The sequence below is a fragment of the Neomonachus schauinslandi genome, chromosome 9, assembly GCF_002201575.2.
Source record: "Neomonachus schauinslandi chromosome 9, ASM220157v2, whole genome shotgun sequence".
Classification (NCBI taxonomy): Eukaryota; Metazoa; Chordata; class Mammalia; order Carnivora; family Phocidae; genus Neomonachus; species Neomonachus schauinslandi.
Genome location: NC_058411.1, coordinates 126081214 through 126152302, shown reverse-complemented (window position 1 = coordinate 126152302; position 71089 = coordinate 126081214). Strand labels below are relative to the sequence as shown.

The 71089-nt window shown below is 47.9% G+C and overlaps 2 protein-coding genes across 2 annotated transcripts in view; one reads left to right on the top strand and one right to left on the bottom strand.

Annotated features, from left to right (window-relative positions):
- Positions 1–22905: 22905 nt before the first annotated feature.
- SYNM (synemin) lies at positions 22906–50350 on the top strand. The gene is made up of 5 exons (XM_021680651.2): positions 22906–23736; positions 31316–31440; positions 40837–40907; positions 44027–46482; positions 47352–50350. The coding sequence occupies exons 1-5, from the start codon at positions 22933–22935 to the stop codon at positions 47688–47690; spliced, it is 3795 nt and encodes a 1264-aa protein (XP_021536326.2). The 5' UTR covers positions 22906–22932; the 3' UTR covers positions 47691–50350.
- A 2485-nt stretch (positions 50351–52835) lies between these two features.
- Positions 52836–71089, bottom strand: part of TTC23 (tetratricopeptide repeat domain 23) — a 96713-nt gene continuing 78459 nt past the window's right edge. The window contains exons 9-11 of the mRNA XM_021680510.1: positions 67470–67619; positions 53868–53950; positions 52836–53052 (exon numbers count right to left, since the gene is read on the bottom strand). Coding sequence (XP_021536185.1) covers positions 52938–53052; positions 53868–53950; positions 67470–67619 — 348 coding nt within the window. The 3' untranslated portion in view covers positions 52836–52937. The remainder of the gene's footprint in view (positions 53053–53867; positions 53951–67469; positions 67620–71089) is intronic.

Below are 71089 nucleotides of genomic sequence, written 5' to 3'. Positions count from 1 at the left end.
CCTCTCTTGGATAATCACAGAGCACATTGACATGTTAAAGGCTTTAAGAAGGACTGAGGAAAGAAATCTGTGTAACTATTTTACCTAGGATTTTCCAAACTTAGGACATTGGAACCCTTTTATACCAAATTGCCTATATTAACATCCCAAGGAACTAGAATTCTGTGGAACACACTCAAACAAAGCTATTGGATTTCCACCCAATCCTTTGAAGACCTGAATAGAACAAAAAGCCTGAGTAAAGGACAACTCACTCTCTCTGTCTCATGGTCTTCTGACTTTGGACTTTGACTCAGACTTGAACTTACACCATTGGCTCCCCTGGGTCTCAGCCTACTGACTGCATATCTTGGGACTTCTCAGCCTCCATAATTGCGGAGAAATTTATTATAGGGAATTTCCAATTCCATTAAAAAAATTAAACATATGTATACTTATTTATACATATATGCATATATATTTGTTTATTCATATATGTATATATATTTATTTCTATATACATATAGAATATATTTACATATATATGTATATCTATCTATCTATCTATCTATCTATCTATCTATCTCCTGTATGTTCTGTTTCCTGGAGAACCCCGACCAGATTTCTGGCAGGATGGTCCATGAAGCCTCATAATTCTTAGACTGCTTTGTGGATGAATAGCTATGACAGAAACCTCAATTCCTTCACATGAATCCCCTGCTCTGGGATTGAGCCATCATCTCATTCCTTGGTGAGTTGGAGTTCTTTGTTCTAAGAAACTTGTAAATTGTACATTGACTAAGAACTCTAGAAATTCTGATGGGAAAAGTCCAAATAGTGGAAACACTAACACAGTCATTACACTTAGTTTTGAGGCTAATTTTATTGTGAAATTTTTCTTAAATATGTTTCTTGACTTTGCCCATAATCCTTATGAGTTAAGTACTTACAGGAAATCAGCATATGGCTCTTTAATGAATCAACCGTGCATGACCAAAAAGTGTGGAGGTTGTTGTTTATTTTGAGATCAACATAGGGAGAAAAGGTAAGCCCAGAGATATTTGTTTTCTGGGAAAATTGCACTCTTGTGTGTTAGAGGGACAGGACTTTCCTTAATTGAATGGTTTTCTCCTCCCTGCCCTATTTACTCCTACCGCAAATCTTAATCTATAAGTAGGGTTTAAATATTACCCTCCTGGCTATTTACTAGTCATTGTGTACTTTTAATTAAGAGATTTTCAAAGAGCTTCATTCCATGTTACTCTTGCAGCCAAACAACAGAGGGTGTGGCCTTTCCACAAAGAATGACTTTCTGTAATTCATATCCAAGAAAAGACGCAGAGACAGGAAGAAACGGAAGAGCCATGCCTCTCTGACTTGAGGGAAAGTCAGACTTAGAAGAAAAGAATCTCTTCCAAGAACTTTAAAAAGATGTATGCTAACTACATAATACAGCTTAAGGCTAGAGCCTGGTGGGATACCTGGTCACAGAGCTGTTCTATCAATCTCCGGTCCTTGATGCTTCCTACTTCCCCTACCCAACACTTCAGCCAGGACTGGCAGCTGAATTGCTGTACTGTGGACAATACTCCATCTAGTGGTTAACAGGACAATTGCAAAAATACCTTCACAGATCACATGCCAAACTATTCCAAAGCTGGATTTCAGACCTAAGTTATCCGTGCCAGTGTTTGCTACACAATAAAAATCAATAGGGGAGCTTGTAAAAATCTGATGCCCAGGTTACACAACATACCGATTAAATCATAATCTCTGGGGGTGGGGCCCAGGCATCAGCATCTTAAAAACTCTCCAAACGATCCTGGTGAGAGAACAAGGGATCTTTGCAACCAAAGGAATGCGTTAAAATGTAGAAAAACTTCCCACATTTCTATCCTACTACACATTTCATAAGAATGTTTCCTGTGTAGTTGTTTCTCTCCTCCTCCTCCTTCTTCACCTCCTTCTCCTCCTCCTTCTTCACTGCCTCCTCCTCCTTCTCCTCCACCTCCTTCTTTAAAATTGGATCTTTTTTGAGGGGCGCCTGGGGCCCCGGGGTGGCTCAGTCGTTAAGCATTTGCCTTCGGCTCAGGTCATGATCCCGAGGTCCTGGCTCAGGTCATGATCCCGGGGTCCTGGGATCGAGCCCCACATGGGGCTCCCTGCTCCTCCCTTTCCCACTCCCCCTGCTTGTGTTCCCTCTCTCGCTGTGTCTTTCTCTGTCAAATAAATAAAATCTTAATAAATAAATAAATAAATAAAATTGGATCATTTTTTAAAAAATGGGATCAACATGCAGAACACCAGAGAGGTTACAAACACAGACGTGCATCCGAGTGCTTGGGTTCCAATCCCAGCTCCACCACCTATTGCTCTGTGACCTTTTGGTGCTATGGTTTCCCCATCAACAAACCAGGACTAATGGGAGCCCAACCTCATTGGTCAGTTTGATGTTTCTATGAGTAAACAAATATCTGTGAATCACTTAGAACTGACCCTACTGCATAATAAATGTTATTTAAATGTCTATTATTAAGAGTCTATAGCATTACTTTGCAACTTGCTTTTTCAACCTAAAGCTGCTATAGGCATCTCATATAGTACATACAATAGATCAAACTCATTCTTCAGTAGCTGCAGAAAACCATCTGTGAACATATGTCCTTTGAAGTATATCATCCACCAAATGGAAATGCTGGGTTAAATGGTATAAAGGTTTGACATTTTAACTGATGCTACAGACCAGTTTCCTTTACTGAAAGGAAGGAATTCACCCTCCCACTAGCACTGTATGAGATGGTCTGTTTCCTCTACAAGCCTTTTAATTCTTGCCAATATGATTGGTAAAAAAAATACTATCATGTTGATATAAGTGGTAGTTCGCTGTCTAGAAGAGAGTGAACAGATCTTTTCAAACGTTTACTGGTTATTTTCATTTCCTTGCCTGGTCATACCCCTTGCTCGTGTTTCTATTGAGTTTTTGTTTTTCCTTTAAAGCAGCAGCAAGAGCTCCTTGTATATTAGGGATATTAACTCATCAGTCAAAAAAGTTGCAACTGTTTTTCCCATTTTGTTTTTGCATTTTAACTTTGTATAGTAGAACTGTTAGCCTTTCTCCTTATTGATTCTCGATTCTCTGTATTGTATAAGTCTCTTTTGCCTTCCCAATCTTGAGGCTATACAAATTTTCTCCTAAAACTTTTCCATTGTTTTTTGGTTTATGTTTTTCATTTCACGTTTTAATCCATTCATTATAATTTTGGATCAATAGCCAATTATGCCAATAATGCTAATTAAATAAACTATCTTCTCCCCACTGGACAAAAATGCTGTTTACATCATGTGTTAAATTAAATATATCCTCAGATCTTTTTGACTTTCTGGTCTTCTAATCTGTAAGTTTATTTATAATTCAAACCATACAGCTTAAAAATTTATTACATTAGCATTGTAGAACATTTTATACCTGGTAGAGCAATTCTACCTTGATTTTCCTTTTTGAAATTAAAGAAAAAAATCTTTTTTTTAAAAGTTGTCAATTCTAAAACATTTAGAATTTCTTCAATATAAGTGCTAAAATGCTTTTTTGTACAGCTCTAAGAAAACACATTGATATTCTGATTGGAAGTAATTTAAGGTAAATATTTAGTTGGAAATCATTAACACTCATGATTATCAATTCTTCCCATCCAAGGACATGTTGTGCCTCACCATTTTTTCAAATATTGTTTTTATGCCTTCAACAAAATGTTATGGCTTTCTTCAGGGAGGTCTCATAATTTTTGGCAAATTCTTATAATGAAATAAGATAATGTCCATAAAGCATATAATAACTATTTTTAAAGGTTAGCTGTTATTATTGTTGCTGTTACTTTTATTATCTTTATTTATTCTCATTAAATAAAATTCTAGAAAAGACAAAGCTTATAAAATTCCATACTGATGAACTCACATGGATCCTCAATATTGTAAAAATGTCAGTTCTCTCTGAAACTGATCTACAGACTCAATGCAATCTCAATAAAAGTTTCAGAATTTGTGTGTGTCAATTCACAAGTTGATTGTAAAATTTATACAGCAATGCAATGTGCCAAAAATAGGCAAGCTAATCTTGAATAAAAATAACAAAATAAGAGGACTTACACTACAGGATGTCAAGACTTGTTATGAAGCTCAGTCATTAAGACAATGTGTCACTGGAGCAAGATTAGACAAATACTCAGTGGACGAGAATAGAGAGTCTAGAAGTACACATACATGCTCAATTTATGACAAAGATGACACTTTTGTCATCAGAGCAATGGGAAAGGATGATCTTTTCAGTAAATAGTGCTGAGTCAAGTGGAAATCAATATGGACAAAATTTATGTTGATCTCTATAAACACTCTACACAAAAATCAATTCTAGATGGATTGTAGATCTAAATGTGAAAGGTAAAAACAACAAAGCATGTAAAAGATAATATAGGAGAACACCTTCATGATCTTGGGATAGGCAAAGATCTCTTATACAAGGCACAAAAACATGAAACCTGAAGTAAATGATTGATAAATTGACCTATATTAAGAACCTCTGTTCACCAAAGGATACCATTAGTTGATTCAACATAAGAAGATCCATCAGTGTAATACATCATATTAGAATAAAATAGAATAGAATAAAAAATAAAAAATATGATCATTTCAATAGATACAGAAAAAGCATTTGACAAAATCCAACACTGCTTCATGATAAAAACACTCAACAAACTAGGAACAGAAGATAATTCTTCTATCTGATAAAGGACATCTATGAAAACCCCATAACTAATACTGTACTTAAGGTAGAAAGGCTGAATGGTGAAATGGTGAAATACCTAACATTCTCCTAAGATCAAGAACAAGGCAGGGATGTCTACTCCCACCCCTTCTATTCAACATTGTTCTAGAGGTTCTAGTCAGGACAATTAGGCAAGAAAGTAAAATAAAAGGCATCCAGATTGGAAATGAAGAAGTAAAACTATCTCTTTTTGCAGATGACATGACCTTGTATATAGAAAATTTTAAGTAATCCATATTAAAGAAATCTACTAGAGATAATAAATGGGCTCAGCAAGGTTGCAGGGTATAAGATCAATATATAAACCTCAGTTGAATTTCTACACATTAGCAATTTCTATGTACTAGTAACAACTATCTGGAAATAAAATCAAGAAAATGATTCCATTTACAATAGCATCACAGGAAATAACATACTTAGGAATAAATTTAACGAAAGAGATGCAAGATTTACATACTAAAAACTATAAAATGCTGTTGAAAAAAATTAAAGAAGACCTAAATAAATGGAATGACATCCCATGTTCATGGATTGGAACACTCAATATTTTAAGATGGCAATACTCCTCAAACTGTTCAACAGATTCAACATAATCCCTATCAAAATCTCAGCCTCTTTTTCTGCAGAAATTGGTAAGCTGATCCTAAAATTGATATAGAAATGTAAGGGACCCAGAATAGCCTTAACAATCTTGTAAAAATGATATACACTTTCTAATTTCAAAACTTACTACATAGCGATAGCAATGAAGACATTGTGGTAATGGCCTAAGGATAGCCATATAGATCAATGGAATAGAATTAAGAGTAAAAAAAATAAACTCTTACATTTATGGTCAGGTAATTCTGACGAGAATGCCAAGGCAATTTAGTAAGAGAAAGGATATTCTTTTCGACAAATAGTGTTGGGACAACTGAATATCTACATTCAAAGAAACGAAATCAGACACCTACCTCACACCATACCCAAAACTCACTCCAAATGGATTGTAGACCAAAGCTGAAAGTCAAAACTATAAAACCCTTAGAAGAAAACAGGTGCAAATCTGTACAACCTTCAATTAGGCAATGGTTTCTTAGCTATAACACCAAAACCACAAGCAACCAAAGAAAACAATAGATAAATTAAACTTCATTGAAATAAAAAATCTTGTGCTCCAGAGGACACTATCAAGAGAGTGAGAAGACAACCCACAAAATGGGAGAAAATATTTGCAAATCATATATGTGATAAGGGACTTACGTCCAGAATATAAATAATTCTTATTACTCAATGAAGAAAAAAAACAACCCAATTAAAAAATGGGCAGAGGATTTGAGTAAACATTTCACCAAAGAAGCTATACAAAAGGCCAGAAGGTACATGAAAAGATGCTAAACATCATTTGTCATTAGGAAATGCAAATCAAAACCACTTCACATTCTCTAGGAGGGCATAACTAAAAAGACAGGCAAAAAGCAAGTGTTGGCAAGAATGTGGGGAAATGGGAATTCTCATATCTTACTAGTGGGAATATAAAATGGTGAGACAGTTTTTGAGGAGTTTGGCCATTCCTCAAAAAGTTAAACATAGAGTTACCATATAACCCAGAAATTCCACTCCTAGTTTTAAATCCAAGAGAATTGAAAACATATGTTCCCAGAAAAACTTGTACACAAATGTTCATAGCAGCATTATTCATAATAACCAAATAGTGGAAACAACCAAAATGTCCATCAAGTGATGAAATGATGAACAAAATCTGTTTTATTTATACAACGGAGTAGTATGTAACCATAGAAAGAAGTGAAGTGCTGGTATATCCCTTGAAAACATTTTGTTAAGTGACAGAAGCCAGACACAAAAGAAGCATATTGTATGAGTTTCTTTATAATGAAGTGTTCGGAATAGGCAAATCTGCAAAGACAAAAAATAGATTAGTGGTTGCCAAGAGGGAAGAAGAAGTGACATCCCCGAATGGGAATGGGGTTCATTTTGGGTTGATAAAAATGTTCTGGGATTAGATATTAATGATGAAGGCACTAGCTTGCCCTGAAACGTACACTTTAAGTGGGTGTATTTTATGGTATGTGAATTATATCTCAATTTTATTTTTTAAAGATTTTATTTATTTATTTGAGAGAGGGAGAGAGTGCAGAAGCAGGGCGAGGAGCAGAGGGAGAAGCAGACTCCCGGCTGAGCAAGGAGCCTGATGCGGGGCTTGATCCTGGGACTCCAGGACCATGACCCGAGCTGAAGGCAGACCCCCAACCGACTGAGCCACCCAGGCACCCATTTATATCTCAATTTTTATTTTTTATTATTATTATTTTTTTAAAGATTTTATTTCTTTATTTGACAGAGAGAGACACAGCGAGAGAGGGAGCACAAGCAGGGAGAGTGGGAGAGGGAGAAGCAGACTTCCTGCCAAGCAGGAGCCCGATGTGGGGCTCGATCCCAGGACCCTGGGATCATGACCTGAGCCCAAGGCAGACGCTTAACGACTGAGCCACCCAGGCGCCCCTATATCTCAATTTTTAAAGAGATACCATTAGGAGGAGAAAAGCAAGACCCAGAATAGGAGAAAATATTTGCAACACATATAACCAGAGAGGTATAACCATAGATACAATAGAGAGGACTTATATCCAGAATATGTAAAAAAGAAAACAAAAGAAACCAATGAGCAAAACACACAACCCTACAGAAAAAACGGACAAAAGATGTTAACAGACATGTCAGAAAAGAGTAGCCAGTAAATATATGACAAAAGTGTTCAACCTCACTAGCAATCATGATGTGAAACTCTAACCCGAAAACTACAGCCAGTCCAAAACCTAAACCCCTACTCATATACCTATTATAATGACTACAGTTGAAAATACTGAAAAACTCCTGGGATATTACTTTTTGTACCCACCCCCGCCCCGAACCCACAGGGAACCACAGCTCTGACTTCTAACCCCATAGCTTAGTTTTGTTTGTTTTTGAATTGCATATTTGTTTCAGTATGGCTTCTTTGGCTCAACATCATGTTTGTGAAATTAACCCATGCTGCTGCATGCAGCAACAGGTCATTCATTTGGTTGCTGTGTTGTATTACCATGTATTAATAGATTGCAATTTGCTTACTTATTATTTCTGTTGCTGAGCATTTGGGTTGTTTCCAGTTCTTGGTTGTTACAAATTAACACTGCTATGTGGAATGAAAGAAGTCAGATAGGTAAGGATGTATGGTCTGTGATTCCATTATGCTGGCTACACCAGTCCGTGGTTTTAAAGGGGGAGAGGGTGGTGCCTGGGAGGGGAGATGAGGGAGGCTTCTGGGTGCTGGCTATCTTCTATTTCTTTCTTTCTTTTTTCTTTTTTTTAAAAGATTTTATTTAGGGCCATCTTGGTGGCTCAGTTGGTTAAGCATCTGCCTATCCATGCTGGGTGTGGAGCCTGCTTAAGATTCTCTCTCCCTCTCCCTCTGCCCCTCCCCTCCCACTCTCTCTGAAAATAAATAAATAAATAAATAAAACTTACTTCACAAACACAAAACTCACTTGGGACCCAACTGAGCAATATATTTCTTTTGCTACCCGTAAGCTTCTAAAGCCACTTTATGAAGATGGGCTAGCTGGAGCTACTCCAGACAGAGGCCGGCCCTAGGGGTATTTGTCTTGGGTATTTATAAGCTTGAGTTTTCCTGCTAGGCTGCCATGCCTTTTGGTTTTAGTTCCTGGGTATCCTATGTTTCCTTGATTCATCAGCTATATATAGTACTTCCTTGGATCTTCACCCCATCCTCAAAGTTGTTGGTGGTGGCTTTTCCATCCTTGACTATAAGTTACTAAGAGTTGATAGTATGAATAACAGTAGAATCCATTCATTTATGGACTTCCTTTACTGTAAGTAAATTATTAGCAGTGATGGACAATTGGGTGAAATAATCATAAGAAAAGTATTCATGCAGTGGATATTACTCAGCTATCAAAAAGAACGAAACCTTGTCATTTGCAATGATGTGGATGGAACTAGAGGGTATTATGCTAAGTGAAATAAGTCAGAGAAAGACAAACATCATATGATTTTAGTCATATGTGGAACTGAAGAAACAAACCAGATGAACATAGGGGAAGGGAAGGAAAAATAAAATAAGATGAAATCAGAGAGGGAGACCAACTGTAAGAGACTCTTAATTATAGGGAACAAACAGGGTTGCTGGAGGAAAGGAGGTGGGTGGGGGGCTGGGGTAACTGGGTGATGGGCATAAAAGAGGGCACAGGATGTAATGAGCACTGGGTGTTATACACAAATGATGAATCACTAAACTCCACCTCTGAAACTAATAATACACTATATGTTAATTAATTGATTTTAAATTTTAAAAATTATTCATTCATTAATTGCCCCCCAATTCCATCATATGACATAAATAAAGATATTTGTTCCAGTATAAATTGTTAGATAAATCAGAATGAAAATCTATGTGCCAATATTATTGCAACAGGCCCTGAACCACCACACTGGTGGAACATATGAGAAAAGCTAATGACTCTACTACACATGGATTTTTCTCTGTCCACGTCTCCACTTGGCTTTCTGATAACCACAGTGTTAGTTAAACACTATGTATTTTCATTTATTAGAATTTTTTCTGAAGCAGTGAGCCGGAAAACTGACACATGTGCTGGTTCATATCACTTTGTCATATAAGGTTCTTTCTAAATTCAATGCCTTTCAGAAGAGGAGAAAATTGCTTGGAAATTGATATTTAGTTGATATTTAATAATATCTATTAAATTGATATTTCATAATACAACCAAGTCTCACTTGTCTCTAGTGGGGGTGTACATAGTTTTTATTATCTTATGATATTTTTAATCCCCAAATGGCTTTCAGTTCCTTGAAGCCACCCTACATCCCTCCCTACCTGTTCATCTTCCCCACTTCTGTCCGTAGTGATCCCTGACCACTTGTGGGCTCACTCCCTTCCACCCGACTCCCATCATGGCACCCCGAAGATGACACCCACTGCAATGTCTACCTCAGACACTGGAAGCCATCTTGGACTGCCTTGTGTCCAATGGCCAAATATCTGGGATGAACAGACCCAAAGCTTAGCAATACTGCCTCTCTTGCCCTTCTCGTCCAAGGCCTTTCTGTCTAGATTCACTGTGACAGTTAGAAATTTCCTCTGGAATCTTGTCACTTTCCCCAACCAGTCTCCTGTCCTTCGGGATGCCCCAACTTCCCTGGGGTTCCTCTGCCAAAATCAGGGCACAGAAACCCTTCCTTGGAAACCACCCCTCTATTCCCGGCATCCTCAGCAACTCTTCTATCCACCAAGTGTGGGGACTCTTTTCTAGTCTGGGGGCCAACGTCAGAGAGCAAAAGGCACATTCTTTCTCAGGTGGAGTTCTCCCGGATCTGCCGCCTTTACCACGGCCCCTTCTACAACCCCCGCGACCCACGGAAAAGCCAAGGCCGATGCCTGAATCCTTAATTTTCCTTTCTTTCTGCTGAGTCATCCCTTCCCTGAGCACTAGGGAAGGGGTTTGGCTGTTACTTCAAATGTTCTCCACTCTCACCCCCAGGAGCAGCCCTGAGTCTGTCATGCTTCATGTGCAATTAAACCCCAGATAAAGATCTAATCTCCACCTGACCCTATAATCATGTCTGCTCAGGCATCCTAACACGGTGTCTTGCTTTACAAAGTTCAACATAACTTATTTCTGGGTTTATGGGTTATCTTGGGTTATCTTTGTGCCATAGCCCTCCACCAACTCAGCAGGTGAATTTTGCATCCATTGCTCTTCACTGAGATCCCTGTGGGGACCCCAAGGGGGTCCCAGTGAAGAAACACACCTAGGACCCAAGACATCTCCTGGAACTTGTTACCCCATGACACACTGAACCTGCTGCTAAAAACTCTGTGGCTTGGTTTCGTTCCTGCAAAGCATCAGTGACATTTGCTTTCTTTCTTCGTGACAGTCACGTTACAAGAGTAAGGGAGATACGTGCTTCCATCACCAGTAAAACAACAGTTAAGATACCTTCACAACTATTACAAATCTATCCTGAGACTCAGTTTCAGAAAAAAATAATCTTCAAATGCTGTACAAATATAAAGAGGGAAAAACTGCTCTTTAATATACTAGAAAATGCCTACGTTTCCGTATCTTCCAAAATTCCATTCCCTAGTATTTCCATTTTGACTGGATTTTTCTGCTCTTCTTTCCACAAGTGTATCTTTATTCCATGAACAAAGGAAGCACTCATATAGGGCAGCAAAACTGTGTTCAGCCATGTGTGGTCTAAGACTTTGAAAGACATCTCTTGGGAGGAGCAAGGGCTTTGCCTCAGTGGTTTTGGGGAAGTAAATTTGCTTGAATCCATAGGAGCACCCTCTGGACTTGAGTGGCGCCTGCAAGACTTGACCAGCAGGCTGGGCATGGAGTCAGTTTCTCCCTCAGCCCTCTGTCCTCACACCTTTTATTTTTTGCCCAGCCCCCTCCTTCATTCTGTAGCAATACCGGAACCTGATGAGGTTTCTCTCACTGTCAGTATTACTTACCGGAGAAAATACTGCAATAACAGCTGTTCAAAGAAGCAGATATTCTCAGAGGCATACACTTTCAATCCCCCAGACTCATCTCCCACCCATCCATGCCTCTTTTCCTAATTTCCTTATCACATTTACTTCCGTCCTTTCAATAACTCAGGGGTATGGAGTGAGTCAATTAGACCTCTCGATGTGCTTTACCAGTTTCAGGCATTCTCGTCCTCTTAGCCCCTTTTTACACTACCCCCAGACTCATTACCTCCCTTGTTTTCCACTCAGATTCCTGAGGCCTTCAGTTGTTTGTTTTTCATGTGGGGCACCACGGGGGCTCATGCCCACAGCCAGCGGAGATGCACACCTTTATTAACCATGCTCTTAATTTCCTTCCCATCCCCCTGTGTAACATGGGACTGTGGTCTCATCTTAGACAGAAAATCACTTCTTGTCACTTATTTTTTTTCTTGTTGATTTTTAAAAATTGAAGTATAGTTGACATACAATATATTAGTTCTCAGTGTCCAACACAGTGATTTGACAATTCTATACATTATACAATGCTCAGTGTAATTACCATCTGTCCCCATACAACGTTATCACACTACTATTGACTGTATTCCCCATGCTGTACTTTTCATCCCTATGACTTATTTATTTTACAACCAGAAGTTTGTACCTCCTAATCCCCTTTACCAATTTTGCTCATCCCTCCGCCTCCCTCCCCTCTGGCAACCACCAGTTTGTTCTCTGTATTCATGAGTCTGCTTCTATCTTTTTGTTTGTTTATTTGTTCTTTTAGATTCCACATATAAGTGAAATCATATGGTATTTGTTTTTCCTAGTCTGACTTATCACTTCTTGTAACTTCAGAAGACTTTCCTTTTTCTTTTTTAAAGATTTTATTTTATTTATTTTTTAAAGTAGACTCCATGCCCAGCATGGAACCCAACGCAGGGCCTGAATTCACAACTCTGAGATCCAGAGCTGAGCTGAGATCAAGAGTTGGATGCTTAACCGACTGAGCCACCCAGGTGCCCCTAGATTTTATTTTTTAAAGTAACCTCTGCACCCAACGTGGGGCTCAAACTTACAACCCCAAGATCGAGAGTCACATGCTCTACTGACTGAGCCAGCCAGGCACCCCTCAAAAGTCTTTTCTTAATCCAGGCTGACATGGTAACCCCATTGCCAGGCTGTCCCTCTCCAGCCTCCAGCTATTTTTCTGGAGGTGACTCAGCATGCTTCTCACTGCTGCCCTGCCTTACATCCCCTTGGGATTTCACTGGGCTTCTGGCCACCTGGGTAGACGTGCACAAGTGCTACCCCTGCTCAAGACAAGTTTCTCAAGATGAACCTGGAGACAAAAAGGTGACCTTGTACCACGTTTTTATTCACCACTGAAGAAATGCAAATGTTGCAAAAATGAAAAACATCTGCATTATTCCAATCACTTAATTTATCTGTATTTCCACCCTCATCTGTGAAATAAAGGATTCAGTGAAGCAAAATCAACATAGCTGTGGGAACTCTTACAAACACAGATAAAATAAACATTGTTACTTGAAAATATATTTTGACATATTTTGTATTCTCTCTTTATGGATTCTAGCTGGGGTGGGAGGGGAAAGATTGACAATTGTTATAAATCAGGCTTTCCCTGAATGCAATCGCTGTATTTCAAAATAGGGACTTTTTAGGCTAATAGGATTTTAGAGCCTGAAACAGTTCATATTAGTTACCTATTGCTGCATAACAGATGATCTCAAATCAACAAATATTTATTATCTCACAGTTTCTGAGGTTCAGGAGTCCAGGCTTGTAAGCAGGCTTGTTCTGGCTTGGGTTCTTTCAAGTGGTTGCAGTCAAGCTGTGGGCCAGGCTGCCGTCATCTTAAAGATTGACTGGGGCTGGCAAATCCATTTCTGAGCTCACTCCCATGCTGTTGGCAGCCCTTCATTCCTTGAAGGCTGTTGGCTCGAGGCTTCAGTTCTTCACGGCAGGCCTCTCCAAAGGCTGCTCATGACATGGCATTTGACCTTGCCCAGAGTAGGTAATCCAAAGGAAAGAGTAACAAAGAATAACCCAAACTTAAAGGTCATGCCGACTCTCCCCGGCAGAGTCAGGGAGTGAATAACAGAAAGGAGGATCGTTGGGAGCCATCATGGGGGCTGGATACCTGAGAACCTTAGAGATAACATAGTCCAGCTCCCTCAATTACAGCCAAGGAAGCTGTGGGCCAGAGACACCAAGTGAGTTGGCCAAGACCATACCATTGGTTAATATCTATGTCGTCAGACAGTCCCCCAAATCCAGTGGAGAAAATTTTAAGTACAGTTGCTGAGTCAGTGTCTGTTCATTTCAGAGAATCCTCTTTCCCACTGATTTACCTGCCTGTGAGTTGGTCTTTGAGATTTACCCCTGAGCAGGTGGTAAGAGGTTAGAAAGTATGGCCTGGGGTTGGGGTCTGCATTTCCCTGAGAGAACCTAGGAACTTTCAGAAAGGTGGGGGCAGAGGGATGACTAGTGGAGGTCCATTACAGAATGTTTCATACCTGACCCATTAACCATCACATTTAGAAACATCACAGGTGTTGACAACTGCCAGGTCAATGTTACGGATTAAAATTATAGATGGATCCTTTCGATGAGGAGTTTTGAAGTTATTGTTAACGTCCCATCAATGAGTTCTAATATTAAATTTGTAGATCCAAACCAGCATCTAAGAAAGATGAAAGTACTGGAGGGATAAGTAAGGTTTTGTAGAACTTTTGTCTCAGTTACTTGCAGTGTAACTGTGTTCAATGTAAACTGTATTTCCTTTCCATTGTGGTCACCAACAAAGCAGTTTGAAGGCCACTGATGGAGAACCATTTTTCTCACCATGAGAGGAGAGAGAGGCAGCCAGCTCCAGCGGATCGTGTTGGATTCTCTGCTAAAATCCAACAGAATCCACTATTGGAAACACACCACAATGAAAAGGGACGTGATTTTAGGCAGATGTGGATGCAAACATGGAAAACTTTACCAATTATGTGTTTATCTAAAAATATTTTAGAAACATATAACTGACGGGTGCCTGGGTGGCTCAGTTGGTTAAGCGACTGCCTTCGGCTCAGGTCATGATCCCAGGGTCCTGGGATCGAGTCCCGCATCGGGCTCCCTGCTCTGCGGGGAGCCTGCTTCTCCCTCTCCCACTCCCCCTGCTTGTGTTCCCTCTCTCGCTGTGTCTCTCTCTGTCAAATAAATAAATAAAATCTTTAAAAAAAAAAAAATAAATAAAATAAAAATTAAAAAAAAAAAAAAAAAAAAAAAAAAATATAACTAAAATTTAAAATGGGTAATATTTCTCTATATAAATGTCTTTTTTTTAAAAATCAACTTTATGTAGGCATACTTAATATACAGTAAGACTCATTCATGAGCCTCATCAATTTAAATTCAAGGAATTTTCATAAGTGTATGCAGTGGTGTTACCACCACCAAAGTCAAGGTATGGAATAGTTCTGCTACCCCTGAGAAGTTCTCTTATTGTCCTCTTTTCAGTCAAAACCCTTCTAGCACCTCCGCTTCTGGGGTGCAGCAAGGAAACCAAAGTATCTAGAGTAGAAGTACAAGGGAGAGCAGATCAATATGTATTAGGGAATCTATGTCTTGTAGGGCCTTGGAGGTCATAGGCGGTCAAGCCAAGGATTTTGGCTTTAGTCTAAGTGAAATGGGGAGGTATGGGAGGGTTTTGAGCAGAGGAGTAATCTGACTTAGGTTTTAAAGAGAATACAGAAAAACTACATGTACACTAGGGTTGAACAAATAAGTTCATATACTGTAGATAATGAGAGCTAGGCTTGTCACTGTCAGAGAAGGAAGTTACAAATAAGCAAAGGGGGAAAGAAGGCTATAATGAACCTTGTGGGTTGGAATTGGAGGCATCAGTGTGGACTCACATTTGTGGATAGCTAGCTAGCTAGCCAGATGATAGAAAAATATAGATATATGTGTACACATGGGTTGTGTGTGTGTGTATTTTGCCACTTTAACAATATTAAGTCTTCCGATTCATCCATGAACATGGGATGTCTTTCCACTTACTTAGGTCTTCTTTAACTTATTGCAATAATGTTTTGTAATTTCCAGGCTTCAAATTTTGCACTTCTTTTGTTAACTTTATCCCTATGTGGGTTTTTTTGGGGGGGGGGCAGTGTTGGTGTGTGTGTGTGTGTGTGTGTGTGTGTGTGTTGTTTTTGGTGCCATCGCAAATGGAATTGTTTTCTTAACTTCATTTTTGGATTGTTCCCCGTTGTGGGTAAGAGTATTAATAGCTCCTGACATGCTGTCATGGTGTGATGGCTAAGACCTTGATGAATTGAAACAGGTTACAGGCAAAAGGGGAGGCACTAGCTGGTGCAATATTGTGGGCTTCTGAGAGGGTTGGAGGAAATGTTTAACTAGAAGGACTGTGGAATCCAGTGATTTGCTAAGTGCCACTGAGTCAGTGAGAGAGGAAATGTCCATTCCTGACCTATTGCTCAGTGATTTAAAGCCAAATGTGAGAGTCAGAGCTCCTATTCACTTGTTCTGCAGGCAGGAGGCAGACTGAAGGGAAGACGAGGCACAATAGGTACACACAGCGGAGGCAATACTTCTGAGAAGCCTGGGTTCTCATTCCAGGCAAGTCTCCTATGTTGAAGTCAGGGCCCTGATGGGGAAGGAGTGGGACTCAGAGATTTGGGCCGGGGGTACCTGGGTACTGCAGGTAAGTACCTTGGGCCTCCCGATTCCCCTGCACCCACGAAGTGACCCACTCCCACTGCTAGAATATAAAGCCTCCTCCCGTCTCCTCTGAGAAGGTGATGCAGAGGCCACACATGAGGCAGGTGCCTTCCAGGACAATGCTTGCCCTTTGGGGTGACCCCCACCTCCCTCCTGGCCCCCAGACCTATATCTAGGGAGAAACATCAGCATACCTGATAGGGGAAGTGCTGGGCCTTCATAGGAAGGGAAGGAGCTCCACCCCAGAGCTGCTATAGTCCCCGGCTGCCAAGAGGGATGAGCTGGGGGCTGGGTCAGTACCAGCTAGAAAGCTAGGTCAGGGGGAATCTATTGAGGTGGGGGAACCCTCTTGTCACAGGGGCCCTGGGTGACTGTGCCAGCATGCTGCTGGGCTGGTCCACATTAAATGAAGTAGAGATGGCAGGAGGATGGAGGCAAACTGGAGAAAGGAAACAAAAGAAAGCAGAAGTGGGCATAAGACCAGAAACCCACCCACGTTCCGTGGAGGCTGCATGGACACTCCATCTACCAAAGTGGAAAGGCACACACGGGTGACAGGCAAGGCATCACTGAGAAACTCCTTGGTGGCCATCTCCTGCAGACAAATGGTAGGAGAGGATATAGAACTGGCTTCTCCGGTGGGGACGATAATGCAGTGGTGGTGTTCAAACTTCAGCATGCACTAAAATCAACTGGAGGGCTTGTCAAAATACAGAGAATTTGAGTCAGTAGGTCCGGGTTTGGGGCTGGAGAATGTACATTTCTAAAATGTTCCTACGTGATGCTGCCGGTGCTAATCCAGGAACCACTGACACACTGTGGACACAGGCCTAGCGGAGGGCAGGTGGTAGCCTTGTAAGTACCAGAAGCAAGATGAGTACAATTACCGTAATGAGCTGCAACATTGGAATGGTGATCTGGGGTAGGGGAGATGACCTAAGGGATCTACAGAGATGATTCATAGAACATGGTGTTCCTAGGGGAAAGGGAAATGGGGCTGCTGACAAAAACATCACTAATAAATACATAATCAAAACCACCCCTATGCTAAGTCATCACCCAATTTTCTTATGGTAAGTCATGGCCTGATATCCAGTCCTGAGTCAGTTCTCAGCCCGAGAACACATCCGGCGAAGGCAGGACCTGGCAAACTCCATGGCAAATAAATACAGTTGTGTTCTCCAGGGTCATCCTGGAGAAAGGGGAATACCACTTCTTTCCAAAGTGGTTGAGTACCCACAGCCAGCTCCAAATTACCATGGATATTCAGGAACCCCAAGCACCCTTATGGCTCTCTTGTTAGAGTAGGGACCTCTGGGAGGGACCTAAGACACAACAGCCTCAGGAGAGCAATCTGAGACGCAGTTATACATTTGAGGGTCACCGGCATGTGGTTGGTATTTAAAGTCACGAGGTAGGATTGGAGCATCAAGATGGAGACAAAGTCTTGTTGAGTGACAGGTGGTTGCCACCAAGGAGAGAAAGCACACACTTACAGGGGACACTGGGGAAAGACAGCATCCTTCTCCAAGCCTCTGCATTCCCCACACCGTGAGTCCATGAGCAAAGGGGCTGTGCTTCCCTCTGCTCTCTGTCCCCAGGGCCCAGCCCAGCCTCCAGCACAGAAAAGGGACTTAATAACTAGCTTTTGAATGATCTGATCACGGCCACCACTAACGAACTCCATGGAAAATGTGTTGGTAAGGGCAGTAATAGCAAACAACGCTGTTCCTCTTTGATAGCAGATTCTTCTTTTTTTAGTTCTTAGGATGAAATGGGAGTCTTGTTTCTCTTAGGAAGATCAACCAGGGGAGGTCTCTTTGCCACTTGGGGCCCTTCCCAAGTTCATTTGTAAAGTATATGACATGACTTCCCAAATTAAGAGAGGGAGGTTATGCAGGTTAAGTTACTGTGCATTTTTTTCATATGACAAATGCTATTTTTGCACCTTTTAAAAAGGCAGCCTATATGTATCCCCAATAAGCACCTGCTGTGCTCTTATGAAACAGTGATAAACAAATGATCTGCCCTCTTGAAATAGCCAGAGAGCCGTGACAGAGTGGGGAACACTCTGGGCTCCAAGCAAGAGTGGCTGGATGTGAATTGTTTTTTGAATGAAGTAGGGCATGAAGATGGCCGTGTCCTGAATGCCTTTCTAGTCACTTTCTAGTCTCTGTAGCGATCCTGTGAGGGAAGAGTTATCCTCACCTTACAAACGAAGAAATGGAGTCTGGAAAGTTCAAAGACAAGTCCATGCCTGCTCTCCTGGCCCCTAGCCCCATTCAGCTGTGGACTCTGTTGCGCTGTCTGTACCCTGCATTGGCCCCCTGGGTCCTGGGCATCTCTTCCTGGCCTGCCGGGTACGAGACACACCCCTGGCTATGAACTTCTGTGTCACTCCTGGGCTTCGGGACTTGGCCCAGGAGGATGACCGATATTTTCTGGGTGCTGTGCGCCAGGCACCGTGCGACAAGCATCACCCAGTATATACGACAGGCAGTCTAGTGGAATGGGTAGGGGCAGGGAGGGTTCGAATCCTGCTACTTTTTACTTGCATGGCTTTGGGTAAAGTGGAAGGCTCTGTGGCTTAATTTCCTCATCGTTAAAATAGAGTTGCTAGTACCTACTTCATAGGTTGCTGTTAATCCACGTAAAGCCCTCAGGACTAGGCCTGGCACATGGTAAGGGCTAATGCAAGGACTAGCTCATCTAACCCAGAGGCTCTCTATCTGTTATTCCGTCTTCATTGTGACATGGTGGTGGTGCTCAAAGTCATGCTGGTAGTAAGAGCCAGGACATGAAGCAGCTCAGTCTACTCTACACCCCTGTGCCCAGCCCAGCCCCACTGCATTTCCCCCGCCCCACGTGCTTCATTTGCTACCTAGCCAACCCTGCAGGGTGGCAAGTGTTCCTCCTAGACCAAACTGGGGTGTGCAGGGAACAACAACAACGATCTGTTTTTGCTTTTGTTTTTCCATATTTCAATCTGATTTCTATTTAGGGCCCCGATTCCCACCAGGGTGATGAAAACTCAACCTCTATCAGTTCAAGTTTCTCTCCTCCTTCCTTGGGGCTGCACTAGAATTATCGGGGACTTATCCAGTGCCAAGGCACTGAGGTTGGGGTCTACCTGGTCCTTGTGTCACCAGTCTGTTCTGGCACCCACCAACTTTCCAGTCCATCCCATAGAGCCCTTGGTCTTCATCCATCCAGGCAGAGGCTGGGACAGTGGGCCGCCATGGACAGTTGAATGGGTTGTGCACTGCATTAAACATAACTGGCCGATGGGGTGAGTGGAAGTGAATTCCAGTCTGTGCTGTGCTTGCTAAGCTGTGGATGCAGGTGTAGGACCACTTCTACCCTGAGGAAGGGATACGTTTTCTTTGCACCAAAGGCCTATTCACTGGCCGGGCCATGTACCTCTGACTCTTTCATCCATCTTTTTCTAATTTGTACAAAAGGCATCTTCAAGCTGGTTGTGGCCCTGCTGAAGTCACCCCTTCTCTATCTGAATGGCTCCCTCAGGTCCCCTGCCACTTCTGGGTGGTACTCTGGCTCCTGGCCTCACTCATGCTGGGGGTGGGCACCTCCAAAAAGCTTTCCTGGCCGTGACTGCAGCCCTTCCCCTCAGGCTGCCATCCCCCCCAAAGGTGCACCCGGGGAGTTGGGCACAAAGTCCCTGCTCTCGGAGCTCACAATATAGCTGGAATTTTGCTCTCTCCCTGGGGCTCTGCCTAGAAAGGGGTACAAGCCTCCTCCTTCTAGAAGCTCTCTAGGAACTACTGTGCTTTCGTCTCTCCTCCCTATCCCACCTTAGGGAAACTTTTCTTGTTTCCTGCGAACCCCAACTTCCCTCAGCCTCCTGCTCTGCCATTCCTTAGGATTTCCTCCCCGTTTTGGTCTAGTCAGGAGTCCTCTTCAAGCTCTTAAAACTCGCCAGGAAGACATTTCTGTTTGGGCTTTCTGTCTCCCCTCGGGCAATGGATTGGGGGTGGATGAACTACTTTAGGGACATCCATTAATCCTCCTCCCTCAGTTGTTCCACCTCGCTTGGGAGGCCCATGGGCCCCGGGGCACTGTTCCGGTCCTCCAAGTAGAGAAAAGGCCTGCTCTTCCCACTTCCCAAGCCCTACGCAAGCCCCACTCATTTCTAGGGCTCTCCGTGAAATTCTTCTTGGGTGTCCCCTCTGCCTGCCGTCCACAGACTGGAGGAGGGGACCTTTGACAGAAGCGTCCCTGGAGCCCTTTCTAGGCTCGCCATCCTCACGCAGCGCCCCCTGCCGGGAGATTGAGAAAATTACCGCTCTCCTTCAAGGCGTGCGGTAAACTATAATTTTATTTTTAACAATGGCTGTGTTTAACACCTGGCTCACAAAAGTCCTGAAAGTTTAACATTTGGCTCTCACAAGCCGGTAGGAGCTGGCTCCAGCACACCACTGCTAGGCCCCAGTGATTTCCGGTTCCACAATGAGAGGCACCGGCAAGAGATGGGAGGGCAGGAAGAGAGGTTTAGGCTTTTCTTCACCTGCTCCCTCCTGGGATGCATTCTGCAGCTCATTCTCCTCTAGGGCCCTCCCTACCAGAGCTCCAGGGTCCTCCAGGCTCAGCCAACACTTTTCCCTCCGGCCCCCTAGAGTGCTAATGGCTTTTTGACTTCTAGCTCTTGCTAACTCCTGATGCATCTGCATCCCATCTACGCCTTTGTAAACAGTCTTCTCATTACATCCCATTAATTATTCTCTTTCCTTTGAGTGTGCCTCTGTTTCCCGGACGGACCCTGCCTGCTCAAGTTTGCTCCTGTGGTCACAACTTCTAATACTTCTGTTCCCCAATTTAGGGACTGTGTGTCCTCAGGCAAGTTGCTCAACTTCTCTGAGCCACAGTTTTGTGAGAATTAAGTGATGCAGCAGGACATTATTTTGAGGGATTAACCAGGGGTACTCTTCCTTTTCTCTTGCTATTTCCAGTTGCCCTATACCTCTTTCCCAAACTACGCCACTGCATCCCAGAGCAGTCATTTCTCAAGGACAGGATTTAGAGCAGAAGTAGGGGGAAAATTTTGACTTTCAAAATCTAAGACCATGATGGGCACTGGGGCAAGGAAAACCTAATGAGTCAGAGCAAAGCGTCCTGCTGGAAGACCCAGCAGTCCCTGAGAAGGCTCTCCTATGCTGCCAAGCCAGGAGAGGTGGGCCCGCAGAACTGCTGCTAGCCTGGCAGGTTGAAGAATGGCAAATAAATGGCTGCTGGGTCCAGGCAACATGTGCGAGCTTGAGCTTCCTCATAGTCCCCTGGTGTCCCAGTGTGGTCCCCAAAAGATGCTCATTACTGGTGGTACCCCCAGACAGGTCTGGGTGATGACATGGTAGCAGCTGTGTGGCCTGATTAGCAAGGGCCGTGTGTGATGTGCGCCCGGGGGGAAAGGGAGAAGGACAAACAGTAACAGGGGTCCAGAGTCCCGGCCCCACTCCCGGTCCCCTTCCCTCCTCCCCCAACTTAGCCCTGGCAGAAAGGGGGAGGAACTCTAAATGGAAGGATACTCACTTCTACCACCTGCAGAATGGGGTCTGTGATATGAGTTCTCTAGAAAAACGAACAGCCACTTCTGCTCCATTTGTGGTCAGAGACTCATGCCTGTTGCAAGGAAAGCCCTGAAAGTTGTCTCAAGGGACCTCCTTGGACCAACTTGCTGACTAACCCACCTTCCTTTCCACACCAACTGCAAATATCTGCCATCAGTGGGGGACTCTCCAGGCCTCCCCTAAGCATTTCTGTCCCCACCAGTCCAGGGGTCCTCCAACCAAGGGCCAGGTGTGTGTGTTCTCATGCCCCTCAATGCCACTGGTACCAGTTAATTGTCATTTGTAACTTGAATAACTGTCATGAAAACTAATGAAACGCAAGCATGCAGAAGAGCTGTGGTTTCTGTGACAGTTAAGTTGAAGCACGATGTTGGAAAAAAGACACCTGTCACATGAGGTGTAGTAGAGATAACTGTAAAAGTTCTGGGAGATATGAGGTGTCTCGGAAAATTCTGCCCTGGGAGCACTTCACAATCTCTTTTAGTTCTCACTCTGAAAGAAAGAAACTGATATTGGAAAATGGATTATATCCTTTAGGGGTAGTTTTTATAAGGCAGACATGGAACCCGAGTCAACCCATATCAAAAGAAAAGTCTTGGCTGTACATTGAAACACTGACAAATGAATATGTATTTACGTATTAAGTTAAAACAGACTAATGTGCATCTGTGTATGTGTATGTATATGTGTGTATACTAGATTTATATGTGTATATTATATGTATAATTTTTTAAAAATAGAAAGGCCTCGGATCTTCAGGACCGCGGATGAGAAGTCTCCCATAAGCTACCAGCTCTGTCTCCCCTGCTGGAGGCTTCTGTTTCTTTCCATCAGCGCCAGGACACCCTGGTGCTCCCGGTGCGCTTGTCGGGGCAGCAAGTGGGACCTGTCCCCGGCATCCCTTCTCCGATCCCTGCCCAGCGAGCGAGCCACCCGCCGGGCTGTTAGCCTACTGCCGGGGACCGGGACTCCAGGCCGCCCGGGTCCCGGGGCCGGGAGCCCGCGCGGCGCCGCTGTCATTCCAGCAGGGGGCGCCGTCCGGCCGCAATGGCCGCGCCGGGCCGCGCTCTGATTGGTTGGAGGCCGCGGCCCGCGCCCACTCCCGCCCGCCCCGTCCGCTAAGTGCCGCGGCGCGCCGGGTCCCGCCCCAGTCTGCGGGGCTTCCCGGGCAGCGGCGGGGCCAAAGCGGCTCAGAAGAGGGGACAAGACCAGGGCAGGAGGGAACCGGCCGGCCGGCAGAGCCCCGTACGCCCAGCAAGATGCTGTCCTGGCGGCTGCACACGGGCCCCGAGAAGGCCGAGCTGCAGGAGCTCAACGCCCGGCTCTACGACTACGTGTGCCGGGTGCGGGAGCTGGAGCGCGAAAACCTGCTCCTGGAGGAGGAGCTGCGCGGCCGGCGCGGGCAGGAGGGCCTGTGGGCCGAGGGGCAGGCGCGCTTCGCCGAGGAGGCGCGCGGCTTGCGGCAGCAGCTGGACGAGCTGAGCTGGGCCACGGCGCTGGCCGAGGGCGAGCGCGATGCGCTGAGGCGCGAGCTGTGGGAGCTGCAGCGCCTGGGCGAGGAGGAGCGCGCCGCCCGCGGCCGCCTGGACGCCGAGCTGGGCGCAGAGCGGCGCGAGCTGCAGGAGGCGCTGGGCGCGCGCGCCGCCCTCGAGGCGCTGCTGGGCCGGCTGCAGGCCGAGCGCCGCGGCCTGGAAGCGGCCCACGAGCGAGACGTGCGGGAGCTGCGCGCGCGCGCCGCCCGCCTGACCAAGAGCTACCGCGCCCCCGGCCCCGCCAGGCCCCCGCCGCGTCTGCGGGAGGTGCACGACAGCTACGCGCTGCTGGTGGCCGAGTCGTGGCGGGAGACGGCGCAGCTGTACGAGGACGAGGTGCGCGAGCTGGAGGAGGCGCTGCGGCGCGGCCAGGACAGCCGGCGCGAGGCCGAGGAGGAGACGCGGCTGTGCGCGCAGGAGGTGGAGGCGCTGCGGCGCGAGGCGCTCGAGTTGGAGCAGCTGCGCGCGCTGCTGGAGGAAGAGCTGCGGCGGGTGCAGGAGGAGTACGAGCTGCAGGCGGAGGAACGGCAGGTCGGTGCGCAGGGACGACCCCACCCCGGGCCCGGGCCTGTGGTGAAGGGAGGGGAGCGGCGGGGCTCTCCGGAGCCGTTGCGTGCGCCCGGGGCGTGGCGCCGCCGACGGGTGGGGCCGGGCCAGAGGGGGCCCGAACGGCCCCCCCCTCCCGGCAGCTGGGCGCTGAGGGGGCCCCCCCGCTCTGCGTCGGGGCCTCGGGGTCCCGGCGTCTCACCAGCCGTGGAAGAGGAGCGCGGTTTGCGGGTTAGGGTGGCTGGTCCCGGCGGAGAGTCCCGTCCCTGTCGTCTTGTTAGGTTGTCCGTTTCTTTAGATCTTGCCAGGAGAGGGGTGCATGCTGGCAAAAGACCCAGGACCCAGCCAGCTCTAGGCTCTCTTTCAATTTCCTGTGCTTCGTGGACCGAATTCGCATACAAGTCCAGCAAGAAGCCCCTCTGACTTCCAGAAGCGGCTTCGGAAGCGACGGCTCATTCCTTCTCGGCTGGGTCTCTGTGTTGGGAGGTGTCTCGGCAATGTCAAGTCCTGACCGGGAGCCATTCAAAATGACAGCCCCTTGGCTGTAAGGCACCCCTGGGGAAAACTTAAATAGTTTCCCAAAACGGTTTTTATTTAGCCAGAGTGGTTTCCCAGGAGGAGGCAGCCCGTTTGGCTCTCTGGGCCTCCTGCCTTGTGTCTTCTTGGGAGGGGCGGTCACCTTCATGCAGAAACGAGCTCCACGGGAGATGTTTTTCTCACAGTCTCCCAAGCAGACATCGGGTCTCTTGGTAGTGGAAAAGTTGTGGAAACGGCCTGGTCCCTGTGGCAGCATGTAATATAAACAGTTACTATAAAAGTGCGCGGTAATAGAAACAGTTACTATTTCAGAGAAGCGAAGCCCAAACCTCTGACACTGACAGGGTGACACCTGTGGCCGATTATTGTCCCAGTCCAGTACTAGGCTTGGCCCTGGGCCCGCCTCCTGGAGGCCAGAATTGAAAAATACCCCCAAATCATACTCTCCGTAGTTCTCAGGGTGACAGTTTAAAATAACACTCTCACAGATTTAGAAATATTTTAAGGGGATAATTTGTAGCTTGGAGTTAAAGATTTGTGGTAAAAGGATTGTGTGCCTTTTTTTTTTTTTTTAAACGCAGGGAGTAAAGGGAACACAGTGGCTTTGGTCTCGAGGACTGTGGTGATGTGATAGGGGTCCACAAATAATCAGCAAATATCTATTGACTACTCCTAGGTCCTGAGCACTGCCTTGGGGTTTCAGTGTTCAAAGAGCTGGAGTCTAGATGGGAAATCCTATAAAGCAGTACCATACGAAATTGTTTGGAATGTAATTTTTTGGAATGTGGGTTTTGTTGGGCCTCTGCGTCATAATTTTCAAAATTACCCCCCCACCCCAGCCCGGGGTTGTAGGTAGAGCAAGGACAGGGACTGGCTGAAGTGTGTGCTGATTTCCAGCACTTATTCTAGACTCCAGAGTGCTTCCCTCACCCATGATGAGGGCCAGGGAGGCTAGTTTCACAGGGCCCCATGCTCTGTGTTGAGCAGAAGTGAAAAAGCATCTTAGCATAGAAGAAACTTCTGCAGGGCTTTTAACCCAAAACAAGTGCCTGGAACCGCTGCTACCGCCCCGAGGGCCCGAGCTGTGCCAGAAGGTTCGGAAACTGCTTCTTTGAGGTGTGTTGGGTGGGCCAAATCCTCACCATTCCCTTGCAGTTGGAGCTCGCTTGGCTCATTTTGGACCCTGAAGCTCTGGTTACAGGGTTCTTTCTCAGGACCCATTCCCCCCTAACTAAAACTTAGTGCAACCTCAGATATGAACAGATAGAAACAGCATGCTGCTCAGAGCCAAAGCCCAAGTCCCATAGAGGCCACTCTCCCCCTCAGTCACCCCGCCCCAGCCACACCTGCCTCCGGGACACCATGCGCTGTTTCCATCTCAAGACCTTTGAAGGCAAGGGATTTTCTGTGTTTTGTTTTGTCCACTGCTTTATCCCCAGCACTCAAGAACCAGGCTCGGCACTCGACGTGCCCAGTAGTGGTCGGATGAATGAATGAATGAACCGAATGTGTGTACCCTGTGAGCTGTTTTTATTACCCCTGTTGCGCAAATGCGGAAACGGAGACACAAAGAGGGGCAGAGCCAGAATTCAGGCCCAGGCAGGGCGGCTAACCCATCCCCCTTCCAGTCAATATAGAAACAGCAGAGGGGCAGCTTGGGATGTGCAGTCGGCATCACTGTCCCGCCCTCTGACACAGAGCGGAGGGGCTGCACCTGACGGGGACTAGGGCCCCACCCTCAATAGTCTGTCTGGTGCTACCTCTCTCATTGGAATTTGCTTCTTTGCCCTAAAAGTAGGGAGCAAGGAATGTCGACGGGAGTTGGAATTTTTCTCGCTTCCAATTTGTGTAGGTTTCATCACACTGAATGTTCCCTTATCCGTAGCTCAAATCTTTCCCCAGTTAGCTTTAAAGCCACCGAATTTCAAATTGCATTCCCAAAGATTCAACACCAAACCATGAGTATTTTTATTTATTTATTTATTTATTTATTTTTTTTAAAGATTTTATTTATTTATTTGAGACAGAGAGAATGAGAGAGACAGAGAGCACATGAGAGGGGGAAGGGTCAGAGGGAGAAGCAGGCTCCCTGCCGAGCAGGGAGCCCGATGCGGGACTCGATCCCGGGACTCCAGGATCATGACCTGAGCCGAAGGCAGTCGCTTAACCAACTGAGCCACCCAGGCGCCCAGTATTTTTTTTTTAAAGGGTAAAAATAGCAGGAGTTTTGTTAAGGAGTAAGTATCCGTGATTTAACCCCGAGCCCTTGATTTCTTCAAATTCTACAGAAGCTCGCTCTGGGGAGACTGAAAATACCATAAAACCGGGTTTAACTAATATACTCTAGTAGATGTTTCATTACTAAGAGTTACCCTTTATCAGGTGCTTCTCGCGTGCCAGGTACCCCAGGAACCAGGCCCTTCACACGTATTCACACTTAGTCCTCAGCGCGATCTTATGAGGTGGATATTAATATTAGCCCCATTTCACAGACGACGAAACTGAGGCACATATGTCACCTAGTGGGTAATTAGCTAAGCCAGGGTTCTCTTCAGGTGCCAGTGTCTGAGCAACTAAAAAGGGACCCAACATTTCCTCTCTTCTCTGTTTCATCAAAGAGAAACGTTTAACCAGGATTCTCTCTGCCTTCAGAGAATAATGGTAATTGTGCTTCCTAAGGGCTAGCCCAGAGGGGCCCCATCCATCAGAAGCCCTAAAATACTTTCTGACCCTCCCAGTTGGCTGTTGTCAGAATAGTTTTCGGGTCAGATGTGTTTCATTTACTTTTTGTGTACCCTGTGGTTTAGTGGGAACCCTCCCCTCCCCCACTCAGTGCCCACTGCCTTTCTGGCTCAGGGCCTCCTCTGCAGCCCGAGAGAGCCAGATGCTGGGACTCTCTGGGAAAAGTGCTTCTTCCCCTAAGGCCTGTGTGTTAGGCCCCACCCCCCAGATCTGCCAGAGAGGTTTGCCGAACTGACATCCAAGTCCCTAGCGTTTTCTGTGTGGTTTAGATCACTCGAAGCCAGAGTAATACACCGTCTCCCAGTTTGCCGGAAGAAGTTTGGACAAAAACTCAAGACATTTTTGGTTGACGCCAGCCTTACCCCTATAAACACTGAGATTTTTGCTTATGAAACTGAGCTCTTAGCCTTTTGAGGCTGACTATAAAAGGCGTCCAAGTCCCCAAAATGTGACTGAATGAGAACTTTCTTTTGACTGGAAAGGGGATGGGTTAGCCGCCCTGCCTGGGCCTGAATTCTGGCTCTGCCCCTCTTTGTGTCTCCATTTCCGCATTTGCGCAACAGGGGTAATAAAAACAGCTCACAGGGTACACACATTCGGTTCATTCATTCATTCATCCGACCACTACTGGGCACGTCGAGTGCCGAGCCTGGTTCTTGAGTGCTGGGGATAAAGCAGTGGACAAAACAAAACACAGAAAATCCCTTGCCTTCAAAGGTCTTGAGATGGAAACAGCGCATGGTGTCCCGGAGGCAGGTGTGGCTGGGGCGGGGTGACTGAGGGGGAGAGTGGCCTCTATGGGACTTGGGCTTTGGCTCTGAGCAGCATGGGGAGCCGCTCGGTGACTCTGAGCACAGGTGAGGGGTGACCCGACTGTATCTGAATGCAGTTGCTCTGGGAGCTGTGTGGGACACAGACTGTGTGGGACAAGAGTGGGAGCAGGGAGAACTTTTTAGGGGACCTGTGTACTAATCAAGGCAGGACGTGCTGGATGCTTGGACCAGGGGCAGCAATGAGGGGCTGAGAGGGAGCTCTTCTCTGAGGTTGAAGCCCACCAGGGTCTGCGGATGGATGCAGTGGAAGAGAGGGGGTAGAAATCCCAAGTCGACTCCAGTGCTTATGGCCTCAACCACTGAAAAAAAGGGAGTGCTCTTTGCTGAAGGGAGTTGGGAGCAGGAGATTAGGCCGATTTGGGTGGGAAATCAGAGTTCACTCTGAATGCCTCTTAGATGCCCACCTGGTATTATAAGATACAATTCTGAGTCTGGAGTTGAGAGGTATTATCTGGACTAGAGCTGGAAAAACTTAGCATTCCACTAACGCTTGTTATTCCAAATATATTGAGTTTTTGTGTCTCAGTGAGGTTATCACAATATTTAAATTCCCTCAATCTCTACCAGTCAGGATTCTGAGTGACTGTGACATTCAAGGCTCTTCCTGTTTTGGCCGTGGGACTTGCTCAGCAGAGAGCAGCTCCCGTTGGGTGAAGAGAAGGAGCTTTCTTTGGACCCACACCCCAGCACGCTCTCCCTGGTACAGCCTCTGTTGCATCATCACTTGTGAGGCCATCCAGAAGTTCCCGAAATAGCAACTAAAAAAGGTGACCTCTCTCCCCAGCTTTTATAACATTAGGTGGGACTGCTTTTGCTTGGTTAGAATCAGCATGCTGGGTCTCTTGCTCTAGTACCTCTTCCAGGCCCACGGTTTGAAAACTGACAAAGTCAAAGCCAAGTTGAAGCTTGCTTCAACCAGCAGGATCAGTTACAGTCTCTGTGGAGACTGTTAAGAGCCAATAAGTCGTACTTACGTTCTCGCTTCCAAAAGTCAAGTAATTTTCCTTTGACAGTTTCAGGAGAGTTGAATCACACGGAAATGTGGTTGGAACTATACTTATTTTAACTGCAACACAGTTTGGGGTTTTTTTTCCCCCTCGTATTTTGTGGGGTGCAGACCTATTCTGTGCCCTCTGGGAAGAGAGAGAATCTTTGCACCTACCTGTGGTTTGGCATGACGGGGAGATCCTGATCTGCTCAGGAGGTTTGTGGATAGAGAATTGAGTGCACGTGATACTTTTTTTTCTAAGCAGTTTAACAATAATTGAAGTTCTCTTTAAAGATAAAATTAGTACAGATTTCCAAGTTTTGATACTCAGGTTGCATTTCTTGCAGTAGAAAGGAGTAATCTCTGCATGTTTATAGCATGTCTTATACTCTAACCTTAGACCTGGGATTATATTCCCTCTAAAATGGGGGAACATAGAATTTTAACACCAAGACTTAACTACAGAATGTCTGAATGTCATGGCTAAATTTTGACAACCCTGTCAACTGAAATCAAGACTGGAATGGTCTGCTTTGGTAAGCCTCACTATCTACTTACAATGCTGGTTTTGGATATTAACAAAGATCTACCCTGGGATACTAGCTAGAGATTCTTAAATTTACTTCTTTGCTTTAAAAGCTAAATGGTTTCAGTTTTTATTTTTAGCATGCTTTATACACACAAAGAGAACCTAGCAACAATCATTAGCTGATACAGAACTCTTAGGGAGGCAGGATTATTTACATGCCGATTGTACATTGTTTAAAATGGTGGATCCAGTGTGAGATCTTAGTTTATTCATTCGCTGGTTTTGCAGACCTTATGTATTTATTGCGGACCTTTAGCATGTCGCCTGGTGCCTTTGGTGGAGGGATTACAAGAGGAATGGAAATAGACTGTCTTATTTGAATCCCACAAAGATAAATGTCTAAAAATGTAGCCAGTTTAGTTAATTGTATTCAGAAATAAGGCTGTTTTCCATTACAAACCAGAAGTTAGAGAATATGGACTCGTTTCAGTGTTTAAATACTTGCTCAGTTAATTATTTCCCAGAGCAACTAAAAAGTGTTGATACAAAACTGTAACGCAGAGTAATGTAAAACTGTAAATGGTACCGATGAAGTCTCTGTGGTTATTAACTGAAAGATACTGTCAATTTAAAATAGCACATTGTTAAGGGGGTAGCAGGCATTCTCTTGATCATTTCAAGTCCAGTTCACCGATTGTGTGCTGTGCGACTTCTAGGGCATGGGCATTTTTCTAGAGAGGGGGGATGCCCGAGGTGGCAGGCCATGACCTTCAGTGTCTCCCAGACCAGGGGGGAGAGAGAGAGATGGACAGACGGACAGATGTAGTTAGCCAGGTGCGAGTGGACATGCCCTAAGGGCTGGGAGCATGACGTGAACACGTGAGGAGGGAGTGCTCACTTAACGACGTCCGCCAAGTACAGTCAAAAAAGATTTACGTCCTGGTCCGCATTGACATTTATGCCGGGAAGATATTCCTGTCTCATCCGTGTAGCTTTTCTAGGTGAAACAAAGAGCTCTGTGAGTGTACCTGCTTAGTGTTGGGGGAAATCATGAGCGTGGGGGAAATTTTTCACGTCGGAGGGACTTCCGTTTTAGATATTGCAGAAGCCCTGTGTTCTGGTCTGGGCTCACTTTGAATAGCATCCTCATTGACCGGGGTGAGGTGTTGACTTTCCTAAGCAGCTGATGATGCTGAACGGCAGAGATGCTTCCATGAACTTCGAAGCATTCCTTCTCCCTAGAGAGTAGGAACAGAACAGCCAGTGTCCTGCCAAAATTGTCCGTGTGCAACAATAATAATAATTAAAAAAAAATTCTGTGGGGAAGAAATATTGTATTTATTTATTTATTTTAAAGATCTTATTTATTTATTTGACAGAGAGAGAGACAGTGAGAGAGGGAACACAAGCAGGGGGAGTGGAGAGGGAGAAGCAGGCTTCCCGCTGAGCAGGGAGCCCGATGGTGGGGCTCGATCCCAGGACCCCGGGATCATGATCTGAGCCGAAGGCAGATGCTTATCGACTGAGCCACCCAGGCACCCCAAGAAATATTGTATTTAAAAGCACCCTTATAGTGACTACATCTTTAATAAGCCTAGAGATTTTTTTTTTTCCATTTTGCATCCTGAACCATTGGTATCTTCAGTTTGACCAAGCGGAGCTCCAGCCCTCTGATCTAAAAGCGCTTTGTTGGGGCGCCTGGGTGGCTCAGTCATTAAGCATCTGCCTTCGGCTCAGGTCATGATCCCAGGGCCCTGGGATCGAGCCCCGCGTCGGGCTCCCTGCTCAGCGGGAAGCCTGCTTCTCCCTCTCCCACCCACCCTGCTTGTGTTCCCTCTCTTGCTGTGTCTCTCTCTGTCAAATAAATAAAAACAAAAATCTTAAAAAATAAATAAATAAATAAATAAATAAATAAAAGTGCTTTGTTCTCCTTAGAGAGTGATCGCGTGCCTGGAGGATGAGAAGGCGGCGCTCACCTTGGCCATGGCTGACCGGCTGCGGGACTACCAGGAGCTCGTGCAGGTGAAGACCAGCCTCAGCCTGGAGGTGGCCACGTATCGGTAAGGATGCTGTACAGGGGCTGCCTGGGCGAAATCCCCCGTAGCCTCGTTCAGCACTCCCTGTGGGCTGCCTCTGCAGTCTTCTGACCATGACTTTGCTTTCAGAATATCCAAGTGGCCTGGGTTAAAAGACTGTATCTGGCTGGGGCATGCAGGTAGTCCGCCTTGTAGCCCTGGGCTGGCCTCCCTGTGTATTGCCTCAGCCAGCCTCTCATCCGGGCCCTTCTGACCATTAGTGAAGAGGGAGCAGGCTATCGGGTGGTCCCTGGCCTGGGCCCGAGGCAGCCACTAAGGGGTGAGGCCTGCCTAGGGCAAAGCAGCTCTTGGAAGAGCCTCCAGCTGGACGGAGGGGTGGGCAAGCCACTGGGGCCTCTGCTGGGTCCCCCCCTCTGAGAGCCGGCCTGTGGCTGAGTCCTGCAGAGGGGAGGGTCCTCAGAGGAGGCACCAGCCAGCTTGTCCTTCTCAAGGTCCGTCTCCCACAGTCTCCTTGGAAATCTCACGGGGTGGAAAAATCACAAAATGCAATCACGCTGGGTCAGGTGATCGAAATTACTAATAAGGAAAACTTCCAAACAGGCTTTATTTGGGGGAAGGAAGCATTAGTCAGGACTTTTTTTCACTTACTAGTGACCGAAGCCCTTCTCAGACTGGCTCAAGCCAACAAAGGCATTTATTACTCACTTGATGGAGAAAGTCCCTAGTTTCAGGCACAGTAGGTCCAAGCGCAGTTGACAGGGACAGTCCCTGCTGCTTTCCCTGGTCTCTTCCTCCTCGGCTCTGCCCACGCCATGGCAGGATGGGCCCCAGCCAGTTCCCTGCTTTGTCCTTGTAGGCTTGCCCCCCTAGTCGGAGGAAGGGGCTCTTTGTCATCCGTCTCAGCCGAACTCCTGGGCCCTGCAGTCTGGCTCCGTTGGGCCATGTGCCTGTCCCTGTTCCCGGTCAGGGGCACAAAGTGCTCTGGAGCTCGGAAGGGCCCACCCTCCCGTGAGCCACACGGATTGACCCTGGGATGGGAGGTGCCCCCAAACTGGCACCATCCTAGAGCAGATATGAGGTTGTCCCAGAAGATCCACATCTGTGCCCCTGTTAGCTGACCTCGATGTCCCGTGACTCTTTTCCCTACAGAAGCAGTTGGATCTTCCTTGTTGTAATAGTTCTGTAGGTTGGATTTGGAGACTTTGATCTTGTGCTCTGTCTGTCTGGGATTTGAGCCCTTTCCTTCCTTGCCCAGTCCTGCCCCTCGTTCTCTGTCGTGAGAAGTCAGAGCGCCTGGTGGGCATCTTGCCTGCGCGTCCAGGGCCTGACTTTTTTGGTAGGTATTCCCACCCTAGCTTTTTTCAAGGGCATTGACGGGGAGCCTTTGTGCTCGCGTCGGCAGCCTGATTGTCGGCAGAGACAGTTTACGGCCTCTGTCTGTTCCTGGCATTGCGCTAACCCAATTAGGGATTGACTTGGCTACCTCCTAGGAAGGAATTTAGAAGGCCACAGGACTTTCAGGGAAGTGAGTGATTGATTTCACTGTATGTCTTTCTGACGTCCAAGTTCGTACAGGGAAAATGAGGAGCCCGGCCGTGCCCAGCTGCAGATACCAAGCCCAGGGGTTAGAACAGCTCCATGCCTCCCCACCTCCCCGCGCTCAGGATTTAGTCTGGGAGGTGCCCACAGACCTAAAAGACATACGGGCAGTGGAACATAACCCATTTCTTTGTACAAGCCGAATGCCTAGTGTTTCTGTCACTGCCTTATGTCCTGCGGATAAGCCCTTGGCATCTCTTACGTGACTTCCTGTATTTTGTCTTGCTGCCCGCGTTCTGAGAACAGGGAAGAAATGCATATTTGTGTTAGTGCCCTTCTGCTCTTCTGACCCCGTCACAGGGGCCCACTTGATCTTTAAAAATCACGACCCGCTGTCTTTGAGGAAGTTGACCTTCCTTCCATACCCTTGCCCCAGGGAGTGCAGCAGCGACTGTCAGCCTCTTGGGGACCACGGCCCAGGGCCCTGTGCAGTGTGACTCCTCACCAGCCCTGTCCCCAGGGGCCAAGGCTGGCCGACGGTGTGGCTGACTGAGATCAGGTGGATTTGTCCCCGGTTTTCCCTGCAGTGGCCGTTCCCCCGGTGTTGCGGAGTTGATGATTAGCATCTCATGTGTAAGGGAAGGGGCTGTGGCGCCTTCAAGTTGGAAGCACAGCCCAGTACAACTGGAATTTGTCGGCTGTGCTGAGGCCAGCTCTCGAGTGTCACGCATGCTTCCGAACCCAGATACTTGGCCCTTTCCGGTTAGCCTTCACGGTGAAGAAGGAACACTGCTAACAGAGTAGTATCATTTATAACTAAAGGTAGACTTAGAGTTTATAAGTAAAGATGCAATTTAATAAAATAATAAAATGCGAACAAAGCAAACCACACCGTCTAAGGCTGGAGGATCTCCTCAAACCTGGTGGGCCAGTTGGTGACCAGGGAAGACACTGGTGCCTTGTTTGGCGGGTGGGTGTGAGAATGAGCCCTCTCCTCCCGGGGCTGGCTAATGCTGAGACACCAGGGAGAGCCCAGGAGAAGGTGGGCTGGCCCAGGGGCCCGGGCTCGCCCCCATCGGCCTGTCCCCAGTGAAGTTATATGGGGCTGGAGGGGCGCATCCACCCCGTATGTAGTCACAAGGCTGTTCCTGGAGTGGAAGTGTTTATTTACACTGGCAGCCGAGCAGTGAGAGGGGGAGATGCTCCGACAGGACAGCGTGTGGTTCTCAGCCTCATCAGTACCTGGGGGTCACCTGGAGAACCTGATAAAGCATCAGCCCCTGGGCCCATTCCTGGATGTTCCAATCAGCTTGGCACAGGATGGGCCCAGGCCTGGTGCTTTTGCAGCTCCGAGGAGGATGGTCAGGTGCGGCCAGGGTAGAGAACCACGGGTGCAGGGCCTCACCGCTCCAGGGGCCCACAGACTGACGGCTTTGGCATCGCTGGGCGTCTCAAGCCTGCGGGAAATGCAGAACCTCGGGCCCATTCCAGACCTTCTGGTCAAGGCCGGCACCGCAACAAGATCCCAGGTGATTCAGGATGCACGGCACTGTCTACAGAGCATCCCGGGAGCATCCCAAAGGCACTGAGCTGGTCTCACTGTGGCCCAGAGGCGGGTGAATGATGGGCAGGCTGAATGGTGTGCAGGGTGCTGGGGGGGTGGGGGATGGTGGATGAGGCCTGCAGCCCCGGCTTCCAGAAGATCACGTGGGAAGGGCTTCCAGGCCGAGGGGCCAGTCTGGGCGAGGACCTGAGGACTGAGCTTGCGTGGTATCTGTGGTAATGCCAGGCAACTTTGGGTTTGGGGGCCTGGCCTGGAGGCATGGAGGGCTGTGTGGGATGGATGGACAAGAGCCACAGACGTGAGGCCATGTTTTGTGAGTGGGGCCTGTGCCCTCAGGCTGCTCCAGAGACGTTGGCAGGCAGGGGGGTGCACAAACCTACAGCTAAGTGTGGCTTGGTGTTGAGGGTCATGTGCTGTGGACCAGGCTGCGTGGACCTAAGTCGCCTCCCGCACTGTTGGAAACAAGAAATGCCTCGTAAGACATGAGGGCAAGGTTTCTGGGGAGGAGAAGGGAGTTGTGAGAATCTGGGAAGGCTTCAGGAGGGAGGCGAGATTGATCGGGGTCTTGAAGGAGGGGGGAGATTTGAACAGACATGCGGGAGGGGGGGTGGTGGGGCGGGGGGGTGGCACGTGGGGAGGGACCCGTCCACTTAGGTAAAAAGCCAAATCAGATGATGAAAGAAAGTCCTATAGGCAGGTCACTGCCAACGAATAGGGTCAGATAAAGACAGTTCAGAGGAGGGACCGAGAGCTTCCAGCCCACGTTGGCAGGAGAGATTTTCCAAAGAGGTGAGATTTGAGTTGGCCTTGGAGGGGTGGGCAAGTAGATGGCAGGAAGTGGACTGGCAGGAAGGACTCGGGAAGGAGCTCCAGGTGGATGAGTCAGATCGGGAAACAAGGGGAGGAAGGAGAGTGCAAGGTGGGTGAGCAGAGGCCTGGGAAGGAGGCAGCTGAGGTGGACTTCCAGTGGCAGTGGGGGATGGGGAGGAGGGGGCTGGCGGCCTGCTCGCAGGAGGACTGGGTGCAGGGAGGCCTCAGGAGGTCCCTGCAGTCCTTGGAGATTCAGGTGGGGAGGAGCTGACACGGGGGTGGCCAAGGGGGCCTCTGCGAAGGCTGACCAAGAGCCGGAGCCCGGCAGGGAGGAGCGCGGGGCGCGGATTGGGAGGCTCCTGGATGGAACCCCGGGAGAAGGGTGCCGCTCATCACTTGCTCTTGCGGACCAGAGGCCAGCCCTCTCCATGAGGCAGCTGCTCATTCAGACCTGGTCCCTAATCTGAATATGGTGAAAACCGGGGCCGGGGCGCCATCCCGAACCCGCCCCAAACCCTTCTCACTGCCGACCTGAAGATCTGCCCCCAAAGCTGCAGGTTGAGAACTTGCAGAAGCCTGGCTAGAAAATAAATAGTCTCCCCTCCTCCACCCCCCGCCCCCCCTGCCCGACGAAGAAAGAGAACAGAGCCCAGTCATCAGGAATAAGGTGTTAGGGGCACCTGGGTGGCTCAGTCGTTAAGCGTCTGCCTTCGGCTCAGGTCATGGTCCCAGGGTCCTGGGATTGAGCCCCGCATCGGGCTCCCTGCTCTGTTGGGAAGCCTGCTTCTCCCACTCCTGCTCCCCCTGCTTGTGTTCCCTCTCTCGCTATGTCTCTCTCAAATAAATAAATAAAATCTTAAAAAAAAAAAAAAAAGGAATAAGGTCTTAGAAAATATAATGAAAAAAAAAAGATATTCAGATCTGAAACAAACAAAAAAAAAATGCAAAAACACCCAGGGATAAACCGAGCCCCAAACCCACAAAAACGCGGGCTCTGAAAACCGTGTGCGCAAGAGGCCCATCCTGGCTTTCTGATCTGGGGGACAGATGATGCATTCTCCCTCAAAATTTAAAAAAGAGGCACTTTTTTTTTTTTTAATGTTTTGGGGCTGAAATATATAACAGTTGTTCTAAATGTCACCTGAAGAAATGGAAAGCAGAGCCAGACCATTTTTCAAAAGAAGAGTACTGAAGGGAGTCTTGGCTGGCCAGATATGAAAATGTAGTGCAAAGATTTGTGGCCTGGGCTCTTTCAGGCAAAGTCCTTGTTTTAAAAGGTTAGGTTGGAAACAACAACGTCAGAACACGGTCTTTGTATGTCTGTACAGCGGGGACGTGCGAGCTTCCTGTTTCCTCTTAGGCTGGCTGGAAGCAGAAACCGCACATTTCAACTGGAGGAAATAAATATTCCATCTCTGGATCCGGACCGCTCACAAAGCAATAGAGATAACTCCTAGCAATGGCAATTTCACCGTCATGATGGTATTTCTGGTCGCTGCATTATTGTGTTAGGCCCACCTACCCCTTTTCATGCACCTGTTCAAAGGAAAACAGTTCTTTGGAATTTCCCCAGTGCTTGGAGAAATACATTTTGTTTTGCTAAAACAAAATGTATTTTTGTTTTGCTCCTACTCTCTTGAAAACTTAACAACCGTGTTTTAACACGGAGACTCAGCTGGTTATTAGGCGAAATACTTGAAGTTAATAAAATCTTGTAGTTTCAAGCGGAGGAGGCTGAGGGGGGGTAACCCATACATTTGGGTCCCAGCCTTCCCCACATCACTGCAGAAATGGGTTGCTCTCTGTCCACCAGGTTTTTAGGTTATCCAGCCTCTCTTCCCCTCTTGGGACTATTTCAGTCAACTGAAAATCAGCTTTCTTCTCAGGTCAGTAGATGATGATGATCATGATTGTGACCATTGATTTAGCCCCTGTTCTGTGACAGCTGTTGTTTCGAGAACTTTCCAGTTAGCGACCACCACACACCTGTGAATGCTGCCTGTTTCAGCAGTGGGGAAACTGAGTCACAGAGGATTTGCGTGGCTTGCCCAAGGTCACAGAACTAGGAAGCGGCAGGCCCAGGATTTGAATCCGGGCAACCTGGCTCGGGAAGTTTCTCCATCAACCACTCCCAGGGCTTCTTTTCTCTGTTTTATTAGTAATCTTGGCTGATCTGTCAATTATTTGATTTTTTTCCCCCCAGTCTCTAGAACTGATGGATAGGCTTTGATATGTGATTTGGAGCTGAGCACAGAAGGAGTGACCAGGAGCAGCATGGCCTCAGTGTTCTCTTCCGTACGCCTGTGGGGTGGGGCAGGGCCTTTCCAGTTCGGATGGTGATGCTCGTCCTTTCTCCCCGCTTCCCCCTGCTGCATCCAGCCCCTCGACCCCTCCAGTCAGGGTGGCAGGCTGTCCCCCACCCTCTCTGGAGCTTGGCGGCCAGGAGGCCCTTCTGAGACTCCTTCTCCCAGCCCCATCCCCTTGTCCTCCCACTAGTCCCCACCTGTGTTTAGCCAGGAAGCACTTTGTGAACCCCTCCAGTTGGCTCCAGTGGCTTCCCTTCTGGAAACATCCTCCGACTGTCCCTCTTCTCACCCTTGTCCACATTTATCGGGGACATGGGCATGCCTTGTGCCGCAGGGCGGAATTACAGCGGACATGCCCTGAAATTCCATTAGGATAATCTATCCTGGACAGAGAGCCCCAGCCCACCCTGGGCCCTGCTCCGATGACCAGTGGGGTCTTTTCGGGCCTGGAGCCTGGCCAGAGGCCACATTATAGCTCACTTACGCGCTATGGATTGGTCTCAGACTCCTTAATGCGGCCAGGGACTTGGTTTTCCCGCACATGTTTGCTTATCTTCCTGCTTAAGAGGCCACCAACCTGTGGGTCTGTATAAAATGTTCACTAATAGCTCATGATTCAGGGGGTTGGCATTTCACACAGTCACCACGGCTTGGAGGCCGTTTTCCTCCAGTGCTCTCAAAATAACCAGAGAACGCTCTACCCTTTTCTTAAAGTTGCATGAGTCTGTTCCTTAAAAATGTGCCTTTTGGCACTTTTGAGGAACTTTCTGGCATCTCCTGAGCGATTCTGTTTGTGCCCCTGTCCTCTTAGTCCTGTGAGCTGTGCTGGTGGGGTGCAGGATGCCCCCGTGTGTCACGCCTAATTAAGGCGTGAATTAAATGACTGGTGCGACTGTGCTGGGTGCTGGGGGGCGGGGGGGGGGGGGAGGTGACACACGCCCCTGCCTTCCAGGAGCCAGCCCTGCAGAGTGGGACTGAGTTCTTCCACAGGAGGAGCTTCATACGCTCTTGGAGAGCCCTGTAGGGGGGTTTTGATGGAAGTCACCAAAAGATGTTGAATATGCCTGCATTAATATGTTCGGGGAGGGGGGGTCTGTCTGCAGGATTTGTTCTTTTGAAAGTTTGTACGCAATGCTGTGGTCTTGGGCCTGGCAGGGAGGTCTGAGCAGCTCGCGGGGCGGGTGCCCAGGCGGCCTGGGTTCCAGTGGACTCTCCCTGCTGGGGAGGGAGCTGTGCCTTTGGCCAAGACGCGGTCCCTGCACTCGGTCCTCTAACCCCGGAGCTGGAGCCAGGGGATGCTTACCGTTGGCCCTGTGTGGGGGTTGCTACCAGGGCTTCCTGACATAGGGGAGGGGAGGGTCCGAGCCATGCTTGTGCCCAGTCTTAGCCAGGCCTGGTGACCAGCACGTGACCACACACACACACCCCTCGGGGGGGCACGGGCGCCCCCTCCTAGGTAACCAGCGCGTCCTACTCAGGGTCCTGAACTCAGTCAAAATTGGATTTGCCCCGAGAGAGGAACTAAAGCTTTCATCTTTGAGGGGTGAGGGAAGCTGTTTCCCCCAGCCCCCCTGCGCTGCCCTGTCACTGAGCTCTCTGCTGACCCGGACTCCCCATGAGCACTTTCTGTCCTGGCTGGGGCGGCTCGAGGCGAGGCCCTGTGGTCCCCACGGCTTTCCCTGCTAAGCAGCCCCAGGGAAGATCTGAAGTGGAACTTGGCCTTCTCACCAAGCCCCGCCCTCGACGCTGTGGCTTGCCCCCTCCTCGGTGAGCTGTCATCCTGGGGCACACACCCCCAGGGTCCGACTGCTACCCTGATCCTCCCTCTTATTATATACAGACCGCAGAATTTTCTCGGTGATGGAAGCTATTTGTGTTCCTGGAACCTGAAATGCTTGGTCATGAGGATGTGGGATTAACGGGTTGGTGTCCTGTTTCCTGGCTTCTGCCCCGAGTGGAAGGCTCTGGGCCCCAGCCCCTTGTCTTCCTGAACGTTCGCATGCGTGCACCTCAGCCGCTGCTTCCGAGTGGAGTCCCACTGGCCGTTGTCTTTGCTTTCTGCCGCAGGAGGGGCGCTCCCTGGCTGTCCCCCCCGCCCCCCGCTCGCCTGCGGGGTTCCTCGCTGCATCTGAAGCAGGGGGAGTAGAGCTGGGAGCCGGTTTGCCCGGACCGCCGAGTCCCTCCCCGCGTCTGGCGTCGCTCCCCTGACTCCGTGCCCAGCTCTCGGGGGTAATACCGCTATTTCCAAGCAGCCCTGCTTCCAGTTGCCCTTTGCCACGCACAGTGGACGCCTTGGAACCGAAGGTAGTGACGACTTCCCGCTCTGCTCTAGCGACCAAACAACTGTTGTTCCCCCAGCAGCCGGTGACCTAGGGGGTCTCTCCGAGTGCCCGGCCTCTGGTGCTGGCCTTCGGGGCCAAAGCCTGCCCCTCCACTCTGTCCTCGGGGCTCCGAGTTGTGACCCTGAATGACCGCTTAATGACGAGTCTGCAGTTTTAGACTTCTAGACGTGGCCCAAGGGATCAGCCACTGAGTGCTCTTTGCTGTTTTATTGCAGGAGATAATGGGATGCTTCTGTGGATGCCCCGAGGCCCCTGGGGTGGTGCTGGTGGAAGGGGGGGGGGCGGTCTGCAGCTCTTCGTTCTCCTCGTCTGCCTGCCCTCCTGCCTTCCATTCTCTCTCCTTCCCTTTAGCTCTAAGACGTCCCCAGGGAACCCAGCATGCCGTCTGGCTGCCTTACGTACAAACACATGGCAGTCTTTGCCCTGCTCCTAGTCAGCCAACCTGTGACTCCAGGACGACCCCAGTGGGGGTTGTAATCATTCTGGGGCCCTCTGGCCCGGGGTGACCTGCCATGCATGGGCCCTCCCTGCTTCCCAGACAAGCCAGACCCCTGACCTCCCCTCCTGGGCCCACACCCGCTCTAGCTCCTCCTTCTCCTTGTCCTGGCTTTGGAAGGGCTTGCCTCTCCAAAACTTCTGAAGCCCTCGCCGCTCATTAGGTTCATCGCTCTATCCAGCCAGGCCTGCCGAGCGGGGTTTGCATCCCTGTGGTGCAGTATCTTCGGACACGAGTCCTAAAACAAGGACACTGTGATAGCGTGGTCACCGACCAAATACTACATACTGTGGCTTTATAGCAGCGTTTCTCACTCTTCTGTTTCCTGATGAGGTTTGTTTCTTTTTTAAATTATTTTTACAGAGCCTTACTGGAAGGAGAGAGTAATCCAGAGGTATTGGTCTTGACTGAGCGCATTGAAAACGTGCCACAAGGTAAATAGAAGAAAAGCTAATTATTTAATTTTAAGATGTTTTCCACCTGAACAGGTTCATTCCATGGCTAAATAGTAAAGCATCATTTGTCTGGAAGAATTTGGGTTAGATATGATTTTTTTCAGGTGAGTGTCATTCATCCCTCTCTTACGTACCAAATAGATTTTATTCAATGGGTCATGGTTTAAATAAGAATGTACATGGGAATGCGTGGAAAAATGGTTAGTAAACTCATTTATTCATCTGGCCAGTGCGGGGAGAGAGGAGAAGGTGCTGATGCAGAGACGGGAAGCGTGAAGGGCGAGGAGGAGACTGGGCGGGCGCTTGTGTATCACCGCCTTTGGAGGGAACGCCCTTTACAGACTGAGGACTTGCAGCTTTAGCACAAGTTTGGGGCGGTATTACTTTGTGGAGCAGGGAGTCAACACTCTGGAACTTGCTCCCCCGTGAGGGGCAGAGGTGGGAACGGTTACACCGTTCGTATTACCCTGGGTTGGCCTGGTCAGCTCATGTTGATGAGTGCGGTGCAGGTGTCCCTGGGTGCCCTGAGGTCTGTCTTGATTGAGGCCAAAAGCTACGGAATAAAGCTCAATATTCCCTGTAGCTGCAGAACTGACAGAACAGGTGAGCATTCATTAGACGGACCCTAAGAACCTGTAGGATAACTTTAGAAAGAAAAAAAAAAGCTTTTAAAGTCCTGTAGAACTTACAGGGCTTTCTGGCTAAGGAAGGGCGGATTGAACACGGCCAGTATGCTCGGGCTTTGCCTCAATCGGCAGAGTTTCAGTCTCTATGAGTGTTCCCATATTTGAAATCATGGCACATTAGGAATGCATGTATTCGGTACTTCTATCAGGAGAATATTTGGTTAACAGCTAATCTGGAGAGATGGCAGATTTAAACAAAACAAAACGCTGTTCATTTTTATTTTTCAAAAATTGCATCCCTCTTAGGCACGTCACAGCTTTGAAAGGTCACTGGGTTCAGAAGCACAGTTTTGGCTCTAGGTATCTGTGACTGGTTCGGATTTGGTCGTAGGTGGCATCTGACAAGTTTGCTTTCTGATTTTGAGAGTAAGGTTGAAAAAAGCCAAAGATGTCATTCACCTGATTTCAAGGTTTACTTAGCTGCATTTTTTTTACGTGAGGGTTCATAAGTCTTCACTTAGAAGGGAGAGAGGAGAAAAGGGCTGGGGCCAGACTTGGAGGGGAACCAGTGGTTCGGGGCCAGGGCTTAGGGATCTCTGACAGCTTTGATCGTGGAGCCTAGGAAGAGCTCAGCAAGAGGGCTCCTGGGAGCCTGGTAACTTGTTTCATTCACTGATTGTTTTGTCAAGCTTCTTAAAGGATCCAGAGACAGTATTTGTAAACTAAATTTAGTTTTGCAGTTATGGATTATGCTAAAAGCAAGTAGCATTAGAAGAAAGAGGATGGGAGGGCGCCTGGGTGGCTCAGTCGTTAAGCATCTGCCTTTGGCTCAGGTCGTGATCCCAGGGTCCTGGGATCAAGCCCCACATCGGGCTCCCTGCTCAGTGGGAAGCCTGCTTCTCCCTCTCCCACTCCCCCTGCTTGTGCTCTCTCTCTCCCTGACAAATAAATAAGTTCTTAAAAAAAAAAAAGAAAGAAAAGGAAGAAAGAGGATGGGTTGGGAACTCTTTTATGAGGCTTTGAGCTTCCAGATCATTCTGTGTCCTGTATGATATACGTGCCCATTGACTGTCCACTGAATAAATGTACAGATGTGTTCCTGGATAGTGTCTTCATAAGCACTGATAAGTTCACTTACGTTTCTTCTGTAATACTGTCCAGAGTAATGCCGGCCACTTGCTCACAAGGCGATAAGAGCCTGAAACCGGTCTGTCCTCTTCCGTACTTCTCGGTGGACCTTAATTAAAAACCAGATGGTTCCTGCACTTTCCCCAGGGGTTCATCTTCTGGGGCCTCTCTGTTTAGGATTAGTATGTTGATCTGTCTGTCCTAAAGGGGAACCTGAGATCTGTCCTAAAGGGGATCTGTCCTAAAGGGGCACCTGGCTTTGGCTGCCGTGACAGGGAGACCAAGCTGGGGGTGTAGGCTTTACCCCGCCGATGGGGTGTGGCAGGCACCAGGGGGCGCTCTCCGGGAGGATGGTGCTCCTGGCCACCTTCTAACCACCGGCTGCCATTCCTAAGAGCAGGTGCCCTTGTGGTGGAGTTTGGACACACCCAAGGTAGCACCCTCTGTGGACGATCCCAAGCCAAGCAGGGAGCCCAGTGAACTGCCTCCCACCCCCAGGATCATGACATTAAAACAGACCGTAGTGCTGGTGCCTGGTTGGCTTCCTGCTCTGGCTCCTTGTCGAATGAGAAGTTTGTAAATATAGAAGTGTAAAAATAGACGAAGTCAGGGAGCCTTAGAAAAAGTTAAGTTCTGCAGGACTTGTTGGCCCAACATGGAAACGAATGGTGAGTAAGAGCCCATGAAATGGTGGAGGGACAGTGTCAATTGGTGTTTAGTAATCCTATACTTTGTAATTATAAAGCTCTTCTCTGTTGAAATGTGTTAAAGAAACTTAGGTCAACAAGGTAGAGATGAATGTTTCCAAATTATCAGGATATTGTGAAATTTCAGCCGTGGAAACGGGCACCCCTGACCTCTTTTTTTTTTTTTTTTTTTTTAAGATTTTATTGATTTACTTGACAGAGAGAGGGAACACAAGCAAGGGGGGGTGGGAGAGGAAGAAGCAGGCTTCCCGCTGAGCAGGGAGCCCGATGCGGGGCTCGATTGCAGGACCCCGGGATCATGACCTGAGCGGAAGGCAGACGCTTAGGAACTGAGCCACCCAGGCGCCCCCACCCCTGACTTCTCTGATGCGTGTACTGTGCTCTATGATCACGCGGTCGATGTTTGTTAAGATCAGTAAGTGGAGAGAGGTGTTGGCTCGAAGCACGTGTCGTGCTCTATTTTATTGTAACAGGACTTTTTAAACTACCAAAAGAAATGATTTGGGGATTGAAAATCTCTCATTTTTACAATGGCCCTTCTGCCGTCATAGTACGCTTTTATGATGACCGACGGGATTTGACCTGCGGTGATGCTTTTAAGATGAAAGAAGGTAATGATGCCTGTCCTTCTCCGCAGAGCTCCGGAGCACATCCTATCGCTGCGCCAGCTCGGTGTTACAGAGGGAAAATGAAAGGAATCTGTTTGCCAGGCAGAAAGCACCCATGGCCAGCTTCAGCCACAGCCTGGCGCAGCACCCGCACCTGCCGGCCCAGCCCGTCACTGCAGGTGCTGTCGGAAGAGGCTTCCGAGGCTCAGAATATTCTTCCCGCACCACCACCCGGCAGGAAACAACTTATGAAGAAACTGCCGACTCGTGTGAGAAAACCTCCAAGAGTCAAACCAACTTCAGAACTTTCTCTCCGGCGCACAGTCTTTTAAGAGACCCCGAAGCTCCAGCGCAAACATTCCCCGAGAGGCCGAGAACCACAGGTACGAAGGACGCCTCCACTCGTGAGGCCCGAGAGTCCGCCGTGGCCCAAAAGTCCTACCGAGAGCAGCGGGACGACGGGCCGGCAGGCGCTTCCAGAAGCACTTGGTCAAGTGAGAGGACCGTCATTGTGGGAAAGAAGACAGAAGCTAACGGCACGAGGGAGCAAGACAGAAACAGGCCAGAAACCGTCCAGACAAAGCGGGAGGAGAAGGTGTTTGATTCCAAAGAGAAGGCTTCCGAGGAGAGAAACCTGAGGTGGGAAGAGCTGACGAAGTTAGATAAAGAAACAAGAAAGAGAGAAAGCCAGCAACTGTGGGAACAGGGGAGAGGGAAGGAGTCGGCGCAGGAGAAAAGCGTGAGAGAGAGAGAGGTGCCCATCAGTCTAGGGGTCTCCCGGGAGAGCGTGCCACAGGAGGCCCCGAAAGCTTGCCAGACGCCCCTCCAAGAGGACGCCCCAGATGGTACTGGGAGAGGCGTGGAAACCCGGGAGGCCCGGTTCAGGATGGGCCCCGGTGACATTGCCAGCCCGCCGAAGGGCGAGTCCACGACCGAAACCATAGCAGAAAACATCGTGTCCAGTATCCTGAAGCAGTTTACCCAGGCTCCGGGTGCAGAGGCATCTGCTGATGCTTTTCCAGACACAAAGGTCACTTACGTGGACAGGAAAGAGCTCGCCGGCGACAGGCAAACAAAGACCGAGATAGTCGTGGAGTCGAGACTGACGGAGGAGGTCGATGTTTCAGACAAAGCCGGCCTGGAATACCTTCTGAGCAAGGACGTGAAGGAGGTGGACCTGAAGGGAAAGTCGGCCGAGCGGATGATAGGAGACATAATCAACCTTGGTCTGAAAGGAAGAGAGGGGAGGGCAAGGGTCGTCAACGTGGAGATCATCGAGGAACCCGTGAGCTACATCAGTGGTGAGAAGGCAGAGGAGTTTTCTATCCCGTTCAAAGTAGAGGAGGTGGACGATGTGTCTCCAGGCTCCAAGGGGCTTGTTGACGAGGGAGAAGGTTATGGAGGAGAAGATACCATGTTCTCAGGGAATCGGCATAAGGAGACCAAGTGGCCCCAAGAGGACGTAACCCACGTCGAGGAAGTCACGGAGGCAGGCGACTCGGAAGGAGGAGAGCAGAGTTATTTTGTGTCGACGCCGGATGAGCACCCCGGGGGGCAGGATAGAGACGAGGGCTCGGTGTATGGGCAGATCCACATTGAAGAAGAGTCCACCATCAGGTACTCTTGGCAAGATGAGATTCTGCCAGGGACTCGGAGAAAAACAAAGAGGGATGATGGGTCGGGAGAGACGGTTGTGAGGCCACCGGATGTCTTAGAAGCTCCGCTGGAGGAAGACGTGGGTCGTACTCACTGGCAAGAACAAACCAGAAGCGGTGAATTTCATGCTGAACCCACAGTCATCGAAAAGGAGATTAAAATACCACCCGATTTCCACACGTCCATCAAGGGGGCCTTCAAGGAGCCCCGACACCAGCTGGTGGAGGTGATCGGGCAGCTAGAAGAAAGCCTTCCGGAGCGCGTGAAGGAGGAGCTGTCGGCCCTCACCAGAGAGGGTCAGGGCGGGCCCGAGAACATGTCCATTGACGTCAAGAAAGTGCACACCTCCGGCGGTAGGGCCGTGACCTTGGTTGCCGAAGTCAACCTCTCGAAAACCGTGGACGCCAATCAGTTAGACCTGGAGGAGCTGAGCAAAGACGAAGCCGGGGAGATCGAGAAGGCCGTGGAGTCGGTGGTACAAGACAGTTTGGCCGAGCGGCACAGCCCGGCAGCCCCCGGGAGCCCAGACAGGGAGAGCGCAGCGGAGGCCCCGGCTACTGGCCTCCGCTTCAGGCGCTGGGCCACCCAGGAACTGTACCGCCCCTCCGGTGAGGAGGACGACGCCGGCAGGGCCTCCCCCGGCACGGAGCCGGCCACGTCCCAGGGGCCCGTGTCGGCCACCGTGGAAGTCACCAGCCCGAGGGGCTTCAGCCAGTCGCACGTGCTCGAGGACGTAAGCCGGTCTGTCCAGCGCGTTCAGATAGGCCCCACTGGGATCTGGAGGACTGAGCACGTCTCTCACGAGGGACCCACGGCAGAGGTGGTGGAGGTAAGTGGGGAAGGTGACCCAAGTCAGGCAGCCAGCTCGGCAGGCCCCCCCTCTTCCCCCCCGGTCTGTGAGGCACCTCACCCTGGGTCCTGATCAGAGTCAAGTGGCCAAAGAAGTCCTTCTGCAAGGATCCGTCCCTGCCTTTCAGGAGGTGGGGGGCCCAGGAGAGCCTGGCCCCGTAGAGCTTTCCACAGACATGGAGAGACACAGTGTGTTTGGCTCCAAACAGTCTCATGCTAAAAGGGAAGTCATTTTTCAGGGTCCCATTTCCAAGGGCGGGGAGGGGTGGTGATTATTTTCAAACTGCAGAGTCTGTGGGTACCCCAGACTTCTGTAAAGCCCCTTCAGCTAAGCCCTTGAGCGGGGTTCCGTGAGCAAATCCAGGTCACGGCCCCCCTTTCAGACAGAAGGGTGATCAGGGAACGGCAGATCCACGAGGCAGGTCAAAATTGCGTCTCCGAGGCATCCGGCCACTGAGCAAATCATCCCCTTGCCCGGAGCACTTAGTGACTCAGAAAACAGTGCTCGCAGAGAGGGCTCGGCAGATGGGAGCCAGGCTGCTCGTAGGTACACGGTGGGCAGGGCGATCCTGGAGAGGGCGCCTTCCAAAGGGCCAGTTCCCTGTCACCTCCAGAGGCCAGTGTGGAGATGCATCAGGGGCAGAAGAGGCATCGGGCATGAGCGGGTGCACTGGGCTGGGTCCCCGCAGCAACAAGAACCTCTGAACAGGTCGCCTTCCAGGGACCTGTGTGTGAAACACTTGCACCTGCCGGCTCAGTGGGTCCCCTGAGCGAGGCGAGTTAGCAGACAGCCGCAGAGTGCTAAGGCGGGTTGCGCTGGGGCCCCAAGACACTCTGTTTCCCTTTCAGGTGGACGTGAGTAATGTAGAGGTGACCCCCCGCTGGACACGAGAGACCACAGTCTTCTTTCCCGCAGGGACGGAAGCGGCTGCGCCTGGCGCCCCTGACCGGGATGCCTGGAGAGACGGGGGCAGTGGGAAGGCCTGGGTGGCTGGCGTGAGCTCTCAGGGTTCTGCTGGGGCCGGACACCAGGTCCCCGGGGAAAAGGGCAAGGAGCAGGCTGAGTTTGACAGGACGGTGCAGCTGCAGAGGGTGGTAGACCGAAGGTCGGTGATTTCGGATGAAAAGAAAGTGGCTCTTCTCTACCTAGACACTCAGGAGGAGGACAGTGAGGGACGCTGGTTTTGATGAATACTTTGTTCTCAGTGGTATCTTACAATCCGAGGCAACACACACACAGGCCTTTACTAATTGGAAGGAGGGAAGCTCACTCTTGATTAAGACGCCCCCTTTTTCTTTCTCCAAAGAATGCTCCAGGCGATGTCAATTTACTCTATAATCTGTAAAGGTTTCAAGTTAATTCACGCCTTTAAAGGTGTTGGGATTTTATTTTTGAGTTGGAACTGAAGACAAATACGTTTTTTATCGTTTTAGTCTCCAAAGTTCCTTTTCCTGGAGTTTTCTCTCCACTGCTAGAGACAATTTCTACCAGTTTTGCTCCTGCTCACAGAAATGCCTCGCATCTGCCTAAAATTATAATTAACTATCCATAAGGTCAGATGCCTATATGGTAACAAGGTAAAAGTAATATATTTACGAGTCAATCTTACTTGCATGTGCTAATATGAAATAAAAAACTAGCATTGAAAAGGAAAAATGTATACGCTTTTCTAAGTCTTCTCGAAAAGAAATCCTAGGAAAGAAGCAGATTGCTTCCATTAAAAAAAAAAAAAACAAAAAAAACTCTAAATGATTTTTTCTTTAGGAAAAAGTTAAATTCACTTTAAGACCTGAATGAATTGCTTTCTATGTGCAGAGCTTTAAAAAAAATATATATATAGTGTTTTATTTATGGAGAGAAGAGCCTCAGCCTATGGTGATGTTTCAAGTCCCTAATACACTTGCTGTGTTTGCACAGGTCCCAGAACCCTGCACCAGTCCTGCGTGCGCAGGGGAAATGATTCTTGGGACTAGCTTCGAGTATTTTCTTTTGCAGCACTAGGTGGTTAAGTAGCGCACGGTCTAAATACTCTTTCTTGTTACAACCCAAGTTCTGGAGTAGCCAGCTCCTATCAGAGTATTCTCGAGCTTCTCTGCACCCTAGCCCTTAGCATCTAAACGTTTAATTTTCCTGGTGGGAGGCAGACCCCGAAGACCATACAGAGAACGCTGATGCTCGGATGAGAACTTGCTTCCCAGATGGTCGTGCAGTTATCCCTGGAAGCACAGGGCAGACGGTGCCTCCCAAAGAAGCCCTTTCAACCCACCTCGAAAGGGGCCAAGGTCTTTCTGAGCTCAGAGACTTCGCGATGAAAAACCACCACCAATCTCAAGGAAGTTTTTGAGTTTTTAACAGAAATGATTACAGCTGGGGTGTTTTGGTCAGGGGAGTCAATACTAATGTTGAATAGAAGAAGATGTTTTAGGGGAAGAAGCTGGGCTCCCCTCTGGTTGCCCAGCATTGAAGCACCAGGAGGGGCCCCCGGAAGGCAAAGGCCCTGCCCTCCTGGGCCACAGGATGCTGACCTTCACATCCATACGGTCGTGTTTAAGACACTAGAGCGAGGGTGCTTTATTGGGTTTGTTTTCTTTTACATAAGGGCATTGCTTTAAGGCTTCCATCTTCAGAGGTAGGGCCTCATGCAAAAATAATATTTCTAGCAGCACAGTGTTATTTTAATCCAAGCTGGTTTCTTGCACATAAAGTTGAACCTGTATTTTCTCTAACACAGAATCTCGAGCTGCCGGTAGTGAGCTGAAGAATAACGATCCGAGGTGACATCAGCCTCAAGTGGGTTATGGTGATGGGGGTGGTGGTTATGGCACGAGGGGGGTGGGGTCACACAGTGGCTCTCCAGCCCCCAAGACCTCCATCTCCTCGGCCTCCAGAAATGGCCACGGCAGAGAGTTTAGGGAGAGTGCATTTTCTTAATAAGCGGAGGAAAAATGCAGCAAAGCTTTCAGGGTGATCTGTCTTATAAACACTGTGAATCCGGGTGTAGACAAAGTTGACTTCCAAGTTTAAACCATTGTTGTCAGCCAGATGAGCCAGTAACTGTCACAAACTGGTACAGAGGTGACGGCTTTGCAAAGACTTCTCGTTTCTGATACAGTCAAGGATGGGCTGATTTTCTGTTAGCCGTAGTGGGTGATGGTGTTTGTAGAAGTGATTTATTGGTCAAGGTGACAGCCTACCGGTTTGATGGCAAGACAGACTGAGGATGGGGAGTCTGTTCTGTAAGTCCGAGTGGGCTTAGTTTTATGTCCCTCTCCTGCCTTGTGATCTGGTAAATGAGTGCTGACAGATTACTAATATGACCCACCTCTTTTTGGAAAATAAGTATCTGAGGTCTTAATTTATATTTCCATGTTAGAACATGGATCTTCAAGGAGTAGCCTGCCAAGAGTATTCACGGATATGGACTCCCAAGCTATCTTTGGTTGCTCAGTCTCTGGATCACCCAGGAGCAGGGCAGGCCCTCCACACTGTGCAGATCACCCCACAGCTCCGGGTCCTTTAAAACCAGTCGCTCTGGAGGCAATAGAAATCAACTTTGGGGGTGGGACAGAACCAGTATTTACCGTTGTGGAGACAAAACCATATTAACAGAATGCTTTGCACCCTCCCACTGGTGGTTTTGATATTGTGTGGTTTCAAGTGTATATTTAGGATGGAATCATCGAAAAAGCTGATCTTTCTAAGCTGTTCCCTACCGAGGGAAGTGTCACAAGAATGTATAAAAATAAAAATCTAAGAAAAAAAACCCACCTTGTTCCTGGAGAAAATGAATGTTTTCTAGTAGGTGTTTTTGTGCTTTCTATTTAAGCTCTAATTAAAACCTATATGTGTTTACATGCATGGTTTTTTTTTTTTCTTTAAATGGTGGCACAGAATCACTGGGGAGACTCACTCAGAAGTTTCGGTTCCTTACCTGAATTAGAACTTGGTGGTGTTCACACAGAATTAGAAAGCATGGCGGACAGAGCAAAAACCAGCTGGCTTGTATTCAAACACAGACTGGACAGTTTGTGGTAAGAATGTGGTCGTCACAGCCTGGAAGGCTAGTGCTGTAGGGTGACCAGCCATCTCGTTGTTGCCTGGGATGGAGGTGTCTCCCGGGACACGGGACGTTCAGTGCTAAAACCAGGACAGCCCAAGGCACACCAACATGATGGTTCACTTAAGTGCAAATTGGAGGGGTTAGTAAATCATGTCTGTTTCTTGGTGCTTGAAAAACCTGGAGTTTTTGGAGTCACAGAAGAGTTATTAGATACCCTTGCTTGGTGTGTAACTTTTTACCACAAAGACCATGAATATCTATGGTCTTCCTCTTGTGTTGAAGTTAACACATTTAATAGATGGGAGACATTTGGGCGGGACAGTCCTAAGTTCATTCTTTCCTGGGGGTAGGGACGAAATTTTTTAAAATGCATTTAATTTCTGTGATTCCAAGACCTCCTCCTCCAAGAAATACAGAAAGGAAGAAGTCACATCAGAATTCACTTTTTCGCCCCCAAAAGCCCAGCATGGACTCCTGTCTGCTCAGGCTGCGGCAAGAGCAGAGCACGGACTGGGAGGCTCCCACAAGGGACATTTCTTTCTCCCAGTTCTGGAGGCCGGAAGTCGAAGATCGAGGTGCTGGTGGTTTCGGTGCCTGGTTGGGGCTCTCTGGTTGCCCGACGGTCGTCTTGTGTCTTAACGTGGTGGAGAGCGATCGTGTCTCGTGTCTCTTTTGATCAGGGCATTAATCCCATTCACGGGGTCTACTCTCACGTGTTCATCACCTCCCAGAGGCCCCACCCCTAGTATTTTCACACTGGGGACTAGGGCTTCATCATGAATTTTGGAGGTACACATTCAGTCCCTGGCAGACCCCAGTGTGGTGTATACTTAAAATGCTTATTCCCCCATCCACGTTGAAACTCCTGTGTTCAACTAGATGGAACACTTGGTGAATAGTGACCACGTCTCGTGCCTTCCTCCCGCTACAGGCCTACTGGGTGAGTGGGTACCAGTGGTGGTGGTCTGTGTGGGCAGCTCGCAGCTTCCAAGGGGGACCAGGGACCCTGCCTGTCTCTCTAACCCTGTCATGAGCCTTTTTGGTTTATTTCCCCCATCAATTCTTGAGGTGGCGTCCCGCCCAAATGGAACCACAGTGGCTCTGGGCTTCCCACTGGGTGCTGGCGCGGAAGGGGGCCCGGGCTGCATCGTGCTGCCATCTTAGCAACAGCCTGCAGCCTCGTTGGACCGCGGTCCGTGGGATGAGGGTGGGAAGGAGAAGGAGCAGCGCCACCCACGGCCCATTCCCACCCACCGTGTACTCTGCCCACCTCCATCCAGCACCAGCTCTCATTGCTGACAGCGTGAACAAAGGTGCTCAAAACTTCCACTCTGCTTTTCCGTTCCCGAGTGGCAATGGCCTCCCCCCGCAGGAGACTGAAGAGCACTGTGGGACATGAGCGCTCGTCCCACTCCCACCCTCCCCGCCTCACATGCTGAACCCAGAGAAAGCTGGGAGAGCAGGGGGCCAAGGACTGGGCCAACTCAAAAAAAAGCAGCAGCTCCAGAGGGCAGCCATGTTTCTCCTGCCCAGAGTAGAGGCCACGGGAGTTAGCGGTCCTCCCCTGCAGCCTCTCCAGGCCGGCCTCACTCCTGCTCACCTCTCTCCATTCCCTTACCCCTGCCTCCCCTGACCTCTGGCCCATTTACCACCATTCACTACCTGCCTGGCTGTACTGGGCTCTTTCCCTCTGCTACCAACTAATTGCACCATTATGTTTAGCGTAGCGTCCATGTTGGCTGGCAAGCTCTGAGGGGAAGGGACGGTGTGTCTCGTTTACCGTTGTGTCCCCAGCTCTCACTGGGTGTTCAGCCACTTTTAGTGAATGACCGCATGAGTGAAGAGAAGCTTCTTCGTGCCCCTCTCTAGGCTCCGAGCAGCTCTGAGGCCAGCTTCATTTTAAAAATACATACCAACCCCAGTACTCCCAAGTTTCCTCTCATTAGCATTTTATTCTCCATCCCTATTATCTTCCTATAAGAAAGGGCTTTTTCCAGAATTGTATTGCTCCAAATCTTGACTCCAGATCTATGCCAGGGGCTCTCTCTGTCCAGATACTGTACACTGTATTCACACACAGGAAGTCGTAAACTTCTGAAGAGAAGCCTTGCAACCCCAGCGGTGCTGATGGGTACAAGTTTTTGTTGGCGAGAAAAACCACTTGGGCGGCAAAAAAGAAAAATTCTTTATAGAAGCACCAGATCACCCTGGAGGGTATCCACCGTCCAAACGTGGCCCACGGGAAGTCTGCAAACAGCAAACCCTGACCGGCTGTCGGATTCCATCTTCTTGTTGGAGAGGCTGATAGGGGACCCTCAGTGTCGGCGCCCAGGCATGACTAAAGCTCTCTCTGGGGGTGCGGGGCGGGGGGTGCTCAGTCCGCCGCGTTGGGCCGGGCCTTCCCCAGCACAGTGTGTGGGGCCACGCCGGTGTAGAAGGCTGGTTTGGCTTTCGGGGCCTGCCTAGACTTCACGGCCACCTCTGGGGTCCTGCCAAGGAGCAGAAGGTGGGGTGAGTGTGGTGCCCCTCAGACCTCCGCACGGTTCCCCCCCCGGCCCAGCCCTTGCTGCGGTGAAGGGAAGCCTCACGACTGTGAGCTACAGGTCACGAAGGAGCCTGGGGAGGGAAGATAAATGAGAAGAGAATCCTGGCACAGCATTTTTTTCTCCCGCTTTCTAATTCTTTGTGACCATTCTCGCTGAGCTGAGAGAATCAGCCCTTGGCTGGCTCAGTGAGCAGAACACAAGCAGAGAGGTTGGGGCTGGAGGCCTTGCCGGCTCAAGGCCGAAGGGGCCCCGGCTCAGGGGGTGGGCTCTGAGACAGTGCCCCCTGCTGGCTGTCTCCTCGCCTTCCAGGCTTCCATGATCTTTCCTTGGCAGTCTGCCCACAGGCTCTGTGAGGTGTAGCATCTCTACAGCGGAGCGTGCGCCTCTTCTCTGCTCACCGGCTGCGGAAGACCTGGGGTCGGCCTTCAAGGTGAAGTCAGAGGGCTCTCCGGCCCCCCCATCCTGACAGGCCAGCCGGCCAAGCTAGAGCACTGCGCCCTTGCCTTCCCGCAGGGGAGGTGACCTGCAGGCGCTGGTCTGTAGGAGGAAGAATCCCAGGGTGTTTCTGACATTATTCAAGAGCTAATCTCTTCTTAGTATCTGGGCAAGGGAAGCTAGTTTACTGGTCCCATATAGTTGATGAGTTACAGGAAGTCAGTCAGTAAAACTTTCCACGGAAAGTTCACAGAACCTTACAGAACCAGCTTCCTTCGAGATCGGAATGGCAAAGGAAACAGTGCAAGCGGAGGCCAACTCACTTGGACAGGACGTCCACCGTCTGCTGGGTGGCCAGAGTTCTCTTGTCCTGTAATCCGTACAAGAGCGTCTGAATCTGAAGACACTGCAGAACACCAAGTAGCGATCATGAGGTTGTAACAATGTCACTGAGAGCGTTTCTCAGGAAAATCAAGTCTCCCTTGAATGAAATAAAGACCCATGCCTGACAGAACTGGTGCATGCTCAGGGTTTCTCAGGGACAGACCTTCAGGGACCTTCAATCTGGATGCTCTGAGGGATCCAGGGAACACATGTAAAGTTTTAACACTATTTTACAGAACTCCCTATGACTAGCTGTATGCTATGGAGCATGAACTATGTTTACGTTCATTTTAGAAAATAAAGGTAAGAACACTGGTATCGACTGGGGATGGTCTCTAGTTTCCATTATTAAATGAGCCTTATAATAGCCCAGAAAAGTTTTTTAATGCCTTTGCTTTTTGTTGTTGTTGTTAACAAATGCTATATTATATAGGCTTTTTATATTCATTACTATACAGTAATTTCTTAGGAATTAATTTATTTAGGAGTTAACTGTTCAGTTTATGTCTTACCCAGGGCTAACTTTGGCTTGATTTCTCCCCTCTGCTTATTGGGCTGCCATTTATTTGGTTGCCTGTACCAGGCCAAGGCAAACTCAAGGAAAGGTTAAAGATGAAAGTTGTGCCCCCAAATGGCCAAAACTCAACGATGGTTTTCATCCAGAGATAGACAAACAGATCAATAGAACATGGCAGAGAGTCTAACACTTGACAGATGACAAAAGTGGCCCTGAAGGGTCTAGGGGGAAGAGCTGAACTAGTGAATAAATGGAACTTTTGGATGAAAATATTGAAGGTTTATCTTCATCACCTTGAGGTAGGGAAGTGTTTCTTACTTCCAGACAAACCAAAAGTAAAAGACTGATAAAATTTAACTGTATTAAAATTCAAAACATCTATGCACCAAAATTCACCTTAAGCAAAGTACAAAGAGGGAAAGTACAAAGTACAATGAGAGAAAATACTCGCACAATACTGAGAAGGGATTAGTATTAAGAACATAGAAAGAACTCCTATAAGGTAATGAGAAAAACAACTTACCAATAGAAAATAATCAAAAGACATAAAGAGATTATTCAAAGAATTTGAAAACTAAGTGGCTAATAAACACACCTAAGCTCACTAGTAATCAGAAATGCAAACTAAAACTTCAACAAGGTCATCCTTTCACCTATTCTACTGCAAAAATTATAGTCTGATCATAATACCAAGCTTTGTCAAAGGTATTAAGCAAGAAGAACACTTTTATATATTGATAGTGGGTGTTGAAATCAGTACGACAACTTTTTAGAACAATTTGGCAATATTTAGTAATGGATAGGTAAATTGTGATATATATATATATGTATTGTATATGTACAATATCATACAGATTTTTGATGTGCTTGTATATATCCACATAGATGAATCTTGTGATTATAGGCAGAAAAAAAGCAAATTGCAGATGAATGCATTATATACTGTTATGTTATATATTATTATAATATATATTATATATATCATTTACACAAAGCTTAAGCATGTAAAACAAGGCCATAGTAAAATAATTAAGACAACATGGGAATGATATCAAATTCAGGACAGTAGTCATCTGGAGGTGGGGGTGGGAAAGGGAATAGTGGGGACTTCAACTGTATGGGTCATGTCTTGTTGCTTATATTGAATTGTGAGCTCAAAGGTGTTTGTTACATTCTTCATGCTTTTCTGCACATCTGAAATACTTTATATTTTTAAAATATTGAATTGGTTTTTCTACATGGTAACAGCTTGAGTCAAAAAAAGTGCGAGGGTTTGAGGACTTTGTACTGAAGACTGTTTATTCGTTCCGATCTGACAACCATTTTTAGGTCTTTGAGAAAATTAAAATGCAAGCAGCCAAAATGCTTTGTCTTTATAAGATGTGGAAAATATCAAAACTGTCTGAATGTTTGGTTCAATCTGAGGAACTGAGAATGTGGTTTTGGAATCTGAGAATGGGGCTGTCTTCTGGAGGAAAGAAATATTATTAGACAAAGATATGACACGGTTCTTTTTTAAAATAACAGATCTTCACTCTGTTGGTTGAATTATGTAACCCCAGGAAGTAGTACCCTGGTTCTGTTATTCCATTTAGCATATGATTCAAATTCTCCAAAATCCCACCCCCTTCATCCAACAAGCCCCAGCCCTTCTGGGGCCGTGGCCAGGCCTGGCCTAGGCAACGTGCTGCTCATTCCACGGGGTTGAGCCAGCACTGATTTAATCCACAGATAAACTGTGAACTTGGCAAATTCAGGAACCTGAGAAAGTTCTGTACTGCTTTTGGGGACGGGTTTCCAGCCCTCCTCTTCTGCGTGGCTCCCCGCTGTTGGAAGCCTGGGGGTGTCTCCATGCAGGGCCAGCAGAGAAGGTGCTCAGGAAGGGACTGCAAGCAGGAAGCAAGCAGGCTTTCCCATCACTCCTGCTTGGCAGTGAGAGGCCCCTGTCCAGGGCTAACATTCTTGCCAGAATAGACTTCATTTTCTCCTACATGGCCAGAAATACCTTAACTTAGTGTAAAAGATCAGGTCTAATTTTAAACCCACCTGACTCCTCTGTTTACATACTTATGAGTGCTTCTGATGCAGCTCATTTTGAAATGAGCTGATGTCAACATGCTTTGGTGCTAACTTGTTCATCGTGACATTAGAATTTTACCGACATTATAGCGATTATTTGAGACGGTCTGAGGGTCTCAGTTTACCCTGCCTTAACAGATGGCCTCCAAAATCCAAAAGTCAGGAGGAATTTCCGTCCTACCCCTTTGGTTACCAAAGTTTCTCTCTGGCCCCTCATTCCCTAGGGAAAGACATACTAGTAGCTAAATATTCACAGATTCCTGGGACCAATGACATGGCAATTGACAGAGCTTATACAAATTCTCACTGGTTTTACTAACTACCTCCATTCCAGACCTTGTGTGCTGATCCTTTTCCCCGGGGAAAATGTTTGTAGAGAGAGCGGAGGTGGGAGAGAGGGTCATGATCAATACTCAAGCCCAAGAGAGGTGAGCCCCTCCATCCCCATCCCTACTCCCTAGACCCCGGTAGTCAAGACTCTTTTCTTCCTGGCATTAATAGATTTTTGCAAAGGCTACTTATCCTCATTAAGAAGATTTGCCCCAAATTCTAGCTGAAGTGAGAAGAGATGTAAAGGGATGCCAGCTAAGAGAGGGAAACAGGTCCTCAGCCCCTGCCTAATCTCCTTTATGATGACAGAGCCCAGGGACGCTGTACCTGGCACCACAACAAGAAAGAATCATTCACCCATTAGCTGGAATAGTCTTCAAGAGCTACCTTTTTAAAAGAGTGAAATAACCCCTCACTGATCCTTAGTAGAAAATGTTTACATAGCCGCGTATTTATCTAAGAAACGTAAATTGAATTTCTCAACGTTCTGCTCCTCTTAGCTAAATCTGTTTAAGCATTTTTGCGTGAAATAGGTATTTCGATTCTTCTGTTAAAAATATAGACATCGACAGAGACAGAGTCAATAAATTGTTAATTGAACCTCCTGGGAGCTAGGCATTGTAAGCACCTCTCGGAACTAAGTAAAGAACTCCCAAACACTGGCAATAGAACATCCGACACCATAAATAAAAGCTGTTTGGTGTCCTCCAGATTCTTCCAAGGCCAACGCACTCCGATCTGAAATTAGTCCCTACATGGGTGTTTCTCATTTTTCTTTAAGTCAACAAAAAACCCTGAAGTTTCCAGGATCCAGGTGAATCTGGGGGAGCCGTGACATTGCTCTTTTTCTCTTTGATTTTATCTGCAGGGCTTGGGAGAAGTCATTTGTGTTTCTATTATTCCTTAAACATCAAACAAGAAGCTTTTGTCCCACTGCAGAAAGACAAAAGGGGGCGCTGGCTTCTACACTAGCCTGCAAGCTGTCCCCAGAGGGACCACGTTTGTGTTGCTTGTCTTTGTGCCCCAGGGCCCTGCCCGGTCCCTGGCAGCTGAGTGTGTGCCATATTTGCTAGATGAATGAATAAGGACACAAGTGGACAAGGAGGTCATCTCAGGAAATTCGTATATGGAGCCTGAAGACATGGCTGGACCACGGGGCTCCAGGGATCCATCAGCTACCAAAACCTCCAGTAAGGGAGCTTCACCGTGGGTAGAGCATTACAAACTTCCGCCCTCCAAATCCAGGCAAGTTCAGTGGTTGCAAGAGTGCTGTTGGCTAGGTGCTCCTCCTCGTCGCAGTCCTTCATGGCTGCCGGGGTCGTTAAGACACAACCTGAAGCATCTAATGTGGAATTAAAAAAATTATTTTTGACATGACTGAGTTTGGAGAGCTAGGCTCCTAAGGGGCCCCAGAGACAAAGCAGCTGAGACAGGAGCCATCAGTTGGTGTCTTCCTAGCTCTGGTCTACCTCTGTGCCCCAGAGCTCACGCCTTCCCAGTGTGGTTGGAGGGGTGGCTCGGTGGGGGCAGCTCTGGCATGGAGGTTAGCTGACTCAGTCACTCTGGCTTTAGAAAACCACAACAGCTAAATACCCAAACTCACAAAGAAGCGTATCTTCTGGTTTGGGCAGGAATCCCTCACCTTCTGCAGTCAGGACTCAAGGCCATTCATTTATTTTCATAGCAGCGCCTCTGCAGAGCTGGACTGTGGGTGCCTCAGCCCTCCCTTCCGCCATCAACGTCCAGCCTTAAGTTCTAGAATTGCCGCATCCTTCCCATCAAGGAATGTCAGACAGTGGAAGTGCTGAGGGGACACCTCCTCCTTACTAACGGAAGAGCTGAAGAGCCAGCTGCAAGGCCGCGTGGCTCAATAATGGAAAACTGACAGACTTTGCCACGCCTTGTGAGGGTCCATGCCAAGCCTGTCATGCTATCACTTGTATTTTGTCTTTATATGAAATGAAGAACAAAGCCAGAGAAAGGTACATTTGTAAAGAAAGCCTCTAATGCTCAAAATCTGAAATCACTACTCCTTTGTACACGTTATCTGCTGCAACAGTATGCCCAGGGCAGAGAATCACCCAGAAGCTCATGAACTGTGCCTCGGTTTTCACATCAGTCCTCAAGGCTGGTCTTAAGAAGAAAAGGTACCAGAACCCAAAATACGTGGGAGTGCGAAATGTCTTCAAGGGTTAGAAGAACACCAGTAGGCTTTCCTTTACGAATCTTTACCAGGCAGGCAGAGGTGATTTACTCAAATGATGACCTTGGGAGAATTGAAAGGACAAACTGAAACACAATTCATCAGCTCACATTTTCCTGCAGAAACAGGGGCACACCCGAGCCCTGCGCAGGAACCAGCCTTGCCCTCATTGGGCCCACATCTTCCTCCATACCCACCCATTCCTGTGGAGATGTTTGCAGAGCCCCCGCAATATGCCCCCCGGTGTCCACCTCAGTGGCAGAGCAGACAGGGGCAGGCTGAAGGCCTTTGTGAGGTGACATGTGAGTTGAGGCTTGCAGGATGGGGGGAAGGTGGTGGTGGGGTCCCAGGCAGGAGGACTGGAAAGTGTTTGACGAAGCATACTCTGATTCCCCTTCTCTGTCTCTCCCTCTCTCTCTCTCTTTCTCTCTTTCTCTCGCGTGCACACACAGAGCCCTGCAGCTCCCTTAGCTGGAGACCCACTAATTCTGAGCCCCACCTGCTGCACAGGTGGGTAGGCAGCCTCCCTTGACAGAAGGACAGATAAGGTGGGACCAGGGGCCCCAGGACAAGGGACATGGGAGATGAGGAAGAAAGGGGGGCCCAGGGACTGCCACTCACGCAGCTGCTGAGAGCGGACCCCATCTGCAAAGCTCTCCCTGAGTGTCTGAGTGCCAGCCTAGGAAGTCTGCTTGGCATCCTTGTCTCCCTCACTCCTCACCTCCGAGCTGCCATGTGCCGTGGCTTCTACATCCTTATCGACATCCCTCGACTCCCCCACGACTTTGCTCCATCCCCTGGCCATTGTCTTGGAGCAAGCTACCATCATCTTTCTCCAGGACAACTGCAACACAAACATTTAGACGACAAATGCATCAGCGGGACTTGCTATTGCGGGGAATCCGGCTGCGTACCCACATGTTGGTCAAAGCAGCCAGCTTTCTGTATAGAAGCCAGACTTGCCCATTTCAGAGCCAGACAGAGCAAGAGATTCGGACCCTCTTCAAGCTAAGCCCTTTGGGCTGCCTTTTCGTGGCCGTTTCCCTTCTGATATGGAGCTCAGCCGTCTTGCCCGAGTCCTTCCTGAGCCGGCGTGGTCACACCAGCCATTCCTTTTTTAAATTATTTTTTTAAAAGATTTTATTTATTTATTTGTCAGAGAGAGAGAGCGAGCGAGCACAAGCCGGGGGAACGGCAGGCAGAGGGACAGGCAGGCTCCTTGCTGAGCAGGAAGCCCGATGCGGGGCTCGATCCCGGGACTCTAGGATCATGACCTGAGTCGAAGGCAGATGCTTCACCGACTGGGCCACCCGGGCGCCCCTCACACCAGCCATTCTCGACCATCACTCTTTCCACTTGTTTAAGGTCACACTGAATTTATGCAGGAGATTTTGCCTTTCCCTCCGTCGCTGGCCACGTGCCCATAAACCCACGTGCCCATGGGGCCTCTTCCTGGCAGAGGGTGACGCCTATGGCCAGCAGGGCTGGACTTCTCATTCCCACCTAGCCTATAGCAGGCAAGGGAGGCTCCACCTTTTCCACAGAAGGTCAACGCTGGATGACCTTGATCCCTTAACCATCTGCTCCCACGGTTATCCTGTATCAACCGATGGAGCACCTGGAACGTCTTCAAGTGTGCTTCTCAACCCAAGAACAGGATTTTTTTTGATGTGAAATTCATGGCATGACCTTCCTCTCTTTCCAAAAAGGACTGGAGGGGACCTGCTGCAGCCCAGCAATGGGTTTAGTCAATGACCATTAGGAAAATCAGGATCAAGGACAATAAATAAGACCACACCTGAAAACAGTGTGGGCTAACATGGGGCTGTGTGGGGACTCCAAACTTGCTCTGGATTTCCTGGTATCCAGGGCAACCAGGAAAACACCACACAGGCTAAAGGGAAAGTAAAACTCAGTGGTCCGCTGACAGAATGACAGTGCATGAATTATGTATAAAAGACAGCTGTCAACCAGAAGGCTCTGGGTGCTTGGCCAGCTGGAGGAACGGCTGGTCTAGGGTCTTGATCCATGATCACATGAGACCCTTCCAGGGACGGCTTTCTCATCTACAATCTATGAATAAAAACCATTTTCCTCTGCCTTTCTTCAACTGATTCATCATAGTGGGTTTTGAATTTCTTGGAGAGAGGTCACTCACAGAACGTCATGTTATTCTTTTATGGAAATGTTTAATGTTGGAAGCTGTGAAGCAGTTAGGCAGTGGAATGACCCTGATGAGGACAGTACTCACTAGGGAGGCCAGATGAAGGGGGGAGGCCACCCCAACTTCATCCTGTCACTGGGTCCAGGATGAGTCCCAAGAGGCTACTGCCCTGGGAAACAGTCTTTAGGAACCCTTTTTTGCAGCCTTTCCCCTGGATGAAAATGTTGGCAGTGACGCCCATCCTAGAATCAAACCAGGTCTCTATGTTGCAAAAGCATACGGAACTTTTGCTGTGGAAATTTCCATCTGGAGCCAGCAGATTTCTCCCATTGTGCCCTGCAGGCAGATGCCTTTGAAAAACAGATCAATAATAATTGTTTTCCTCTCAGTAATTTAATCCCATGGTCTGCTTTGTTTCTCGTGCCTTCCTGTTTTTTTTGTGCCCACAGGACCATGTCCAGGCCATTCAGCACAGGAGGGCACATCTGGAAAAGCCCGTGTTCACTGGATTCCTGTTCCACAGTCAAAAACTTGGGGGACAGAGCTGTTGTTATGATAAAAAGGAGAGAAACACTCTGCCTGTAGCTTTACTTTAGAAAGCTGCTGCTGGCTCCGCGGAGCCCGGTGCTAAGTATGGCGACTGAGAAAGTCGGGCTCAGCAGCAGACAGATGTGCAGGATGTGTTTTAAGTCTTGTGTGCGTGCCCCAGCGTTCACAGTGTGGCCAGCCCTGTCCTCAGATGGGCACACACGGAGGAGTGGCAGTGGGGACCACGTGGACGACAGCACGCATGACTGACGGACATACAAGTTTCAACCCTTTCTTCCCGCATTCTGGCAAATGGCCTGATAGCTTTAAAATGTCAAAGCCATGGTGTTTGGGACTGATGGTTAATGAGGCCAAACTAAAGGGAAAAAATATCACTAACTTCCATGGCAGTCTTTGGGAGTGATGAAACTTGACAGTTTCTCGAGGCTGAGCTGATTTTAAGCCCCGTGGGTGGGTAGGGGCCCAGAGCATTGATCTCAACCTTCCCCCAGAAGTTAAAATGCAGATCCTTGGGCGCAGGAACCCCTGCCCCAGAGTCAGATTCAGAAGGTCACCCTCATGCAGGGCTTTAACATCCCATGCTTGGTGAACCTTACTTAAGAGGAACCTGCCCATATACAACTTACTTGTTTCCAGGCGCCTCAGGCCCCTTGCCAGTAAGACAGGGCTACTAAGGTCTGACCTGCTGGGCTGTGAGGATTAGGAATGACATACGAGCCGCCCTGGGCTGCAGCTAGCCTGGCTCTGAGCCTGTGATGGATCGTGGTACTCGCCCCACCCCACCGGGAACAGCGGGGCCCTCATGAAGGTTCACGTGGCCCCTGCTCAAGTTTCTTGGGCATCTGCTAACATTTGCCAGCTTCCCCCATTCCTGGGGTCCCTCCCCGGCCCAGAGTTGAGTGGCTAGGCTGAACCCTCGGAAGAGGAATCACAGTGGAGGCTCCCAAGGGCAGGCAGTGTCTCGGCCAGGAAAGCTCTGTCCTCTCCTTCTGGTGCTCTGTGGCCCCCTGGGCCCCACTGGATCCTGCCACTCTCTATAAAGCAGCCTCACTTCCCTCCCCTCATTCTACCCCTGGGACGATGTGGGGGGAAGAAAGTCTGGGTGTTGCTGTTACCACCATTTCACAGAGGTTTCTCATCTTTCTCAAGCCTCTTGCCTTGATTCTTGGCCCATTCCAGTCCATTCTCAACACTGTCCTTACTGTGTTTCTTTTTTTTTTAAATCCAAAGTACAAATATAGACCTGTGGTGCCTTGCTTAAAATTCCCTTCACGGCGCCCAGCTGCTTAGAGCAACATTCAGAAAACTTTTTCTGCAAAGGGCCACACGGTAAATACTGTGGGCTTTTGTCTCTAAATATAGAGACAAACATTGAGGCTTACTGTATAGCACATACATAACAAGAGGGAGAGCAAACTTCCTCGAGTTTGTTTTATCAATGAAATTACGAGTAGGTGTTTTTGTAATCTAGTTTTACTCAGGAGAAGAATGGGTTTCTTTTTTGGTGCAGGTAAGATTTCACTCAGTGGGGGCTCAGTTTATGTTCCCTATACTCCAATCAATGATGACAGGTTTTATGACTATCTGTGAAAACCATTCTTACCTTGGCTTATATCCTTAACTGTAATGAAATAAACACAGGCAGTGAACTGGCCATTGTTTGGGACCCCAGCTTAAAGGATCAAGTCTCAGGCCCTTAACCTACAAACATGGCTGCAGAGACCTGCCCCCATGTCTTTCCCGGACGATTTCCCGACAGAAGAAGTTTTTGCTTCTTAAAGAGGCTTCACTCTCTCGCCCTGAACCTCTTCTCCTGCCCCTTTTCCAACCTGGGAATTCCTATCTGCTAGGCTACACTCTTTTTCAGGACTACTTATCTATGGACACCTTCCCTAAGCCCCTTCCCTCCCATAGAGCCCAGTGTGGACCGGGAGAACTTAGCACACAATACCACAGTTGGGGTTTACAGTCTGCAACTCCCTCACCGGCCTGGAATATTCTCAGGGACGAAGCTACTGGATACCTACTGGGCTCACTGCAAAGGCTTCAAAACCAGGGAGGGGCTCTAGGGACCCTGTCCCAGGTTTTCTGACTATGGGACCGTATTTACTGCACTATCTCCATGCTGGGCGGTCGTGGTACCCGCCCCCCCCCCCCCACCGGGGACAGCGGGGGGCTGAGGGCACCCTTGAGGGCACCATGTTCTTACATCCTACCACACCCCTGGCCTCAGCTGACTGATCCAGGGTGAGCACTTGATTCAAGCCAGATCTATAGCCCTTTCCCTAGGATCTTTCAAGCTATGACTGGGAAATGGCACAAGAGTAGGAAGTAAAACTCTGGAGGGCTGGCAGCCATGATCTCCATCTTGAAGGGAGTGACTGCCATGACAGAGGAGGAGGAGGATATGGAGAGATAAGCAGGCAGGAGTCCAGGGCAGAGATAGCCTTGGAACATTCTCCTCAGGCTCAGCTGCATCCTGCTCTGCTAAGCATCTGCCTGTTGGCCCTTCCCTGGAAACCACAAAACAATAGATACCCCTTTATACCTGAGCTAGTTTGACTGTTTTCTGTCAGCGGTAATCCAAAAACTCCTTCTTATCCTGATCTTGGCATTCTCCCCACTGTGTCACTGGTTTCCAAATGTTTTTTAAGGATAGGAAGCCCTCGTTCAAACAAAATCTTGCTGAGAAGCCCAAGATGTGAACTGGGTGAAATGCAGGATAGATTGCATAGCCCGTACTCCTTGGTGCCAAAGCCCCACTCCAACAACTCCTGACCTTGCAATCAATGCTGAGACACTTAGACTTTTAGCCTCAGTTTGCCTCTTTGTAAAAAACAGTAGAGGTATCTGACTCTTCAGGTTGCTATAGGGCTTAAATAATATATGTAAATCGTTCAACACAGTGCCAGGGATATAACAATCAGTCAATAAGTATGAACTCAGAAGTGGAGGATGGAGAAACCCAAGGCAACTGCCACCTTAGCTTCCCTCCTCCGTCTTCCCTCAATCATATCTTTGGCACAGGTATAATGCTTAAATAATTTGAAATGATTAGTTTAACATATCTTCTGGTTAGGCTGGAAAGTCTCATGGAGACAAGAAGCGTATTTGTCTTGATCATTGTTTTTCCCCAGGTCTGCAGAGCACAGCTACTGACGCACAAAAGGTGACCGATAACTACCGTTGACTATGTGATAATAGATACGTGTATCATCTTGTTAAAAACTAGGCACCACCCATGTTACCAAACCTGATGCCTTCTGCCACAGATTCAGAAAAATCGTAAAAAGAGAAGAAGGCTCAACGCATAGGGCAGCCCACTCAGAACTAAAGTTAATTTCTTTTGGTTTGGTCAGTTATGTTACTTAGAGGTTCCCAGGTTTTCCCCATTTTAAAACTAATTCATGTAATGAAAACACAACATGACAAAATTTATGAGATGCATCTAAAGCAGTAAGAAAAGGAAAAGTCACAGCCTAAAATACTATCTCAGTAAAAATGAAAACAAATGAATTCAATTCCCAATTCAAAAAGGAAAAACTCCAACAAAGTAAAACAAAATAAGCCATGAGAAAAGAAATAATAAAGATAAAATCAGAAATCAGTGAAACAGAATAGGAAGGCTATTGACCTATGGAGTTTGAAAAATTGACAAAATAGACAAACCGCTAACTAACTGAGTCAATGAAAAAAGTGAGGAAATCCAAATATAAAATGAAGAAATTACAATGGGAAGATAACTATGAAAAAAGTGGAAATTTTAAAAATTCATGAGATTACTTTGCAAATCAATCTAAAAATGATAGTGAAATAGATAAATACAGTTTACTAAAATGACCTCATCGGAGATAGAAAGCTTCAACAGAGCAATTTTTTATAGAGAAATAGAGAAGATTGTCAAGAAATTTCCCACCATTCAAATTAGCACCAGACCTAAAGAGTTTCACAGGGGGTACAAACCTTCAAAGGCTAGATAGTTTTAGTGCTGCATAAATTCCTTCAGGCATAGAAAATAAAGGTAAACTTGCAAATTATTTTTATGAAGCAAATATAACATTGTTACTTAAACAAATATCACTTACCAATACTGGTGCAAAAAAAATCCTAAAATAAATGTTAGCAAACAGAATCAACATTGTATTGAGAAAATAGTTCAATATGACTAAGGGGATTTATTTCAGGAATGCAAGGTTGGTTCAATCTTATAATAAAATATACCATATTAAGTGATCTAACAATAATCATATGATTATTTATTTCCATTGATGCTGAAAAACTCTTTAATAAAATCCAGCACTTATTTCTAATAAAAAACACTCATGAAAATAGAAATTGATGGATATTTCCTTATCATGATAAAATATATAAACCTTAGTCCAAAGCCAGCATCTACTATATGAAGAATCACTAGAGGCATTCCCACTAGGATCAAAACAAGAAAAGGATGCCTATTATCTCTACCCTTACTTATTATTGTACTAGAGGTAAGAGTCAGTGCAATTAGACAAGAGAAATCAATTAGAGTCATAAGAATTGGAAAACAGAAAGTAAAATTATTTGCAGATGATGTAATAGTACACCTGAAAAACCTGAAAGAACTAATGCTCAAATTAACTCAAAGAAGAAAAGAATTAAGCTAGCAAAACAAAAAATAACAGAGAGAAACCAACAGTTTGCACACACACACACATATACCGTCAAAAGGTATAATACTAGATAAAACTCCATTATAACAGCATTAAGGAAGAGGAAATGCTTAGAAATCTGCCTAATAAGAAATGTGCAGAACTTATATAGGAAACACTTTAAAATGTGCCTGAATGATACATAAGTAGACATGAACAAATACAAAGACATCCCTTGTTCTTGGGTAGAATGACTGTACATCATAAAGATGTCAGTCTTCCAGAAGTTTATAAATAACGCGATCCTCCAAAAAATACCACCAAACTTCTTATGGAGCTAGACAAGTTGATACTAAAATTCATGTGGAAAAATAAATATGCAAAAATGTCTAGAAAACCTGATACCCTAGGGAGATAAAAAACCATGAGGGGAGTCGAGTCCTACCAGCTATTAAATCATGCTATGAAATCTCTATAATTAAGACAATGAGGCACTGGAATTTGAATAAACAAAAAGACAAATGGAAGAGAACAGAAATCCAGAAATCCACTCAAGTATATATAGAAGTGTAGTACATGATGAAAGTGTTCTCTCAGATCACTGGAGCACAGATGGGCTCTTTAATAAAACGGTGCTGGGCAACTAGGTAGCCATTTGAAAAAAAGATAACATTAGATCCTTACCTCACACCTTCCACACAAACAAACCCCAGATTTTAAAGAAACAAACATATAAATACCAGAAGAACACACACAAGAATTCAAGAATTCCTCCATAAACTGTACAAAAAAGAGTACAATAAAATAAAAGATGGATAAATTGCCCTAGGCAAAAACTTGAAAATATCTGCATGATAAAAAATCACTGATAATTCATTTAACAACATATGTGTATAATAGGATGACTATATCGTTCTTCCAAAAAGTGTTGGCTTAGCTTGAGTGCAAAAGTGACGTCATCTTACTTAAATTAGCCACTGATAAAGTTTCATTTAAAAACAGCATGGTGGAGGGAGAGAAAGCGCCCCGTGGGGAGAGTTTTCTCCACGTTAGTATTGGCTCCAGCTTTACCTTCTTCAGTTTCTTGTGGGCCCCACTGTGGTTCCCCTGAGCCAGGTCGGCCCCACCCAACAGCCGGTAGGTCTCTGCCACCTCGGGACTGAGATCACCAAACATGGCCACTTTGGCTTCCAGGGACTCTCTCAGGATTGAGGTTGCTCTCTGTGAAAGGAACAAAGGTTAAAGTTTGGTTAGAAACTTCAAAGGCTGATAAAGATCAACGCCCCTTAAGGCTGGGTGGCTCAGTCGGTTAAGCGTCCCACTCTTGGATTCGGCTTGGATGTTCTCTCCCTGTGCCCCTTCCCCGACATGCGCGCACGCACTCTCTCCCTCTCTCTCTCTCAAAAAAGAAAATGATGTAACTGATGTGTATTTTCACTTTTCAGGGATTGGGTTTGGGTAGTGTCTCATGAGCTGAGCCTACTTTTCTCTTTAAACAGGACACGGGAAATAGCATATACGGGGGCAGGGAGGTGTTCACCATGGAGACAGAATGCATGAAGGACACCTGGAGAACGAAGCCACCTCAGGTATTACAGGAATTCATTTTAGCTGAGTAGTAAGAACAGAAGCTAACATGTATCGCATCCTTTAGGTGCCAAGAACTGCGCTGAACAGTGTACCTGCCTGAGCTCATTTAATTCTGTCTCCTTTAGATAAGTACAATGTTAATCCTCACTGTCCAGAGGAGGAACTGAGGCACAGAGCAGTCGGAAACTCACTCAGGATCAGACAGTTCCCCAGTGTTTGACCTAGGATCTGAATCTGGCCCATAATTTTAATCCTTTTCAGTTGCAGGCTCTTTTTCCTTCTGCGCACGGTGACGTTCTTACGTAAGTGAAAATTAGAGTTTCCTGGCAATTTATGTACTTACAAAACATCCAGAATATATTCCAGGCGTTTCTATTTCTCATAAGAAATAGTTTAGGAAACCAAAAGCAAACATTCTAACATGGCAAAAAAAAAATTAAATATATTTGACATTTTGTGTGGTTTATCGGATTTATTTACACCAATGTGGAGTAAAAAACATGAGTTGGTCAGAAACCAGGATCTTCTGACATTAATCTCTTCAGTCAGACCCCAAGACGTACAGAGGGAAAGTCCTGCCTGTCCATCCCCCACATTTCTTCTGAAATTCTTCCATGGCCTTGTACTTTCATGAAAGCATGATTATGGCAATGGAATACAAATGCTGAATTTGAGAGCCAAATAAGGCTGGAACCCGTTAAAGGGCTTCCCCCACCAAACAGTCCTGAAGGCATCCTGATAAGTGCTCCACAGGCAGAAGGAGCTGACAAAGCTTTACCCAGTTTATGGGCAATAATATGAGTTAAGTGCTAGGGGTGGGGTGTGGGGTGTGGAACAGCGAAGGCATTGATAAGGCAGAAACAATTTCTTCGTGGAAAGATGAAACACCCTAGGAGCAGAGAAACTGTAAATTGTGAAGTGTGTGACCCACCTTGGTGCATGGGGAACCTGCCTGATACTGAAGCCCAACCCCCAGCATCTGTGAGCAAGGATTTGGCAAGGTGCAGGTGCTGGGCTTGGCAACTTGTCCATGGAAACTGGTCGTCAGGTTTTGAGGAGCCGATGATGGAAAGAAGAGCCGACTCTTTTTGCTAAATGAGGCTTTCAATGCCATTTCTAGCCTGGTGGGGGAAACTAGAGAGAGATGTGCATGAACTTGAATGGCAGGTGGAGATGGCAATGGAAGAGATGTCACATGGGTGGAAACAGAGATGGCGTCAGTCTGTGAGAAGTAGAACAGCGTAACGGACAGGAATTAAGGAAAAATAGGACCCGGGTGGGCTGAGGAGAGGGTGCGTGGGAAACTGGGAGCCCAGGGGTGAGGTGGGAGAAGGGCAGGGCCAGCCGGTGGGCTCATCTGACTGCAGCACAGAGAGTAGGAAGGGGAGCAGGGGGGAGATGAGGCAGGAGTTGCAGGCAGGGGTGGTGGTTGGTGGAGGGCCTTCATGCCAGGCTCGGGAGTTTGGATGGGGAATAAGAAGCTGGAGAAGGTTCTTGAGCAGAAAACTAGAAGAGAAGCCCCACACAAGTGTCTTAATCTGTGGCAGAGTGACCTTCACTTACATTTTACCTTAAAAGCCATTGTCCTTCCCAAAGATCACCTTCCTGCTAGCACAGGGCTCTAGCCCATGTAGGGGCAATGACCGCATCTGGGGTGGTCTGAGCACAGGGCCGTGCTCATGCCTGGGACTGTCCTCGGGCCCAGCCTTGTTGGCCACCTGCGAGAACCCACAGGGAGAGGGCTGCAGCCAGGGTGAGCACTGTGCAAGGCTGCCACGTCTGGTTGGGTGGGTTGTGTCATGCACAAGGACAGGAGAGCGAGGACAGCTGAAATCCAGCCTGTGTGCCGCTCTGCAAGCAATGTGCTCTGGCTCGAGGGGCATCCACCTGAGGAAGAGGCAGCTTTTTCTATTCTTACCAGGGCACCAGAAGGGCTGGCAGGGGACAGAACGAAAAGAGCCAGATTGCTAAAATCTCTGAGGGAGGTAAAGGGGAGCAAGGTATATCTCTAGTTCAATACCACTGATTTGGGTGACTAAGGCAAGGGAGGTGAAGTGTGGCATCAGTGACAGATACCAGGGCAGGAAGCCAGACAAAAACGGGGGAGAGGGCGGATGCCCTGTGGTAGCCAGAGCAGTCAGGCAACCCACAGCCAAGCATCCACCCACCCATCTGCTCATGGCTCCCCACCGGGAGCAAGAGGGTCCCTGCTCTCACGGAATTCGGTCCAGTCAGGGGAGAGATGGTACACATCCACACATAACTTACTCTTCTTATTATATTGTTACGTTATTCCTATACCGTGCTTATCATATTTTTTTAATTATTTATCTGAGAGAGAGAGAGAGCGAGCGAGTGCATGTGTAGGAGGGGTAGAAGGAGAGGGAGAGAGAGTCCCAAGCAGACTCTGCGCCCAGCATGGAGCCCAACCTGGGGCTCGAACTCATGACCCCAAGATCATGACCTGACCCGAACCAAGAGTTGGATGCTCAAGCCACTGTGCCACCCAAGCGCCCCTTATCCTATTATTATGTCAAAAAGGATTCTATACAATAATGGGAAGAATCTAATGAAGACTGGGGAAAGGAATTAGGCAAGCTGATGAGTCCTCAAAGATGGATCTGCATTCGCCAGGTGATCAGTGAGGAAGAGCCTCCCAAGAGCAGGAAATGAAAGCTGACACTTCCTGAAAGTGAGGATTAGAAAAGGCCAATGTGGCCAGAACAGATTGAGGGAGGGGGGGGAAAATAAGACCGGAAATGTCAGCAGAATCCAGATTGCGTTGAAGGTATTGTGAGACATACAGGATTCTGATTTATTTTAAGGGCACTGAGAAGCCATTGGAGTAATTTGAAAATGGGGGTTCACTGACCAGATCTGCATTTTGAAAAGATCACCATCACTTCCTTATTCAGAATGGATGAGGAAAAGGCAAGAGTGGAAAAGGTAGCTGGGGGACCAGAGTCTGTTCGAGTGGTCCAGGCAGGAGGTGATGACTGGCAGAGGTGGACATGATAACCAGCACATTCTGGAGGTAAAAGTGACTGCTGAGCTGGAAGGTGTAAGGCATGATGTGGGCAGACTCCCCTTCTCCCCCTCCA

Bases quoted from the DNA above. Each gene is read 5' to 3' on its own strand.
- SYNM (XM_021680651.2), top strand. From the start codon at position 22,933: ATGCTGTCCTGGCGGCTGCACACGGGCCCCGAGAAGGCCGAGCTGCAG. The intron at 40,908-44,026 runs GTAAATAGAAGA...CCTTCTCCGCAG, and splicing joins CATTGAAAACGTGCCACAAG to AGCTCCGGAGCACATCCTAT. The intron at 46,483-47,351 runs GTAAGTGGGGAA...TTTCCCTTTCAG, and splicing joins CCACGGCAGAGGTGGTGGAG to GTGGACGTGAGTAATGTAGA.